The following is a 72,089-nucleotide window of genomic DNA, read 5'->3' as shown; positions in this document are numbered from 1 at the left end:
ATCATTTACCACTGAATAAATCACATGAGGTGATCACTGTTAGTTTTTCCTGTTGTTTAGCTGCAAGAAATAGAAGCCATTTCTAAAATATAAATTCAAGGAGCTGGTTAGAACAAAAAAAGTATCACGATTTAAATAAGCATTAAATCAGCCTTTAGGCTTGATAGTCAGGCTCACACCGGGCCTCAATCTGGCAACCTGTGATTGTGTTTGTTTTGATCTAGTAACACAATACCTAGTTGAACCAATGGCTATCAAACTTACATACTGCACCTTTAAGCTAAAAGGCCAAAACACTTCAAACAACAGCACCCAGACTCAAAGTGGTAGGCAACTGAAAAAACAAGAAGGGATCAACTTTCTGCATTACTCAATGGCTCAATACAGACCTTCAAAATTAATTTGACCTTGACATTAAATTTAAAACATTGGGGAGGATTACGGTGTGGGATTGTTTTTCAGGGCTTGGGGTTCCCCCCCTTAGTTCATTTCTAGAGAAATTCATGCTACCAATTTCATGGCCTAGTGGTTGGTGTGGTGACATATTCCAGAAAGCAGGTTATGTGGCATAGCCAGGTAAGTACAAGAGAATGCAAGTGGATAACCTCATCTTTTTGTTCCAAAACCAAAAGTAACTTTCAGGGTATGTAAGTAACCATAGCAACTTGCACTCTTAAATATTTTTGTTATTCCTGGTAATGTGTCAGGTCTAATCTGAATCTTTCAAAAAGGTTACAGTGAATCATGTGCCCCCTTTTTGATAATAATCCTGATGATGTGGAAACACACATTATGCCATTTTTCACCATGAGAGGGTTTAGTGAAACTGTATATACATTTTATTTTTCCACAATCAAATGGATATTTTTCAAACATGACAAACCATGTATCTGCTTACCACAGAAAACATTCAGTGCATACATTGGTCTTTGTTTCTTGGATCATGCCATTTTCTGTACAATGTTGGCAGAGCATGTGGGAAAGGCAGTGTGTAGAATTGCTTAGCTTTTTAATGGCTAGTTTTTTCTCTTCCATTTAAGCAGGATAAGGTCCATCTCCATGTGACTTTCTAATGTCTTTGAAGATGCACCTTATACAGTGTCTTTGCTGGCAACTTTGAAAGGCAGAAATAAAATAAAGAAAAGGTTGTTTTGTGATACAATATTAAAGTTAAAAGATAGACAACTGCAGGCAGATTCTTACTTTGAATGTGAGTTGAGGTAGAATGATTTTGATCTGCATGTAAATCACTCTTAATGAACAGAGCAGCTCCTCAGATGAGGGACGCAAAAGTGATGATGACTACCACCAGTTAGACAGAGCTCATACTTCTTTCTGACAGAAAAAAAGATATTCTAAGGTTTTTAATACATAGCTATTGTATTACTCTTTATTAACTTATACACTAGTCAATATACATTATTATTTTAACAAAAAAATTAATTAAGTAAATGTCAATGCTTGGTTATACAACATACTCAAATAGCGTGAAGCTGTGCAGGGCCTGAACCGTGAAGCTGTGAAGAGCCTGGAGCATGGAGCTGTGGAGGGCCTGGAGTGTGGAGCTACAGAGGACATGGAGCAGCAGAGGACCTGGAGCGAAGAGCAGCGCAAGACCTGGGGCCTCATGTACGAAGACTTGCGTGGAAATCTTACTAAAACATTGCGTACGCACAAAGCTGTAAATGTGCGTACGCAGAAAAAAATTCAGATGTATGAAACACTGCGTACGCCGAGTGTCACGCATATTCTTTTGTACATCTGAATGAACGTGAAACTGAGCGCAACATGCACGAGCACAAAACCCCTCCCTGCCTCCTCCCCCGTATGAATATGCTAATGACTATGCTAATGGCAAAACCCAACGAAAAAGCAATGGCAAAAGCAAGCAAAAAGAGAAACTTTGAACAGAATGTGAGTTGGAGGTGCTGCTTTCGGAGGTAGATCGGAGAAAATCTGTGTTATTTGCAAGTTTGTTTTTCGGAATTAACAACAAAAGAAAAAAAAATAGAGTGGGAGAGTTTAGCTGATGCGGTTGACACAGTTGGGTCTGAACATCGCACTGAGTGCATTTAAAAAAAAATAGTCTGGTTTATATCTGTAAACTGTTGCAGCACTCTGAACAGTCTCAGTGGCGCGCTCGTAAGACGCATGTGATCATGTTTTGACACGTTCGAGCATGAACTCGGCTCGAATCCAGCGTCTGATGAACTCTATCTTCTTTTTTCCCCCCCGCTACATATCATATTTTGCCTACTATTTATCACGAGAAAGACTAGTAGGAATCATTAATAAGTTTGTGCATCATATTTTATTTGCACATTTATTGAATGGAAATGTTTCTGATTCACGCTTGCAAATTCATCTTCAGATAGTGTCTTTATAGCAATGTGCGTGCAGTAGATCGCTCAGATTACATTGGGAAAACAGGCGACCGCTGCAAATTGTGCTTTAATGTTTAGCTGGTCAACTGTATGGTATGGAAATCTTACATACCTACTAGATGAACCCGTCTCATACAGCTGCCATTGCAAGGCTCAGACACTTTGTAGAGAAGAATTTAACACAACTGCCTCTAGGAGTCGCCAATGGAAATAAAACAGACACGCACAAAAAATGTGCGTATGCCTGCCAAAAAGCTGCCGTGAACCTGCGCACATTCCCACGTTCAGTTCATTGTTAGTAAATCCAAACGTGAGCGATTCTGAGCGTGAAACCTTGCGTACGCAATGTTTTTGTGCGTACGCAGCGTTGATACATGAGGCCCCTGGAGCGTGAAGCTGTGCAGGGCCTGGAGTGTGGAGCTGTGGAGGGCCTGGAGCATGGAACTGTGGAGGGCATGGAACAGCGGAAGACCTAGAGAGTGGAGCTGTGCAGGGCCTGGAGTGTGGAGCTGTGGAGGGCCGGGAGCGTGGAGCTGTGGAGGGCATGGAGCAGCGGAAGACCTAGAGAGTGGAGCAGTGCATGGCCTGGAGTGTGGAGCTGTGAAGGCCCCAGGCACAGGTGGGTCAGCAGGCACATGCAGGTCATACACCCACAGTGGGTCATGAGGCGCTGGTTCAGGAAGCACTGATCTGGAGGTTTAGGTTCAAGAGGCACTGGCAGTTCATTTAACCCCATTGGGTCAGGAGGCTTTGGTTCAAGAGGCACTGGCAGTCCATCTATCCCTAAGGCAGGGGTCTCAAACTCAATTTACCTGGGGGCCGCAGGAGGCAAAGTCTGGGTAAGGCTGGGCCGCATAAGGGATTTCACAAAAAAAAAGTCCTCAAATGTCATTATTAACAGTTTTAATTATTTCTTCTGAACATGAAGTGTCCTGAACATTAATAGAACATTAATAGAAAGTTCTTCTGAACATGGCATCTTTTGCCTACTTCTTGCTGCCAGAGACTTGACAGCGCTTCTTCTCACAAATCTGAACCACATTTGGCTTTAGAGCGGAAACAGTTGAGACCCTCAGTATGGCTTGAAGATGATCATCATTAAGTCTAGACCTGTCTAGACTCACTCAAAACTTCCATTCCCTCACCTAAAAAAAAGGCGTATATATGTATAAATAAAACACCCCCACCCCACTCCAGTCACATCAGTCTGTATCTACATATAATATATATATAAGATGCAGGCTGTAGCTAGGTAGGTGGCAGGCTGCAGATAGGTAGCCCAGCCCATGCCCAGGCACGTTTCCCGGATCGTTTGAGAAGTGTGAGTGCGCTGAATCGCGCTCAAGCACGGTTCACTTGGCCGGCCCTGGCCCGGTTGGAAGAGGTGTGCCTGAGCGCGGTACACTTGGGCTTTGGAAACCGAAAGCGAGACGTGACTTTTAAGGGACTGTTTGATATGGATTTATTAATCATTCTTACTGTTCAGTGAACGCAAACTGCCGTAGTTTATTAAAGACGCAAACTCCTCACAGCACGACAGCTGCACACCTTCAGCAGACCTCCTCATTCCTGCAGCACGAGAGCTTAATGATTGTTTATGAGCGCCAAAAGTGGCGGAAATATCTGACTGCGTGTCACCGCATCCCTAAGGACTGTTTGGCGAAATATTTGACGGCATATCAAACGACTGAAACGATATAACTAGAGAAATCTCCACTGTGCTACTGAGTGAGAGCGTATGGCAAGCCGTTTTAGCATTTAAACCTTGTTCTGACTATCCATAAATATATTTAGAGAAATCTCTAATTATATTTTGACTAGTCATAATTATAATTTGACTAGTCAGAATGACAATTAGAGATATCTGCAATTAAAATTGTACTAGTACGAAATCAGATTGGAGATATCTGCAAATATATTATGACAATGGACATATATACAATGGACATATTCCTCCATTGACTTCCATTGAAAAATATTTGCAGATATCTCTAACTGAGTTTTGACTCGTCAAAAATCCAATTCAAGATATCTACAACTGTAATTCGACTATTAGTAAATTAATTAGAGATCTTCAAATATATTTGTAAATATCTCTAAATATGATGAATTAAAGACATCTCCAAATGTATTATGACTAGTAAAAAGAGATATCTCTAATTACAATTGTGACTAGTCAAAACTCATTTAGAGATATCTGCAAATATTTTTCAATGGAAGTCAATGGAGGAATATGACTAGTCATAATATATTTGCAGATATCTCCAATCTGATTTCGTACTAGTACAATTGTAATTGCAGATATCTCTAATTGTCATTCTGACTAGTCGAATTATAATTATGACTAGTCAAAATATAATTAGAGATATCTCTAAATATATTTATGGAGTCAGAACAAAGATTTAAATGCTAAAAAGGCTTGCCATAGAGAGCGCTTCTGAACAGCGCAGCAGCGATGACGTAAGCGTGCCGAGGCCCGATATGGTGTGAGCGCGGGCCGTCGGGGGAGACGGGAGAGGGGACAAGCGTGCTTTGGCCCGGTTCGAGGCAACTGTACCTAGTGTGAGTACGGCCTAATAAGTGGCAGGCAGGGGCGGGAACAGCTTACCTTGGTTCTGGCCGGCGCGAGTTCCCTCCTAAACACTACCCTCCCGTCACAGCATCTAACAAAGGGGCGGGTGCGTGGTGACGTCACCGGCATCCCCGCCCCTTTGTTTACACGGCGGGCGGGAAATGCCAGTGACCGCTGTGTACGGATAGAATCAGCGGAGCGGGGAGCGCTCTCTCTCCCCGCTCCGCTGATTCTGTCAGTATACAGCGGTCGGCGCGGGCCACAAAATATTGCACTGCGGGCCGTAAATGGCCCGCGGGCCGCGAGTTTGAGACCCCTGCCCTAAGGGATCAGGAGGCTTTGGTTCAAGAGGCACTGGCAGTTCATCCAACCCCAGTGGGTCAGGAGGCTTGGGTTTAGGAAGCAATGAGAAGTCACATGGCTCTGGGAAGTCACACGGCTCTTGTGGCAATTTGTGGGACTCAGGTGGTAGTGTAACGGTTAGTACTCGATTTTCTCTGCGTTGTGTGTAGTAGAGATGAGATTTGACACCCAATCACGCCTCAAACAGATCACTTTATTCTGGCAAACACAATGAAAACACTGTGATCAGTCCCAGACAGTCCAACATGTCGTCCTGCAATGACGGGTTCATACCAGTAATCATAAAATCACAAAGAAAAGATACATTGTAAATAATTCAAACAAAAAGATCAACAAAAATATACACTTTACAGGAGCACTCACTCACCACGACCACTCCCTTAGCTGGCGCGAATAATAATGACCCGTCCAGAACCAGTTAACAACATGCCACCAGCCAATGAACAGAGAGAAGGGTCATTTAGAATTAAAGGGCCATGTACATAAAAGAAAAGCAAGTGGAAGCACTTTTATACAAGTGGTGCTAGCTGCAGAGCCATATACAGGATAAAGAAGAGAAACAAATAAACAACCAAATTTGTGTTCAAAACTCCATGATATTGTCAGTTGAGTTCAGTGTAGACACTATTTCCCACAGGAATTAAAGTGAAAAGAGGGTGGCCAGTCCCCTAAACACCTATAGACAAACATGCCCATTACATGTTAGCTAAAAAATGACAAATCATTAATTTGTACACAAGTTCTCCAGAGCAGAGACTGAGATCATGTCTCAATTCAACATATTGTATCATATTTCAAAAATATGAAACACCCAAGCTTAAAACAAAAGAGAAACATTACAGTAACCATATATTAAGACATACTGTAAACAGTGCTTTATATAAGAAAGCACAAAAAAATTGTGTTGCTATGTAAAGCCCCAGCAGCCTATTAGTTACCCTGGTGCATTATCTCAATAAATCTTGTAACTGGTTAAAACAGTCTACCAGCTCTGGAACTTACACGACTTAGTGATCTTTGAATGGGATTATTATGCACAGTAATATTAGACAGCGAACTGACCTCCATAAGTTGAGCACCATTAGTCATTGGTGAAATCGAGGGGTCAGGTGTCGATATTTCAATCTGCTGTGCAGTTGATTTAGGCACACTACTACTTGTACCAACAACATTCTCATAAACCTCAGAGCCCAGCTGGGTTGTCGAAAAATCATTACATATATTATGTTCCAAGTCATTTGGATGAACAGTATCCACTGCTAGTGAAGATTCAAGAACATCTGAATCATCTTCCACATGCGTGTCTGTTTCATTCATGCCATGAGAAGGCAGCTGTGACACCCACTCTTGTGTCCTGTAATTGGAAGCATCCTCCAATACATTTTCAATTACTGAATCAACACTCTCTGAGTCACTTGAGTTGTTGTTTGCTGTATCAGCTTCCAAGTCATCTTCAGGAAGTGGGAGAAAGTTGATTATAAGGTTACGATGTACTGTCTTTATAACACCAGTTTGACTGTGCTGAATTCTGTAGGTATGACTCTCCATGTTTACTCCAACAACAGTATAAACTGCATCCTCCCATAGATCAGCAAGCTTCCGTTTTCCACGTGCTCTCTTGTTAGCCAGCAAAACCCGGTCACCAGCATCAATTGGGCCACCCTTGACTCTTTTGTTATACAAGTCAGCATGCCTTTTAAGCAGTTTTGTGGCAGACGTCTGTGCAATACACATTACCTCCTTCATATGTAAGAACTCATTAAGCTGCATTCCTCCTCCTGACCAGAAAGAGGTGCTCCTGTCTCCTTGCACAACAGGATCCAATTTTCATGCTTCCTCCTGAACAGTGGATGGCACCACGTTCTCACCAGCTGCTGTGTGCCACCACTCAAGCTTGATATGCAACACCTGTGTCTTGCCCTATATAAGTGTGTGTGTTACAAGCTACTGTGTTCAGTCTTGAGTCAGTACCACCCGGTGTTCTCCAGATTGTCTAGAGAAGCTAAGTGACATTCTACTGTTGTGTTTTTTGACCCTTGTGTCTAATTTGTTTTGCCTGTTTACTAGAAGCTCTGCTTCAGTTATTTCTGTTGTACTTTTGAATTCTGTTTTTCTAGTAAAGATCATCTGTTTATTTTTTCTGAAACCAAATCCTCAAGTTCCCTTATTATTCTTCTGCTCGTGGGTTCATCTAGTGAGGAGTTAGCTCAACTGGGAAAAGCCCCAGGGTTCAATCCTCACCTAAACCAACACCTTACAGCAAGACTGAACCATGGAAGTGAACCCAGCAGGAGAAGCCTCACCACCTTCCAATGTTGATCGTATTCTGTCTGCTTTGTCTGATCAAGCAACCACTATCCAGAACCATGAGCAGATTCTTGGTGAGATCCTCCAGTTACTAAATCCTCAACATTTAACTTCTCAAGGAAGCCAACCAGTAGCCATCCCTCCAACAGTTTTTGTTGCTTCATCTGAGCCCAAGTTACCAGCACCAGAGAGATTTGATGGCGACCCAGAGAGGTGTTGAGGGTTTGTCACCCAGTGCACGCTGGCCTTTCAATTGCAACCCAGCAGCTTTCCCACAGAGAACAGTAAGGTAGCATATATCATCACTCTACTTACTGGCAAAGCCTTGAATTGGGCCACATCTTTATGGGACCAGAAATCTCCCCTTACCAGCAACAGTACCAGTTTTATTGCGGAGATGAAGAAGGTCTTCCAACATCCAGCCAGTAAAGGAGATGTGAGTTATCGCCTACTTCAACTGTCTCAGGGTGAGAGGAGTGTGGCAGAATTTTCTATCGAGTTCAGAACCCTGGCCTCAGAGAGTGGATGGGACCAGCGAGCACTAAAGGCCACTTTTCACCGTGCCTTGTCCTCTGAATTAAAGGATGAACTGGCCTTTAGAGATCCTGCACCAGATCTTGAGTCTCTCATTGATGTTGCCATCTGTGTTGACCATCGCCTAAGAGAACGACAACTGGAACGAGGTAGAGAGACCAGGTTATTTGACCCTGTTGTACATTCTAGCACCATCACTCAGCCCCTTCAATCCAATGATCTTGATGAACCAATGCAATTGGGGAGAACTAGATTGACCCAGACCGAACAGGATCGGCGGATGAAAGACCGATGCTGCCTCTACTGTGGAAAGCCAGGCCACTTCCGCTCCACTTGCCCTGAACTAAAGGGAAAAGCCAGCTCTCGTCCAGGGAGAGGGGGTCCCGGGTGAGAGTAGATACTTCCCCCTGTGCTATCACTTCTGGAGTATCCGTTCAAGCCACTATCACCCAAGGCAACCAACGTCACCATCTTAGTGCCTTCATTGACTCTGGAGCTGCTGGTAATTTTATGGATATCAATGTGGCCAGTGAGCTGGGTATTAGAACCATAATCCTCCAGAGACCCCTTACCATTACAGCCCTAGATGGCAGACCTCTTGGTTCAGGACAGGTTAGTCACTGCACTACATCTCTCAAGTTAAAAATAGGTGCACACCGAGAAGAAATACAGTTCTTTTTGATCCATTCACCAGAACACCCCTTAGGGCTTGCTATTCCCTTGGCTATTCCACCACAACCCTTTTATAGACTGGTCCAGATGTGTGGTAAAGAGTTGGGGTACTAACTGCTGTGTTTCTGATTTTTCTTTTTGCCATCCTTTGGAGCCACTGGAGACATTTCTTGGACCTCAGCCTGATCCCTCCAGATCACCCTCAACCCACACTATATCCATACCTACCACAGAAGTGCGGGTAATACCCAAGCTCAAGCCATTAACTTTCGAGTCTCCAGCCCCCTTGCCAGAGCCACCTAAGGTTACTCCTCCATGTTTGTCTCGAGTTCCCCAAGAATACATGGATCTCAGTGAAGTCTTTAGTAAGTCTCAGGCTACTTCATTACCCCCGCATCGTCCATATGATTGTTCTATTGAACTTGTACCTGGAGCAAGTCCACCTCGAGGTAGATTGTACTCCCTCTCCATTCCTGAAAGAACTGCCATGGAGAAATACTTGAACGAGGCTCTAGACAGTGGATTCATTCGCCCTTCAACCTCACCTGCAGGAGCAGGCTTCTTTTTTGTTTCCAAGAAGGATGTGAGTCTTCGGCCCTGTATTGATTATAGAGGTTTGAATCACATCACCATTAAGAATCGTTACCCATTACCCCTAATGAACACTGCTTTTGAGATACTGCAGAATGCCACTATCTTTACAAAGTTGGACCTTAGAAATGCTTACCATCTGGTCAGGATCAAAGAAGGAGATGAGTGGAAGACCGCTTTTAACACCCCTACAGGCCACTATGAATATCAGGTAATGCCCTTTGGCCTTGTAAATGCCCCAGCCGTCTTACAGGCATTCATTAATGATGTCCTCAGGGAGATGTTGAACAGATTTGCTTTTGCTTACTTGGATGACATACTTATTTTTTCAAGTAGCTATGAAGAGCATGTACAACATGTCCGGCAGGTTCTCTCCCAGTTGTTGAGACACAGACTGTACGTTAAGCTGGAGAAGAGCGAATTCTATGTCTCCAAAGTGTCGTTTCTTGGGTTCATAGTATTCAAATGTAGCCTTCAGATGGATCCTGGCAAAATTAAGGCAGTACTGTATTGGCCACAACCATGTTCAGTTAAAGAGGTACAACGATTTTTGGGGTTTGCCAATTTTTATCGGAGATTTATTAGAGGCTTCAGCTCCATTGCAGAACCCCTCACTGCCCTCACCAAGAAGACTGCCAAGTCATTTGTGTGGACTGAGATGGCCAACAAGGCCTTCAACAGACTGAAGAGTCTCTTCACATCTGCCCCCATTTTAGCTCTTCCAGATCCAGAGCTTCCTTTTGTAGTGGAGGTTGATGCTTCTGACATAGGCATAGGAGCGGTCCTTTCTCAGAGAAGTAAGACTGATAACAAGCTTCACCCATGTGCTTATCTTTCTCACAGGCTTACACCAGCACAGAGGAACTATGACATTGGGAACCGTGAGCTTTTGGCAGTCAAGGTGGCATTAGAAGAATGGAGACACTGGTTGGAGGGGGCTAAACATCCATTTCTCATCTGGACCGACCACAAGAACCTCACCTACATTAGAGAGGCAAAGAGGTTAAACTCCAGGCAAGCTCGCTGGGCCCTTTTCTTTAATCGTTTAGATTTTACTCTCTAAAGCCAGATGCACTATCAAGGCAGTTTGGGTCTCTAGACAGTGAGACCACACCGGAACTAATAATACCTACCTCGAGAGTGGTTGGCGCAATCCAGTGGGGAATTAAAGAGACAGTCAGGAGAGCACAGCCACAGACAGTGCCAGGTAATTGTCCTCCAGGGTGTCTCTTTGTACCTAATCATTTACGCTCTGAAGTGTTGCAGTGAGCTCATGCTTCCCTCCAATCGGGGCACCCTGGGACTACTAGAACCCATAAGCTCATACAGAGGAAATTTTGGTGGCCAAGACTGCAGAAGGATGTTCGCAACTTTGTTGCTGCTTGCTCTGTTTGTGCACAAAACAAGGAACCAAGAACCCGACCTCAAGGCCTGCTGCACCCACTGTCTATACCTAAACATCCATGGACGCATATATCGTTGGACTTCACTACAGGCCTACCAGAGTCCAAAGGTAATACAGTCATTCTGGTGGTGGTGGACAGATTTTCTAAGGCATGTCATCTACTCCCTTTGCCCAAACTCCCAACAGCTAGTCAGACAGCAGAGCTTCTCATGCAGAATGTGTTTAGGATCCATGGCTTTCCGCAGGACATGGTCTCCGATCGGGGGCCACAATTCATGTCCAGGTTCTGGAAGGCATTTGGCCGGCTCATTGGATCCTCCATTAGTCTCTCATCTGGCTTTCACCCCCAATACAATGGTCAGACAGAGAGGGTAAACCAAGAGATTGAAAGGTCTTTGAGATGCTTGGTTTCAGACAATCAAACCACTTGGAGCTCCCGGTTGGTCTGGGCTGAGTTTGCACATAACACCCTCTACCACTCTTCCCTAGGAATGTCTCCTTTTCAGTGCCAGTATGGTTTCCCACACCTTATGTTTCCAGGACAGGAACCAGAAGTCAGTGTCCCTGCTGCTACACAACTGGTCCGCCGATGCAGACGATCATGGCAGAGAGCTCGAGTAGCCTTACTAAAAGCTACCGAACAACAGCGGAGACAGGCAAATAAGCGTCGAAGGCCAGGGCCCACACTTCGCCCAGGTCAGAGAGTGTGGCTTTCAACCAGGAATCTTCCTCTTCGGGTAGAGTCTCGCAAACTAGCCCCACACTATATTGGTCCATTTAAGATCCTCCGAAAGATAAATCCTGTATCCTACCGGCTACTCCTGCACAGGTCCATGAGGATTCACACCACCTTTCATGTGTCCAAATTAAAACCTGTTGTATGTTCCTCTTTCTCACCACCCAGCAAGCCCATACCAAGACCCTGGATCATTGAGGGTAGACCGGCTTACACAGTACGCAGGCTTCTGGATTCTCGACTGGTCCGTGGGAAGGTGCAGTACCTTGTCGACTGGGAGGGCTATGGCCCAGAGGAGCGGTCATGGGTGCCGGCTAAGGATATACTGGACCCAGTGCTTATCACTGACTTCAATCATGCCCAAAGAAGCTCCAGAGGAACGTCAGGAGCCGTTCTTAGAGGAGAGGCTCCTGTAAGAACTCATTAAGCTGCATTCCTCCTCCTGACCAGAAGGAAGTGCTCCTGTCTCCTTGCACAACAGGATCCAATTTTCATGCTTCCTCCTGAACAGTGGATGGCACCACGTTCTCACCATCTGCTGTGTGCCACCACTCAAGCTTGATTTGCAACACCTGTGTCTTGCCCTATATAAGTGTGTGTGTTACAAGCTACTGTGTTCAGTCTTGAGCCAGTACCAACCGGTGTTCTCCAGATTGTCTAGAGAAGCTAAGTGACATTCTACTGTTGTGTTTTTTGACCCTTGTGTCTAATTTGTTTTGCCTGTTTACTAGAAGCTCGGCTTCAGTTATTTCTGTTGTACTTTTGAATTCTATTTTTCTAGTAAAGTTAAAGTTTAAAAATGTTTCAGTAATTTCAGGACAGCCATTGGTTTATTAATCCTTTCTCTCCTATTAGGTCTCCTTCCTCTCTCCACAAAGGAAATCACTCCGCCTAAAATATTGTCTTCATGTTGTTTGGACATTAGACATTCATGGGACATCACTTCAACATCTGGAGATTCAGATGGCATAACCGCTTGTGGAAGATGAGGCAGCAACAAGGCATGTGTCTTGACGGTTGTATCACTATGCCCACAAGAGTGCAGGACAGCTTCTACTTCTTGTGTGGAGACTGTACCAGATAAGGAGGTTTTAGCTGTTAAACAGGCCACTGCCACACATTCAGCATCAGGAGTACTGTCAAAGGGGTGAGTAGACCAGCGAAAAACATCTTGAACATGGTCAGTGTGCACATCAGCAGCCTTTGCCAATAACTTACTGTAAGGAACTCTTGTGAGACGATGGAGTACGCTAGGGTGCTCAAAGGGCTCTCGGCTCAGGGCGTCAGCAACTACATTTTTTGGACCAGGAACATACTTAATATCAAACTGGTATGGTGCTAGTTTGGCAACCCATCTATGTTCACAAGCATCCAGTTTTGCTTTGGACAGAATATATGTTAATGGGTTGTTATCGGTCCAAACTGTGAATTTCTGACCCCTGAGCCAATGATGGAATTTATCACAGATAGCCCATTTCACAGCGAAAAACTCCAGTCTATGTGCGGGGTATTGTGATTGTGCATATGTCAGTGACTTGCGAAAGCAACGGGCCTAGCCATTTTACCATCAGCTGGCAACTGGGATAAAACTGCCCCCAACCCGTTACTTGAAGCATCTAACAAGACCTGTTCAAGTAAAGCCTGTTTCAGTTTGTGAAATGCTTGACTGCATTCCTCAGTCCAGTCTGAAGCAGTCAACTCTCTCTGACATGTCCGACGCTTCCACTTTCCACGTGGTGCCTTCCTTCCTGTTGTAAGATTGAACAATGGCTTGGCGATAGATGAGCAGTCTTCAATAAATTGCTGGTAAAACACTACCATGCCCAGAAACGATTCACAGAACTCCTTAAAAGATGGCACTTCTTTGGCGCAAGCTTGAGGTTATGTTTCTTTAACCGTTTAAACACCATTTCCAGACGCTCTAATGCTAGCTCTTCTGTGGGTGCAAACACCAGGACATCATCTAGATAACACAATAGACTGGTGAAATTCTGGTCCCCAAATATTGTCAACATCATCCGCATGAAAGTGGCCGGACTATTACACAGGCCCTGGGGTAATCTATTATATTCATATAACCCAAAGGGCGATGTAAACGCTGTGTATTTCAGGTCATCTTCATGAACTTTGACATTATAATAACCAAATGTGAGGTCCATGGTTGAAAAATAGGCATTTCCACCCAATGCAGCAAGAGCGTCTGCTTGATGTGGAAGTGGATGAGCGTCCTTGATTGTGAAAGCATTAATCCAACGAAAATCTGTGCATATTCTCAAGTCTTCTTACTTTTTCCAAACTAGGACAAGAGGTGATGCAAATTCACTACTGGATTTCCGTATGATTTCACGGTCTTCCATTTCATCCAAAGAGACGAAGCCGATCATACTGATTAGGAGCAAGACGTCGATATGGCAATCGAAAGGGCTTGTCATCACTCAAGCGTATGCGATGAACAAATCCTGCTGCCTTTCCACAGTCCAACTTGTGTCTGGAAAAGATAGAATGGCACTGAGAAATAATCCGGACAAGCTTTGCCTTACAGTCATCATACACGTCACAAGATTCCACATCCAAATCAGATAATCCCAAATCACTCAAGACATTCTTACTCTCAGCAGCACATGAGTCGCCCAGTCCAAACTTGGTCGGTGAGCTGATAACATCTGTTACGCTCATCTCATTCTGCCTATTAGCTAACACGTCAACTGTACTTTGGACGTGTTGTTCAAGATCACATAAGCAACATGCAGGAAATTCTGAACAGTCAAAATCCTGCAACGCCATGCAGGGGAAAGCATCTGCAAGTGCAAAATTTCTTTTCAAAGTAATTGTTTTCTCAGAAGGATTTATCACTGAGTGGAATGAGTGGAACCCATCCATCTTTACGTATCAAAGATACGGTTTTTCCAACCAGCACGGACCTCGGTCTTGATTTTAGTCTGCTGGGCTCTAAAATGACAGCACTGCCAACTGAGACGTCATTGGGGTTTTGCAATTTGCCCCAAACTAAGTTTTCAGTCATAGGTTGAAGTGACACTGCCTTTTTGATCTTCACTGTTCCAATTACATCAGGGACAGTACCATTCTTCCATTTTTTTCACATTGGCTAGAAGGTTAAGCAGTTTATTTTGTTCTGAGTCATCAAACTTATGTTCGGACACATGTTCTAGTAATTCCATAGAATGTCTCAGCTGGTGAATCAAATGTTTTAGGAGATTACTTCCAAGTATAAAGTCATCACACTGCCCCTTAACTACTAAAGTTGGAACAGTGGCATGGCATCCATACACATTCATCTCCAGTTCAATCATTCCAAGGGGTTTTGTCCTAGTGCCTCCACATCCGATCAAAACCACATCTGTTGGAGCAAGTGAAGGGCTAGCCAACACGCCAGTATTCAGTAATTGTGGTAAGATTTTAGAGCTCATAGTACAAGCCATTGACCCAGTGTCGAGCATTGCTTTTGCTTCAACTTGCCCACCAATTATCACTTTAGTGTAGAATAGATTATCATACGGCTCAAGTTTCTGTGTAAGACAACTGTACATTCAGAACTATACTTCTCACATATACTTTTATATACAGATTCCAGATCATCATTCAATAATATTGGGGGGTCATTATTGGGCATTACACTCACCCCCTCCACATGCAGGCCTATTCGTTTCCCGGGCGTGGAACAGCATCTGACTTTGTAACAAAGAAAGCACAGATGATTTGCTCTGCAGTGAAAATGAGTGGTATGATCAATATCTCTGCATACTTCACATGATAGAGAAGGTCTTATACTGTTTCTGTGTGACTTAGGCAGATGCCTTTCTACACTAGCCTGATTTCTTAATTGTCCATTCTCCAGGACACGTTCTAATATTGCCAAGATTCGCTCCATGGGTTCAAAAGGCTCCTTAGATTGAGGCTGGTTTGGAATAGATCCAGATTGAATGGCTGTCTTAACTTTTGCATGAGAAGGCTGAACAGTCACTTCTTGTTTCATAAGAGTAATGGCTGAAGGCACTCTAGGCACTGAGCGACATCATTTCTCTCTACTATACTCTTCCAACCGTGCGTGGATATCAGCCGCAGTCCATTGCTCCACAGGTTTACACTTGAATATGAGAGAAAGCTCAGGGTCTGGACAATGTCTAATAAACATTACAATGAGTTCACGGGCCATGTCAACAGTTTTCTTATTCTGTCTCTTTAAACAGTCCTTTGTCATATCCATGGCTCTATTAAGCCTCAGCCAATAATCAAAAGGGTCCTCACTAGCATGTGGAAGTGTGCCATAAAAATCTGCAAGTGGCATGTTAGAAAAAGCTGTGTCACTGAAATGTTGTTTCAGCAAATCAAAAATGGGGCTTGGACCCTTATGCAAATTAATAGAGGGGTTACTACGCAAGCCCACCCTCACAACTTCCTGTGCCCTTCCCATAAGTCGACTCATGACTTTATCAGCTTGTTCCTCAATCGGCGTTTGCATTTTGCGCAGATATGACAGCATTATAGATTCCCACTCATGTATTGTGTACGTTTCAGATGGATCACCGCTAAAACAAACAGGTTCTTTAATTTCAGATTTTAGAACACTGTTCAGGACAGATGAGTCAGCACTACTAGAACCGCACACTCTGGATTCCAAACAGGAAGCTATGCTTTCCCCAATAGATCGACCCATCTGTTCTACCATCCCCACTAAAAATTCCACTGACTCACTGCTTTTCTCTAAACCTGGTTGTTTCAGTTCACTTTCTTTTAGTTAAGTAGGCAGAGGACTTAAATTATCATTTACATTCCGTACAGTTTCTAAGTCAAACATGGGGGTAGACGTGACAGGCGTATAATTCAATCTACCTCTACCCACCATGAGTGAAAACATAAAAAGTCTTCTACCTCTTCCAAAAGTATTCTCTGACTCCATTTTTTAAAAGAAAATAGCAAAAATGAAAAGAAAATCACTTAACTAAAAAAATATTAGTATTATCATTTTTAAATGTAAATGATTAAATGACACCAAAACTATTAGAAAAAAAAAACAAACACTTCCGGAAAGAGAGAGAGAAAAAAAATTAGTTTTGCAATTATATCTAAGCTTAAAAGCTCAAAGTTCAATAAAAATGTATTTTGTTCACAAATATGTAATGTCAGCAACAACACTTATCAATAACTCTGTCATAAAAAAAACATATACTTTAAAGTTCAATGTCAAACTGTTATTAGTGATCAAAAAGTCAAAATCCTACTCAATTTGACTCCACAAACCAGTTCTGTTCCTGTCAGAAGCGAAGAGCGGTCCTTTACTCCTCCTTGCGGCCAAAAGCGGTACTGCTCTAAATAGCTCCTCAAACGAGCGATCATAATCCGCGGTACGAATGCCTCCGGAAACCTCCGATGAATCTTCCCTGCACGCGGCTTCCAAAGTCACGATCACGGCACCATTGTAACGGTTAGTACTCGATTTCCTCTGCATTGTGTGTAGTAGAGATGAGATTTGACACCCAATCACGCCTCAAACAGATCACTTTATTCTGGCAAACACAATGAAAACACAGTGATCAGTCCCAGACAGTCCAATATGTCGTCCACGACCACTCCCTTAGCTGGCGCGAATAATAATCCAGTAAACACAACACATGAGTTGGGAAAAACAGTAAATATTAAATAATGTACCTGGCAAACACAATGAAAACACAGTGATCAGTCCCAGACAGTCCAACATGTCGTCCTGCAATGACGGGTTCATACCAGTAATCATAAAATCACAAAAAAAAGATACATTGTAAATAATTAAAACAAAAAGATCAACAAAAATATACACTTTACAGGAGCACTCACCACGACCACTCCCTTAGCTGGCGCGAATAATAATGACCCGTCCGGAACCAGTTAACAACATGCCACCAGCCAATGAACAGAGAGGAGGGTCATTTAGAATTAAAGGGCTATGTACATAAAAGAAAAGCAAGTGGAAGCACTTTTATAGCTTTTTTATAGCTTTTATAGTAGCTCTGGCCATATGTGGAACTCAGACGGCAGCTCTGGCCAATCGAGGGCCTCAGGTGGCAGCTCTGGCCATTGAAGGGACTTAGGTGGCGGTTCTGGCCTTGCGAGGGATTCGGAAGGAACTGGCGTCTGCCATACGGGGGATTCAGGAAGTTCTGATGCCTGCTCAATGGCTCTGGCAGCTCTGGCGGTGGCAGCAGCGACTCTGGCAACTCTGGAGGATCTGGCAGCTCTGGAGATGGTGGTGGCAGCTCTGGCAGTAACAGCTCAAGTGGTGGCGGTAGCTCATTTGTAAAGGTATTTGCGTATTACTGTACATCCTGTGTGTATTAAGCAATGTTTAAGTGAGGCGCACAACTGACGTGCTCTGCGCTGGACTTTAGACCTCCTCTAAGCTAGTCTGATGAAGAGTGTATTTTAGTTCCTCAAAATAGCAACACGCCTCTTTTTTTAGACCTGAACGCCTATGGGCGCACACATGATCTTATTTGCTATTTAAACTGCATGGTGCAAAACGTCAAAATGACTCATGCGCTGATCTTAAACTAGCAAACAACAATGGCGTTGTGTTGCATTGCGCTGGGTGTATGATAGGGCCCTAGTAGTAATAAAGTAGTTATTTCTTAGGAGAAAGTCTTTTGCATTTAAAGTTTTGCAGTTATAAATTACTAGTTAATAGGCTCGTTTGAGTTGGCCAAAATCTGCACAGAATCGATCACCGGTGATCACTGCAAGATGCATGCCGGTTAGAAATGTGTCCGCCTTGCCTTCGCCTCGCTCTGATGTCACGCTGACGTGCGCCAAAAAACTCTCGCGATCGCGAGGCGGGTACCTCTGATAGAGCAGTCGGCCGCAGTGGCTCTCAAAAGACTGCGTTACCAAAAGCATGATGTGAAACGACTGGCTGACGACACAGCTTAATGCTGATTGGATGAGACTGACACATTACACTTTATTATCTTGTTTTACTAAGGTTTATACCTGGATTTGTTGAATACCTTTTTTTGTATTTTCGTTGATAATTAAAAAAAAGTCATAAAGAGCATTACATATGGTTATTTATTTAGATTTACATGCAAACAAAAACAAAACACATCTTTGTAAAACATAACGTGACCTATCCAATATAACTAAATTTTATTAATAAATCATTAGGATGTGTGTGTGCTGTATTTTATTTCTCTCTCAGTTTTAAGTCCTGTTTGTTGTCATTTTCACTTTTTGTATGTTTGTGTGAATTTTGTATTGTAATTTTTATGCAGCATTATTCAATGAAAGTCAATCCAATATATACATATATTCAGACATACAAAGGTAATCAGACTGTTTTGTCATTATGCCTCATCTTTGTGTGGTTTCATATGAGAAGTGAAAAGGGTGTAGTTAACAAGACACACACACACAGACACACACACACACACACATATATATATATATATATATATATATATATATATATATATATATATATATATATATATATATATATATATGTATTTGAAGTCAAAAGTCATGTTTAATAGACCAAGAAAATTTTCACAGTTTTTCCTACAGTCTAATAGTTTTTATTCTGGAGAAAGTCTTGGGCTGTTTATTTTAGTCTGGCTGGAGTAAAAGCAGTTTATATAGACCTAATAAGCATGTCAATATAATTAACCCCCTAAGAATTTATTTGTCAAACAAACATTTGTCATGACCCGTCACTCAAAAGCATCTGTGGCTACTTCATTTATAATGTAGCCAAATTAGGTTTCTTGAAAGCTTTCTTGCTGTATAAGCTGTTTATTTTGTTATTCTTTTAACGTTTGTTGAATATACAGAATTATATTTTAAATACACCCTTTTAGTTAATGAGCTGTTCATCTTCTGTAATTCTGAACATTTTTTTTGTAAAAACTGTGATATTTCTATTGCATCCACTCCCATATTAAAAATACTATAGTAATGTATACTGTAGTGCTTTTGAACCATGTTATAAAATTGCCAATTTAAATTTTATAGTTGCTCGGGTTTCACAACAACTATAAACACAACCCAATACTGAAAAAACATGTTCAAAATGCAACAATATTTACTATAAATCACCATAGTATTTTTTCATGAGGTCATTCGTCTGCGATAAAAAACGCGAACGAGATCTCCGCCACTGGTGACGTTTCCAGGTGGCTAAACAGCGAAATTCAGCAGGTGTCCGACTTCTGATGTAATTTTTGAGCCCTCCTCTTACTGCGCACGCCTGCTCTCGTTTACAATGCAGCCAAGGCGAGGCGCACCTCAAACGAGCCTATTAGTATACGTTCGTAAGTGAAAGTAGTTTGCTTTAAATTTATCAGGCTTAAAGCAGTATTTCCAAAGTAAAAGGGTTTTTGCATTTTGAAATTATTTGTCAGGAACAATTATTTTCTTAAAGATAAGCGTTCTGTTTTAAGCTATTAGTTGGTTAATGACTCCCATTCTCTCATGACATCATTCAAACTCAACCGGCTTACCATCATGAGCACACTTAAATCATGCAATCAACTTGACCTTATCTACACAATACATTGCTTCTCAGGGTGCTTTCACACCTGCCTTATTTAGTTCGATTGAATCGAACTAGAGTTCGTTTCCTCTTTTGGTTACGGTTCGTTTGGGCAGGTGAGAATGCAGCAATCGTACTCAAGTGCACACCAAAAGCGGACCAAATAAGCGTACCGAGACCTGCTTAAAGAGGTGGTCTCGGTACGCTTTCAAATGAACCCTGGAGCGGTTCGTTTGTGGTGAGAATATGATTCGTACTAAAACAGGTCCAACCGCAAAAAGTACTGCGCGTTTTGGACTAATTCAGCTTCTGTACGCTGATGCGCTGTGCATTATGGGATATGGAGGAAAAATACTTGTTGACAGCGCTTTACCAACAGAGAGAGAGAGGGAAAAACATTACCTGATGGACTGTTGGTAATATTTCCGCAAGATAACCATGTTGCAGTTTAGCTAAATTAATTCACTGCTCCTCCTGAAGTGACGAGCGATGCATTAAACACTGTTTTTTCAGCCGCGGCCCTGCTTCATTTTTGTAATGTATAGTTTGTCTACAGCAGGCATACAATCAGTCAGCGCAGTCTTCCATCCAGAGTAAAAGGTTTTATTTACCTGCGGGAGTTCACTGGCATTTTCCTGCACGTGAATTCTGATCAACCAATATGCAGTTTAGGAAATATGTTCAACAACATCTGGCCAATGAGAGATGTGGATTTTGTCAGATGACTGCATTTTGGTTAATTTCAACTGGTTCGGACCAAAGCTAGCAGTGTGGTGTGAAAATGACCCAAAGACGGCAGAAGATGCAACAATGTATCATTTATTGCGCTTGGTCCGGACCAAATGAAGCGAACTACAGATGTGAAAGCACCCTCAGATAAAGTCACAGCTAACCCATTGCACACCTCCGACCATTTCAGCATTACCTTTGACTTAATGCTTTCTACAAAAGCAGTCTCCCTCCCAACCAGTCTCCTATAGACACAATCTACTCTCTCTGTCCTCAACACATTTCTCCTCCACTGTCTCACCCTCACTTCCCTCACACACCCAATTCTCACTGCTTGATGTTAATAGTGCACTCTCAGTCACTGAAGGCCTGCTGATTGCCAAAGCAGATTCGAAATCATTCGTTCAATTTTTTTTCTTGGCCACCCTCTCTTCAATAAAACCAAAGATGTCAGGGTTCTGCCACTCTGGTCTTGTAAGTTTTTGTTTTGGTGGCAGAGTCCAGACACTAGCTCTGTCTTGTCCTGTACTGTTGTGCTCGGCTCGAGTTTTCTTAGGTCAAGCAATTGTTTTGTCATTGTGTGTGTCTCTGTATGAGCGCCATTTGTGAATGCGCATGGTTTCGGTTTTGGTCGGCGCTGGGATGAAACATGCACGCTGCATGTGTGAGTGCACGGTGAGTGTTTTTATTCATCGTGTACTTGTGTCTTGCGTTCAGTCTTCTGTTGGTGTTGTGTTTAGCTCGTGGTGCGTGTTTACATGCACCATGTGCTTGTGTTGTCATGCACATGTGGTTAATGAGTTATCTCATTGGCTGCGTGTTCTAGTCTTGTTTTATGTGAGCGCATGGCTTGTGTTGTCTCTTTGTGTCATGTGCTCTCCCGTCTATTATCTAGTCCCACCCTCCTTGTTAACCCATTATTAGTTACTAATGATCATCTGCTGTCTATTAATTTAAATCTGCTTTATATTCTCCTCATGTCTGCTGTTCTGTGTCAGATCTTCATCAATATTTCCCTGTTTCACTCTCGGGGTAGATTGTTTTGCCTTTTTGTTTTATTTGTACTTTTTATTAATAAAACCCTTTATTTGTTGCAATTGAGTCCTCGCCCCTTTTCCCCCTCACTGACCATGACAAAAGAGAGCCCATGTAACACATATTTTTATCTCACTGTATTGGTTGCTAGTTGAAGCTTGGATCAAGCTTTTATTACTGATACTTTCAGGAAAGCCAATGGCACTGCACCTTCTTACCTCCACCTGCTCCTGAAGGTCTAAATCCCCTCCAGGAGCATCTGATCGGGAAACGAGCATGAACTTGTGGAGCCATTGCAGAGAGGCATTAAGTCACTTTCCAAAACCTTTTCATTCAGTGCTTCATGCTGGTGGAATGGTCTTCCCATTCCCACTCAGAACTTTGGATTCACTGGTATCTTTCAAATGACAACTAAAAACCCATCTTTTCTAAGAACACCTGAACCTCGGTGTATAAAATCAATACCACCTATACAAGCACTACACCTTCTCTAGCACTAAATTCTCTGAGCACAAGCAAGTTACTTTGTATAGCTAACCCTTCTTTTGTGTATTGCCTTCTCTCGTTGAATCGCTGAATACCTCTTCAATTGTAAGTCACTGTGGACAAAAATGTCTGCTAAATGGCTAAATGTAAATGTCTAATGTGATGCAAATGTATTATGCACTTTGAACCCTGGTTAACAAAGTTGGAGTGTTCAGGACTTTAGGCAAATCAAACACTGATAGCTAGAATACATTAATTTTTGCATGTATTTGAAAACTTAACATTCTGCATTACATTTAGTTATTGCTTAGTGAAGTATATTATTAAGCTGATTTCAAGAGGATCACATGCTTATAATTGACCACAGCTGCTCCTGCATTAGCTAACACGATTTACCAATGAGATGAATCCTAACACACTTCTAGTTTCTTACCTTAGATATCTATGGCTACGTTCACACTGCAAGGCTTAGTGCTCAAATCTGATTTTTTCTCAGATATGATTTGTTTTGCATGGCTGTTCACACTGCTCTAATAAATGTGGCCAATATCAGATTTGCAGTGTGAATAGACCATGGTCCTAAACTGACCCGCATGCACAAAAGTGCATTAAGGAGAGCACAAAATGTCTAATTATCCACACACGTGAGTTCTGCATGAGTAAGCACATTGTCAGATCATGTTTATATGATTATTACCCTTTTCACAGACAATGATGGTGTATTTCATGAACTGTAAATGATTGTTCTGCTACTACTAATGTGTATTTCGGCATTTGAGATCTAAAATAAGTCTCCTGTGATAAAAAAAAAAAACACTGATCATTTGTGATTTATAACAACCGCGGTGCATGGCGCTCTGACCACCGGCGGTGTAGTGAACTCATCAAGGGTTAATAAGCAGCAGGGTTGTGAAGGCGGAGTTGGTTTTGTTGTGCACACATGCACCTTGCAGAGAAAATTTGCAGATGTGTAGATATTTCTTTCTCCAATAAACACAATGTACCATTTGCACCTTATCAATATCTTCAGTGCTTTTGCACAAATCTCATTGGACGAATCACAAATAAAGAAACTCATCCGCTCATGTTCTTTGCTACTGTTTGTTGCAGTGAATATGGTGCAAAACACATTCACACATATGCATCCAAAAATGTGAAGTCACAGACAAAACTTGCACAGCTGAATGCATGTAGAACGATTGATTTATTTTTTTCTTAGCACAAACACTACGTTTTGCTCTCTCGATCTTTTGCCCCAAACATCGCTGTGATATTTGGTGCAAAAGTGACTTGTGTATCTGCCAACCCAAATGTGGACCCCACTACATCCAAAAGACCCACCCCACTATTTCAGATCTAACTTGCTGGATAAAGAAAGGTTTTTCCTTCACCAAAAAAAGCTAAATGGTCCAAGCACAGAAAGGCCATTTTATTTACATTTTCGATCTACCTTCCCCCTTACATTTCTTTTAAACCCCCCCCTAATGCCTTCACATTTTACTTCACATTCCAATGTCCTTCTCCCCTATTTGTTGATGATGCTTACAATCCCATAACATGCTTCTGGTTTCAAAAAAACATCTAAGGACATCCTCTGCCTTTATGGCTTCCCCAAGAACTATTTTCCAGCCTCTCATTCAGAATCAGAGCAGCCACTAAAGCAGCCCATAAAGAGCTCTCCCAACATCAAATTTAGACCCTCGGATGCTGGTCCTCTGACGCCTTCAAATCCTAAATCTGCATCAGCCGATACCACCTTAAGGAAGGCCAGCAGATCCTCTCCAGCGGTCACCTTCTTACCGGAGTTCAAGAGCATGAGCACGACTCATATCCTCTACCTCCCAATATTTTTAGTGTCGAGTTCCACCGCCACTTTTCTCTTCCTTCAGCATCAAGTTCCTTCACTTTTTCTCTTCTTTCTAGCGTTGATTTCCTTTGCTACTTTCCCCTCTCCCATTCCTTCCAGAATTAAGTTCCTTTGCTCCTTTTTCTTCCTTCCAGCGTTGAGTCCCTCCACTACTTTCTGCCTCTTTAAGCTCTTCTCCTTTCTTTATTTCCAGCGCAAACTATACTCCACTCCCCAAGCACATTCCATGGCCACCCCTTAACAGTCAAGCTTCCAGCAAGAGTATTCACTCCCTCCTCCTTTTTCCCATCTCTTGCCGGATCCCACCACCCCATGGCTGCCCCATTCCCCTGAGCTTTCCCAAAATCTTCTAAATTTTGTCTTGGGGAGACTCAGATAGTGGAGATACGCCATTCTGTAATACTTAGCACTATTTTCATTAAATGTATGATACATTCTATTTATTAAAACTGATGCAGATTTTTTGACAGCTGTTGTGATATAGGCTAGCCATTATTTTATTAGGCTAGTTGCTCTTGTGTCCTGAAACACTTAACGGTTTCATTAAGATAACAATAATAAATAGCATCCTTAAATTATTATCTTAAATAAAGAGGAATATACCTATCAAGTGTCATATCGCCGAGGAGAAAAAAAATGTTTTAGGTCTCTCCGGAGCATTTAGGTTGAATGTTTGATGGCGTCTACCGAAACAAAGGTGTTATAAAATATGTTTTATACCAAGTTATTACCAGAGAAATTTCATGGTTTTATATTATAAGTGGTGTGCTGGGCCATCGTACCTCCATTAGTGTCAAGGCCACTTGATGCTTGATGCCAACACTTGGTCAGGGAGTTAACAAATATAATGAATGAAAATACATAGGCCTATGTGTATAGACATAATGTATGCTGTACAATAATGTGTAATCAGTTTGCTTCATTAAAGCAGTTAAAGCATTAAAGTTATGGTACAGTTATGTACATCAAATCACTTTGCAAATATAATTTATTGTGGGAGCCAAAATCTTGTCTAAGGGTTATGACATTTATGTGTGCATACTCTTACTATGTGCATAATGCAGAATAATTATTTATTCAGGTTATTTTTTTCTTTTCAATTAATCTGTCTCTGCACTACCTGTGGCTAGTGCCTAGCCTGAATCACATTACATGACCACATTACTTTCATTCTAAGTATAAAAACCTCCTGTTGAAGCATTGATGTCTGGAGGGCGTAATCAATATGTTCTTTCTGTGGGATCCTGACACCTGCTTTTAAGACATATCTTTCACTTTCACTTTGATGAAATATTGGTCAAACAGGCTAAGAATTGATCATCGCTCTGTCTTTGTTCTTAGGTGTCCATTTAGCATTTCTGACATTTGCTCAAGGGTTTGATTATCAAAAGGCATATACATCAAAATGTGCTCATGTGTTTGTACATAGTCTCATGCGAATGTCTCATGCGAATGTGGTGGAGTGGTAAGTTGGGAGAATATTATTAAATTGAAGCTGACTACCCCACCCTGATCACTGGGAATTTAATACACGTTCTTGGTGTGAGGAACAGGCATGAAACATGAATACCAAAAATACAAAACTTTATTTTACTTAATTATTCCATATAAAAAATCTGTTTTAAAAACTCGTCACCAATAGTAGCAGCACAGTAACATCAAGGAAAACAATAAGACAATCGGAGAAGTAGAGGCTTACCAGTGGCAGGTATAGTCTTACTGCAAGTGCACCACACACACACACACACACACACACACACACACACACACACACACCACACACACACACACACACAAGCATTCGTGAGCATACAACACACAAACTGCACTCTCCACACTGCAATCTTTTGTTAATTTGCTTTGCACAATGCCACGTTGCATTGTTTAATCTTGTGCTACTCATGAATTCCATCATTTGCTAAAAAAAAATCTATAGCAAAATTAATGTTTATATTGAGGAAGAGAAATTCTTACTTTTTCACTACCCCAAAATGAACAGTTTAGGCTTGGAGCATGGAGTTTTAGCAGATCTGGGGGCACAGATCAGAAGGCACCAGTGGGTCAGATAATCCTGGTGGGTCAGGAGGTTTTGGATCAGAAGACAGCAGCACTTCAGACAACCTCCTTGGATCAGGAGGCTTTGGGTCAGGAGGCATGGGTGGGCCAGATGACCGTGGTTGATCAGGTGATTCTGGGTCAGGAGGCAGTGCTGGATCAGACAATCCTGGTGGATCAAGAGGAACTATGTCATGGGGCAACTGTGGGTCAGACAACCCAAGTGAATCAGGAGGCTCTGGGACAGAAGGCACAGGCAGATCAGAAGGCTCTGATAGACCTGACAGCTCTTGCTGGTTAGGCAGAATTAGCTCAAATGGTGACTTCGATTACTCTTAGCATTGCAATGAGATTAATGGTTATGGCAGCAGTAGCTCAAGTGGCTGCAGCTACGACTGGAGCAATAGTTAACTCCATTTTGTTTGTAAACAAAAGCTTGTTTGGAGAGCTGAAAACAAAGTTGTTCTGTCTATTAAAAAATATGCTCAGCGATTGTAGGCTAGCCCCTGGAAAGGCTATAATCAATGTAAGAATCAGCTCTTAGATTTTTTTCAAATTTAAGTATTGGGAATTTGTCCAAATATTGAAATATTCAAAAATGATAGAGCATAGAATTATATTCACAGCTTACACTTAATCTACGTATTTGTCCACCAAATAGAATGGTTTGTGTAAAGTTATCTTTAGCAATTCTTTCATTATTATGTGGGCAACAATAACAAATCAGAAGCTGAGTCATTATCTTACGAAGCACACAACACACCAATATGAATGTTAAAATGAACCACAAGACACACACATACAGATACATACACTTACACATACAAGCAGTTGGAGGAGAGTTAATGGTGGAGAGCGAGTAAGTATTCAAATTTTAGAATTTGCTAAGCTCTTACCTTTGCAGCCTGAGACACGGGCCCACCTTAAGAGAGGGCAACTAATCCGTGGCTGAGTGAAGCATATGGGATCGCCAGAGGGACATGTAGTGAAAATCAGAAACTTGTGGAAATTAACTTGTGGAAATTAATTTTAAATATAAACAAATCCTGCAGAGTAAACGGTTAACTCTGACCCTTTTGTTAAGCCTATCAATGGCAATGGAGAGGTTGGAGAACCATCTGTCCTTTGTTCTTCTGAAGGACCAAGGTGCTTAGAGCCCAAAACTTGCAAAAGACTTCTTAAACTAATCAGCATTCTACATCATCTCAGACAGAGAGACACATGGATCACAATCTTCCATCTCAAAAAGAGGACAGAAAATGGAATGTTTCACTTCATGTACCTTTAGATTCAATGATCATGCATATATTTAATATGCACTGCTTGAAATACTCCACTGTATGAAACTTTGGTTATTAATGTTTATATATGAATGTTTAGGCAAAGATCAACATTACATAGTGATGTTTAGACTCTATATATTAAAAACAATGCCTTGAGTAAATTAGATGTGGTTTGGAAATTGAATTATGCATAGAAAAATATTTAAGACTCTTAATATAATAACAGTTTAACTGTGTCCTATGACTATGCAAACGCCGCTGGCCACACTATGAATGATACCTTCAAGTGACCAGCTCAGATTTGAAAGGCGCCATCTTCAATCCCGCCTTCTACAGAAAGCATAAAACACATTCTCTTAAAGAAGAAAAACCATGTAGTGGTATCAGGAAGAAAAGGTGGTATCAGGAAGAGAAGTGGTGTGATACATTGTGTGTGGCAGTGCTACACAAGGCTATCCAAATTGCTCAAAAACTTCAGAACTTTGCTGCGTGTTCCAGCAAGGATGTGGTCATTGGATTCTTTTCCCAAGGCATCTGTAACCATCGCTTTAGGATTACTACCTTCAGAAATCTGCATGTCCCAAATTTACGGAAACTCTACCGGTCCCCGACATCAGAACCACCACTTCCTAAAATCTCCAGTTCTGCGTGTTCCAGAATCTCCAGATTTCTTCTTCTCAAAGTTCAAGAGAGCTAAGTCTGCTCGTTCCATGCCTCAAAACCTGCAAGAACCCCAACCTCTAAGAGAGACTTTGGCATAGTGTGTATCAGTATAAAATATTTTTAATTAATTAGATGTTTATAACTGATATTCATTATTTCATCTGTTCTTTGTTATTTTAGAATAAGGTTTACCTTATCAGACTCTAGCTTGTCTTTAGAAAATTTAATTACCTTCATGACTCATGCCAATGCACTTCATTTATTGTACATTGAGTAATTTAAGTTACCCTTGTTTACTTTTTTGTTAATAAATACACATTTATTAAAACTGTGTCTTCCATGTGTTGATAATACAGTAAGACAGTAAAATCATCTACAAGTCAGACGATCTCATTAGATTTGGCCAGATAAACACCTTTACATTTGTTTATATTAATTAACAATAATGTTTGTGATAAATCCAATTATCAATACATTAACTGGTGCCTTCACACGAGAGAAAAATATCAATATTATTATCAATATCAATATATTGGTTTTAATATTTGTGATAAATCCAATTACCAATACATTAATTGGTGCCCTGCGTGTGGCTAAAAGATCAATATTAATGTCAATACTAAAATATTGGTGTTAATATTTGTGATAAATCTAATAATCATTACAGGTGCAACTAACAAGACCTACTCCTCGTCCTCTCCGAATTTACACAGTATCTGTGTGAGTAAACTGACTCAGGGAAACTGACTCAAGTTTTTGCGCATGCCCCATGGCCATCTGTGAGCCAGTTCATCCGTACCAAGGGGGACCTTGGTCAGGGAATAAAACCACCGGCAATGGGTGCTGTCGGATGAAAACAAACAGGATGCCCATATCACCTGGACAAACTCAGTTTGGAGCCTACATTCTACCCAGCATGGAAGCTGCCATAAGGGCACATCGACTGCACAGTTGAGCTAGCCAGGGATATGAATGACGGCGAGTAAACTGAGACATGCGGCGAGAACGGATAAACCCCTAAAAGTAGCATCACTCCGACAGTAGCATGAACATTTCGATACAGCAGCGACAGAAATGATGCAGGCACATTTACCATCCCAACGAGAAGGAATATCCTATAAACACACAGACACACATGTAAATCATTGCATTGGTTAACACTCCCACTTACAACCACATGCAAAACACTTGAATGAGGTGCTTATATCATATTCGCCGATCGATTTAAAATCTCCAACCACACTAAAACTACAGCATAGGGAAAGTCATGTTGTTTAAACTACCTGGTAATCAAAGCCCCGGCAACAGACGCTATGTCTGTTACAACACATGTACCTGACAGTGTAGCAGTCAACACCCACTAAACAATTAGCAAACCGCTATGCTAACTGCACCTTACCTGGAGGCCACTGCTGGCGCGCACACACACACACACACACACACACACACACACACACACACACACACACACACACACACACACACACACACACAGAAAGTGGGATTTAGAACATGCCTCACAATAGGCTACAGCCCTCAGCTCTAAATAGGGGAGTACTGTGCACTGGTTGGTCATTGCAGATGTCAATCACATTCACTTACCTCATGCACTCTATCACATTATCATCAACAAAAAGGGACCAATTATAAAGTGATAACTTATGTATTTTTTAATTTTTAACTTAATTTTGAAAGGTTTGTCTTCCCAGTAAATTAATTATTTTCTTAAACTATTTTTACTTTATCTCCATCGAACTCTAACACATTTATATTTCAAACTGTTAGTATTGACCTTATTCTAAAATGCAGAAGTGCGCCTGTTTTCGCGATTGTCTTAGAACTTCCGATGCAGTCGCCTATGGGAGAAATGACTAGGAATAATAAACGGCAGAAAATGGCCAAACTACTTGCTCAACAAACAAATTTTTGCATGACTACACAGACCAAGAAGCATAATATAATTAGAAAATATTAAATAGCAACATCAAGCAGCGTAACGAGCAGTTGTTAACGTCAAAAAATGAATGGAAGTGAATGTGACCGGAAGTCGTGAGACAAAAAGATTCAAATGGCAGCGCCCACTCGACAGCTGAGAATAAGGTGAATACATCTCATACATATACCGTTTTTTTCCACACAGTAAGCATAATTAATGACTTAAGTTTCAGTGACCTCAGTTGCCACATTAATATAATGACCATGCAGTGCAGGGTTCATCTTGTCAAAAGGTCATTTTGACATTTACCATTTAGCTTTAAAGGAAGATCCTCTGTTCAAAAATAGCAACTGACTGTACTATTTCTATCCTGACCTTCAGAGCAATTCAAAGTTTCCATGTCTTTTTGAAGTTTTCATGATTACAGCCATGAAGGTTGTCAGTCATGATGTTATGTTTTTTATATAGAACAATGTAATTTTTTTCCATAGAAACACTTTATGCATTTTTGGAGCTATCAGTATGTGAAGGGTAGTTCATTTTTCTCAGTGTGACACAACTGTCATACTCAGATATAATTGCGCATATCAACCAGTGGTCTTTGACTATATAATTACTAAAATACTTAACGATCAATGCTAAATTATGCAAGCTGCTCAATGACTTATGACCAATAATGAACACAGCAGTCAAACTGTCAATCATTTTATTCTTCATGCAGCCTAAGATGAATTTCCAGCCTTCAATGTCACCTATTGTTCTACTAACAAGATCTTTTTTCCCTTTTATCTCATTAAAGGAATGTACAGTGAAATTGCAAACAATGCAGAGAACAAAGATTGTGTGCTCTCTTCAGCTTCTGATGCAACGTCATTATTTGTTCACATTATACAGCCAGATTAGTATCAATTTGTTTTTAATTTTAACTAGACTGAAAAATGTTGAGGTAAATTTTAAATATATTCTTTTAATTCATCAAATTGGTATGGGCATAACATGTTTGTTCACTTCAATTTAATTGTATCATTGTTTCTTTAGAAAAGCCATTCTTTACACCTGTTTTATTTAGCATCTATAAGTAGAGGGTTAATTGATGATATAGGATAAATAATGATAAATGATCTGTTGTAAAAATATAATTCAAGTATGTGGATTTTCCTTTGAGGATTAATAGATCATGTTCACTAGCAGAGATAATTGAGTTTATTTGACAGATGATTTTATTTGAAGGCTATATCACATTGCAATCTGCTACTTTTTTTTTTTTTTTTTTGCAACAATAACTGCAGTTCTTTAAAAAGTAGAATCTTTATGCTACTTTGAAAAATGCACAATTAGGTTTATTTTTTCCCTAATTTATTTTTTCCTCTTTTATAATGCATATCATAATGGTGTGATACATTTACTTTTTGTATACAGATTTATTATATTTATTTTTTTCACCTTTATAGAGCATGGCATTATGTATTCATTGTTTATAAATTATGCATAACATGATTACAATAATCTTCTTTTATGTATTAGCCAGAATTCATTATAACCATGCAGAATTTGCATATTTATAGGCATAAATGTCTTGTGCTTTTTCAGTATGAGGGCAAAATTACAACTGGTGTTTAATCACTAGACTTACATTAATAACATGTCTAATATGATTATCACATTTACTGTATCCAATTTACTAAATTTAAATGCAGAAATAGCTCCTCTTTTTGTATAGGACTGCTTTGTTTACTGCTACAAGCTGTCTCTAGAGCTAAGGTCATATCAAATTAATTTAACCAAAGCATTAGTTATTAAACAATTGCATTTTGACATTGAACCTTGTTTAGCTTTACAAGAAGCTAAAAACATTTTGACTACATGGCTGCTGGCAATGTGAGCCAAAACAAATGCATCTTTTTATTGACACAATATGAATTCTCTTTTAAAATAATGTTCCTAGTAAACCCATTCTGGGACTCTAAAAAACAACAATATGCATGAATAATGATGAGACAACCACCAAACTGGAACTACATTGAGTCAGCTAAGATAACAGTGCAATCCCTAGCCTCCAATGTATTGTAGTTTCTCTTTTCATCATCTTTTCATCAGCATCTCATTCCTCCCATTTATAATATCCCTACTTACTCCAGTATCTGCACCAATAGCTCTTTAGAAGGATTTTTAGTAATACTTTACAATACAGGAGCACTAATGTGTATTAAAATAATGCTTAACTTAAGCACAAGTGAACTGTAATTTTTAATATGTTTTTTTTTTTAGATAAACAAGTATATTTACTTAACATATTTCTTATATAACTGCAAACACATTGTATTGGTATTTATGCTGTAGAAGAGTAAAACACATACAGCATATTTAAGGTACAATCTTTGCTATTAACAAATCATTAACTAAGACTTTCAGCTCAATGAACTTCTAATTTGCTGCTTTGTAAGTGAGCTTGGAAGTCGTTGGATTTAGGTATTGGTAGGATTAGGGATGTAGAATAAGATCATACTTTATAATTACAGCCATTGTTGTATTAATTGCCAGGTAATAAGGCTGTAGTTATTAGTGTGAATTGGTCCTTAAAGAGTCTATATATGTTGTCAAATGACTCAACATAGAAGTTGAGTAATGTTATTGTTGTTGGCTTTTTTATTTATTTAGTGATGTGCCTCAAGATGTAAAGTAATTATATAATGATTTATTTGCAAATCACTAGCTAAAATTTAATAAAAACAAGCAACTGGAGATTGGCATGCATGGCCTACTGTAATATATGCAATATGACACACTAACAACACTAATAAAGAAGCAATATGTAGTTTTTTTACATACAGAATAACATAATAAAGTAATATCAGTGGTACAATAACTTTTAACTAGATAAATTGCTCATTTCCATGTACCATATCTGCCTCATGCCACATAAAACAAATAAAGGAACCATGGACAAAGAAATGCCTATGAGAAGATGATTTATACTATGGTCTATGCTATCTAGGCTATGATCTGTTTTAGCACACAGATCACGTGTTTGTTTCATAGGCTAGGTGAAGTTAGCCAAAAGCTGACTGTGAGATGAAAAATACACAAACAGTTCTGCCATATGGAAGACCCATCAAAGAAACCTAAGAGGGTTTTGTTTTTCTATAAGGAAGCAAATAATAAATAAAATAAAATAAAAAATGTCAAGAAACTGATTGGACAAGAGCAAAACACAGATTTGTATTTTCTAGGTAGATGTCTTCCAGAGTGGGAGCTGTTATTTCTCAGCTGTAGGGGAACCCTCCACAACTTGATCAATGTACCTTCTTCTCCTGCAATCTCACTTCAATGGAGCAAAATTAAAAAACTGGAAATCATAAGTTACAGATGATAAATCATGAGTTACCATCAGTGTTATTTTTTAAAGTGTGCAAAAACAAAAGTGTTACCTGAGAGGTTTTTGAATCTTGAAATAGTGAAATCCAGGTTTGCCATTCATCTTCTTCTTTTTGTTCTTCTTCTTTTTTCTTTTTAAAGAAGCAGTTACATTTCATGTTGATTTACATGTCTTTACAAATTATGTGTGTAAATAATGCTCTTTGTTTATGTTTATTCAGATGGCAAAGTTAGCATCATCAAAAGTACTCTTTCAGTTTTTCTTAGCTTTTTCACGCATAAGTTCTAAATACTCCACCTGACCCCCCGGTAGAGTTAGTAGAGTTAGTATTTAAAGTAATATTAATTAGAACACTTCTCTTGAAGTTTCCATAGTGACATGTCAAGATTGTCACGTGATATACCACAGCCCCAGTGATTCATTCATTTTTTGTTTTCTTTTTTATCTTTTCTGCAAACGTTGACAAACATCAATTTTATATTGTGCATTATCTAATATTTCGATTTTCAAATATGCGTAAGAACATGAATTTTGTTGTTAAAATAGTTTCATTCATTCATTCATTTTGTTATCGGCTTAGTTCCTTTATTAATATGGGGTGACCACAGCGCAATGAACCGGCAACTTATCCAGCAACCCATCACTGGGAAACATCCATACTGTATACTCTCATTCACACACATACACTACGGACAATTTAGCTTACACAATTCACCTCTAGTGCATGTCTTTTGAAATCGGAGCAAGCAGAAGAAACCCACGTCAACACAAGGAGAAAATGCAAACAACACACAGAAACGCCAACTGACCCAGCTGAGGCTCGAACCAGCGACCTTCTTTCTTTAAGGCGATCGTGCTACCCACTGCGCCACTATGCACGCGTTTAGTCTAAAGTTACACTACATGAAAGATTAAGCTTAATGTTTATTTATAATTTTTAAAAATAATTTCTAATATCTAAAAATAATTATAAATGTCTATACTATAGATATCTGGGTGTATTCAATCTTATGTTATGCTAGTAGTTATGTGTATTTGAAAATACTGATTAATTGTGACTTACGACAAGCAGCGAATTCCTCTTTCTGGGGTGATCAACAATTCCCACACAACGACACACTCACGGCTGAGCTATTACAGTACGATGCACCATTAGGGAAAAGATTGAGGTAGTGACGAGTGTTTCCCAAAACCCGTAGTTTTTCTTTCGCAGATCCATCGTTTGAACCACGTTAGTTGCAACGTAAAAGGCCCATAATGATGCTCTAAACGGAGTGGTAACAACTTCTTTAGAGAAGAACCCCATAATTTCTTTGTGCAAATTATATTGTTTTACACAAACACAGATTAAAAAAAAAATCCAATATTAGTTTTGATAAAAACATGCACTCATTTTCTGTAATAATTAAAATATATGTAAATGGCACATATAGAGCCTATGTTTCCTTCACAAATATTATTGAGAATATTACATATTCTATTCTAAAACACAAAATCACTTACAAAAGCTAAGACTTATTCTAATTTCAGAGACTATAAATCATATAAATAAATAAATAGAGGCTATTTATTAAGAAATTAAATTTAATATTTATTATTTATTAGGAAATGTAAAAATCCTACTTTAATAATATTTATTATTATTATTAAGTTAGATTTTGTTTATTTATTTATTTTTAGAAAAGTCTACTTTTACAATTTAACACATGTAAACTACTGCAGAAATGTTCTAACCAACAGGCCCATGCCATATACAGTACAGATACTTTATAAATAACCAACTATAAATTCAAAGCATTAAACTTCTAATCTTTTCATGACCCTTTAAAAAAACACAGATTCATCCCAAAGAATTAGTAATAGATAGAACCCATTTCAAACCTGCATTTTCTATCAAAGATACTACAAAAAGTTCTTGTTCCTTCCTACAAAAAAACAATATTTGTGAGAAATTTCAATCTGGGTTTAGAGCATTTTATAGCATGGAAAACAGCACTCACAGCAAGAAGGTCACTGGTTTGAGGCCTGGCTGGGTCAGTTGGCATATCTATATGAAGTTTGCATGTTCTCCCCATGTTTGTGCGAGTTTCCTCTGGTTTTCCCTACAAGTCCAAGGACATGCGCAATAGGGGAATTAAATAAGCTAAATTAGCCGTAGTGTATGAGTGTGTGTGAATGAGAGTATATTGGTGTTTCCCAGTGTAGGGTTGGAGCTGGAAGGGCATTGTAAAACAAATGCTGGATAATATATCTACTTCCTGCTTTGATACTTTTTGGACATCTTTGCCTACTGCTCCTCTCCTTGCACTTTTGCTTTTAGATTTTATACTCAAATATTAATTTGAGCTTATCAGCACAGTGCTCAAATGACACAGCTTGAAGATCAACATCGAATCTACATACTTTCTGAAATACAACTTTACTCAGGGGAATTATTGTCTAAACAATTCTTTCGCTACTAGCTGCTTACATTCCTGAGACAGGAAAACACGGCTGTGAAAATGGCTCTGGATCATAATGATTTAGTATCTCCCAGCTGCACAAACTGCCACAGACTTCTACAAAAGTTTGCAGTTATTGAAACAAAGTTACTTACCATGCGTCGGATCACGCAGGACCGCTTCATTGTGGACCCTCACAGCATACAGCCGGTGAGTCCCATAAATCTACTCCAGCTGCTGTTTTGAGCACAAAAAAAAAACAGAATAAAACTGTTGAAAGTGAGCGTAACCATTGGCATAAACAAGATGCAAGACCAAAGGGTACTCCTGAGGTCAGATCATCCATTGCTGCATTAGCGTCCTCTACCCCAAATACAGTTTGGACTCAAATACAGCTTCAGAACAGATATGAAGTTTTGGGTGAAGAATCCCCAAATGCAGTCAGACAGTGATCGCATGACTCAGCAGCTAATTCTGCACGGAACAGAGGCTCAAGACCGAATAGACAACGGCATTCTGCTCCCGTCGCAGCCAAGATATGAACATTGATTGATGGTGAGTCAATAATAATAATTTTAGAAGAGCTACAATGACATACTGCTTCCCTCAACAGTTTCTGATATAAACAAAGAGCTTAAAAACATATTAAGGAAACAAGAGAATGCAAAATGTATTGTCATCCATGTGGGGAAGAATGATATTCGGAAGGAACAGTCATAATTACTCAAGAGAGATTTCTGTGAGCTTTTGGAAACAGTTGAAAGACTAAAAATTCAGCCGTACATCAGTTGACCACTCCCTGCAAGTGGGACAAATATGTTTTCCAGGCCCCTTGGTCTAAATGCATGCTGCAGAAAACATGTAACAGGAAAGGACTCAATTTTATTGACAATTTCAATCTCTTCTGGAACCAAAGACAGCTGTTTAAATCAAACAGCCTTTATCCAAACAAACTTGGTGCAAAAGTGCTAAAGGACAACATCTATTTCTCCCTCCATCATCCATCAGCTGTGTGTGCCACCAAACTTAACCCAAATGACACACACACCTAGCAAATGTCCGAATGACCACAGGACTTCAAATCAGCTTCTGAGTGGACCTGTGGCTGACGCAGCTGCACACTGAGCTCATCAGAACAGCATCAAGTCTCAGCACTCATGAATGATCTGCAGCAAAGCAGCCTGGTCAACATGTCTCAGCAGCCAGAAACCCCAGACCCACAGCCTCTGTCACCAGACACATTCTCATTGTCACCTTGCTTGCCTCTCTTGAATTTTTTTTTTTAAAGATGGAGGAACTGGTGTTTGCTGGAACTAAATTCTCACACTCTATTGCTGCAAGCCCCCAGCTATAGCCACCAAAAATCAGCAAGCCTCACACCCATCTCTGAGCCCACCTCGTCCTACACCTACTGTATAAGTGGTCTTAGGTCTTTTATTACGTGGCAGAAAACCAAAGATTTCTTCAAGCTGTATAGCAAATAATTCAAATCTGGTGTTTATTAAATGTAAATCTGAAACTACTGTAGGGAAAACAGCTAAAACTGTTAAGTTAGCACTTTTAAACATTCAATTCAATTCAATTCAGCTTTATTTGTAAAGCGCTTTTACAATGTAGATTGTGTCAAAGCAGCTTCACATAAATGGTCAGAGTAACTGGAACAGTGTGGTTCAGGTTTTAGTGTTTAAGTTCAGTTCAGTTTAGCTCAGTTCAGTGTGATTTAATCATTACTGAGAGTTCAAACACTGAAGAGCCAATTCATCGATGCGTAGCTCTACCAATCCTGAACCATGCGAGGCAGTGGCGACAGCGGAGAGGGAAAAAAAACTTCACCTGATGGGAGTGAAGAAAAAAAACCTTGAGAGAACCAGACTCAGTTGGGCACGACCATTTTAATTTCTCCGCTGGCCAAAAGTCTTGTGCAGAGCTTCATTCGCCGTGGTTTAGGCTGGAAGATGGCCTCAGCGAAGACTCGTCTGTCCCTGGAGCGTCGCTGGAATCAGAGTCATGTTCTCAACTCCCCACGACCATCAGCGCAGCAGCAGCTCAGGATATGGCCTGGTCCTAAATATGGAATCCTTGGGATCATCACGTCGCTGGTCTTGGATCCAATCAGTGACTCCGCATAATCTGAGGACCTCGGGATGAGTATCCCCAGGTGAAAATAGAGAATAAAGAAAATAATTAGCGTAGCTGCTGTTCATAGTGTATATAAGCAAGATGCAGAAGCTTGTGTGGAACCCGCTAGGTGATGCATTGAGTGTATGCTTTACTAAACAGATAGATCTAGTTTTGAACTGGGAGAGTTTGTCTGAGCCTCGGACGTTATCAGGAAGGCTATTCCAGAGTGTAGGAGCCATGAAAGAGAAGGCTCGACCTTCGCTATTCTTCGCTATTTGCTATACCTTTGCTATTCTAGGTACTACCAGAAGCCCTGAATTTTGAGATCTTAAAGAGCGAGTTGGTTTGTAGCGAGACAGAAGGTTGGTTAGATAAACAGGAGCTAGATTATTTAGAGCTTTATAGGTGAGAAGTAATATTTTAAATTCAATACGAAACTTAACAGGCAGCCAGTGTAAGGAGGATAAAATTGGGGTTATATGATCATATTTTCTAGACCTGGTCAGAACTCTGGCTGCTGCATTTTGTACTAATTGAAGTTTGTTAATAGAGGATGCTGGGCAGCCAGCAAATAGAGCATTACAGTAATCCAGTCTCGAAGTCATAAAAGCATGGACTAGCTTTTCTGCATCTGAGATGGATAGCATATTTCGTAATTTAGCGATATTTCTCAGATGAAAGAAGGCAGTTTTTGTGACATGGGATATATGGTTTTTAAAAGTTAGATTGCTGTCTAATATGACACCCAGATCTTTTATAGTAGAGCTAAAACTAACTTTGTATCCCTCTAATTGTAAATTGAGTTGCGAGATCTGCTGTGTGCAAGATTTAGGCCCAATAAGTAATAATTCTGTTTTGTCTGAGTTTAAGAGAAGAAAATTGTTGGTCATCCAGTCTTTGATGTCTTTGATACACTCAGTTAGTTTAGAAAGTTCAGACGTCTCGTCGGGTTTAGTTGAAATATATAATTGAGTATCATCTGCATAGCAGTGAAAGCTGATCCCATGTCTTCTAATAATGTCTCCCAGAGGTAGCATGTAAATTGTAAACAGTAATGGGCCTAAAACTGATCCTTGAGGCACCCCATACTTTACTGGGCTGACTTGTGAAGGCTGTCAATTAATATTCACAAACTGGTAGCGGTCAGTTAAGTATGACTTAAACCATTGTAGAGCCTGTCCCTGGACACCTGTAGACTTTAAGCGATTTATGAGAATATTGTGGTCAATGGTATCAAATGCTGCACTAAGATCGAGTAAAACTAATAGCGAGACGCACCCTCGGTCAGCAGCTAAGAGTAAATCATTGGTTATTTTCACTAAGGCGGTTTCTGTACTGTGGTGAGCCCTGAAACCTGACTGAAACACTTCAAAAATATTGTTCGTCTGCAGAAAAGAGCATAATTGAGTGGAAACAACTTTTTCTAGTATTTTAGACATAAATGGAAGATTTGAAATAGGCCTATAGTTAGCTAAGTTGTTGGTGTCTAGTTGCGGTTTCTTAATAATAGGCTAAATAACAGCTAGATTGTAAGAGTTTGGAACATGGCCTATAGATAAAGAAGAGTTGATAATGTTAAGAAGAGGTTCTCCTATAGCAGGTAGCAGCTCTTTCAGTAATTTTGTTGGAATTGAGTCCAGCATACACGTAGCTGGTTTAGAGCTATTTATAATTTTTACTAACTCTTCATGTTCTATGATTTTGAAGCAGTGTAGGTTATTATTATGATTCAATGAAATATTTACAGGATTTGGAGTATAAGCCGGTGCAGAAAGTTTGGCATCTCCTATTTTTTGTCTAAAGCTTTCTATTTTATTACTGAAAAAATTCATGAAGTCATCACTACTAATTTGCGATGGAGTAGTTTGTTCCAAGGATGACCGATTATTTGCTAATTTAGAGATGGTGTTAAATAAAAATCTAGGATGGTTATGATTATTTTCTATCAGTTTGCGCAGGTGCTCGGTCCTGGCAGATTTAAGAGCCCTCCTATAGCTGGACATACTGTTTTTGTACGCAATTCTAAAGACCTCTAAATTAGTTTTTTTCCATTTACGTTCCAGGGTGCGGGTTGTTGTTTTGAGCGCACGAGTATGACTATTATACCATGGTATAGTTTTAATAGTTTTTAAGTTTTTAATCTCTAGCCTTTTTTAATTTGATGGGTGCCACAGTATTTAGTGTGCTAGTAAAGATGGCATCCATACTGCTGGTTACTACATTAAGATCATTTGAGTTTGCGGGTGCATTACGAAATAGAGAGAGATCAGGTAAGTTATTTATAAATTCATCTTTAGTTGACGGAACAATAGTTCTACTAGGGCGGAGTATTGGAGCGGGTTTGCTGATTTTAGGTAAACACAGCTTATATAGTAAGAGGTAGTGATCTGTAATATCATCACTTTGTGGTATAATGTCTACGTCAATAACCTCGATTCCATAAGACAGAATTAGATCTAATGTATGCTTTAAGCGATGGGTTGGACCCACAACGTTTTGCTTTATCCCAAGTGAGTGTATTAAATCCATAAACGCGAGCCCTAATGTATCATTAGCGTCATCTATGTGGATGTTAAAGTCACCTACAATTAGCATTTTATCAGTTTTGACTAGTAAGTCAGAAATAAAATCAGAAAATTCTTTTAGAAATTTGACATAGGGTCCTGGGGGTCTATATATGGTGATTAAAGCGAGAGATAACATAGGTTTTTGCATAGTATCTGGAAGCTGAACATTAAGGGATAATACTTAAAAGGAGCTAAACATAAGTCCGTTTCTCTGTTTAATATTAAGGAAATCACTAAAGATTGATGCAACTCCACCACCACGACCAGTTTGACGAGCCTCATGTTTATATAAGAATCCTGGAGGAGTTGCTTCATTTAAGCTAATATAGTCATTTTGTTTCAGCCAGGTTTCAGTGAGACAGAGTGCATTAAGATTGTTTTCTGTTTTTATTTCATTAATGATAAGTGCTTTAGGTGCAAGTGACCTGATGCTTAGGAGACCAAGTTTTACGAAATTTGTATTTTCACTTTCAACTGGTTTTTCTGGTTTGATTCTTACTAGATTGTTTTTTCTGGAGCACACAGTACGTTTATTTCTTAAACTAATAATACGAGGAACAGACACAGTCTCTATAGGATTTGCCAGATATGCGTTACTGATGTTTAAGTGGGGTGAACAAGAGTCTAGGTGGCTATAATGTGAATTTTGTGAATTTTTACCTGCTAGTCAGATGGTGAGAAGTAATCTGGAGATGTTGTCCGACAGGAGTTCAGCTCCGGCTCGACTGGGGTGCAGGCCGTCAGGACGGAAGAGCCTAGGACGCTCCCAGAAAAGATTCCAGTTATTAGCAAAGAGCAATTTCTGTTCTTTACACCATGTTATTAGCCATTCATTCAGAGCTAAAAGTCTACTGAACCCTTCATTTCCTCTGCGGTAGGTAGGAAGCGGCCCAGAAACGATGATCTGCGTGGCGGGCGAGGTGTGTCGAACCGTCTCGATCAGGCTCCTGAAGTCCTTCTTCAGGATCTCAGACTGCCGGAGCCCAGTGTCGTTTGTCCCCACGTGGAGGACAACGGCACCAGGGCTCTCGGCAGCGCCCAGGATGGTTGGAATCTGTGTAGAAATATTTCTCACACGGGCACCAGGAAAGCAGAAAGTACATACTTTATTACCTTTTGAGGCGGCGGCACGGACGTGACGAACGATCGAGTCACCGATGATGGCCACATCGGGACCCGACTCGCGGAGAGGGGAGAAGCAGTTCTCCGTGGAGATCTCGAACACGGGAGGAGACGTTCTGCCCCGGGATCTGGGAAGCACCTTGCGCGGCTGCACCCAGGCGCCGTGGTAGCCGGGTGTCGGCGTGAACGACGCCTGGCTGAGCCGCGCCCCGGATGCGCTGGGCCTGGACAGAGAAGGACGCGGGGTTGAGGTAGAGGGAATGATGTGGTTGTAATTTCCACGTACCTTAGATGAGGCGGCCTTAGCATTAGGTACAACAAGCAGTTGTTCCCGTAGCTGCGACCGTCTCACCAGAAGCGCCCGGATCTGGGACTCCACTTCTTCCAGCTCCAGCTCCAACGCCTCCATCGATGCTTCTCCTGCACACAAGGACAGAGACGGAAGCGACATTTTACGGGGTAAAGAGCAAAGCCAGTAAGTCAAAAGTGTATGGTAAAAGAGGTCGGTAGCTTTAGCTGACCAGCGGCGCTAGCAGGCTAAAGCTACAAACAACAGGCGGATGCTCGAGGGACAGACCGTTTTTAAAGCAGCTTTGTTTGTATAAATGTATTAAGGGTTTGGTCACCCTAAGTAGGAGAGACAAATACTTAGCGAATGAGGAAGAATTTTATGATTAAGATTTAAATTGCGAGTAAATAGCAAGTCCAAACTTCAAGCACATGCAGTGTGTGACCGAACGGAGACAGTGACGTCACTCGAGCATGCCCCCGAACAAGTCACTTTTAGCCAAGGATTTTATCAACACAAATTGCCTTGATTTTATGCTTTTAAATGAAACTTGGCTAGATGAGAGTTGTAGCGCAGCAGTCCTGAATGAAACAGCTCCTTTAAACATTGATTTTTTTGAGTATTTGCTGAGCTAATCGGAGAGGAGGATGCATCGCTGCCCTGTTTAAAGATGTCTATGAGTGTAAACAAGTGTCATTTGGTGACTATTTGTCTTTTGAATATCTGAGTATAGTACTGAAAGGTGTTCCATGCATTTTACTGATCATTATCTACAGATCTCCAAAATATTCTCTAACTTTTATTGATGATTTTACAGAGCTGTTATCAATAGAAAACTCTGAATTTGACTATTTTACTATTGCTGGGTATTTTATTATTTACATTGATAATCCAGAAATCAATGCTGTTGTAGTGGAGCGGTAAGTTGGGAGAAAAATACTAAATTAAAGCTGACTACGCCACCCTGATCACAGGGAAATTAACACAGGTTCTTTGTGTAAAAAAAAAGCATGAGACGTGAATACCAAAAATACAAAAATACTTTATTTTCCTTAATTATCCAATATAAATCACTTTTAAAAAGCTTGATAGCTGATAGTAGCCGCACAATCACATAAATAACACACAATAACAACAACAGGAGGAGTAGAGGCTTACCAGTGGCAGGTAAGCTAGTTACGTAGCACCAAACTCTACAAAATTACAAATGGTCTTACCGCAAGTGCATCACACACACGGACACAGGCATACGTGAGCACACAACACACACACACTGCACTCAGTGTCGTATCCCACCACCGCACGATGGACAACTAACGGCCTGCCTGGAAGCCTCAGCTCCTACAAAACAAAAATGACAATTAACAATTGTAAAGTCACAATCTCACACAAAAGAACACAGAAATTCCCCAAGTGAGATTCATAAAAATCTCCTTGCAATAGAAACTCAAAAAAACAGTAATATTAATAATTATAAATCAATTAACTCAAAAAGAATAAACTTCCCACAGGAAGCACAAATCAAACAATGAATTAGGTACAAAAAGAAAAATAATGAAACCCAGAAAGCACAAAATGAATCCACGCACTAAAAATGTATCGGCTACTACTCGTGTGCAAGTACTCCATGTGAAGGCAATTTGAGTTTGTTATTCACAGCACTATAGTAAGCATCTTTACGTTGAGGCTCGCACATTAATCCGGCATCAGAAAATGAGAAGCACACAGCAAACGGACTAAGCAGCAATATGCAGCCTTATCAAATCAGCGATCAATAGTGGTTTAAAAAGAAAGCAGTGGTCTGTAAAGCAGCAGTATGAAGCAGCAGTTTATAAAGCAGCTATATAAAGCAGCAGTCTAGAAAGCAGTGGTCTGTAAAGCAGCGGTCTGTAAAAAGCAGCAATATCACTAATGTTGTTCCCTCGGCGGGCCCACACGCAGTTATTGTTCCTAAAAAGGACAAGACATTAAGTCGCTGGACAGATCGGCGCATAATTATTAAAAGCGTAACGTACATACCTCTAGTTTGCAAGCCACTTAGCAACCCGCACTCACGGACGCAGTTGTAGATTAAAACACAGCCCAGGAATTTAAAAAAAAGCGATCCAGCTGGGGTGACAGCAACACAGGCTACAGCCAATCTTATCCGCAGATGCTAAGAAATTAAATACAGCCAGTTAAAAACCACTACGCAACCCGACGCTAAAGGGAAAGCAAAACAATGTCTACCTGCAGGAACGGAAGGGGCAGAGGCGGGACCAGCGGGACTCCGGTAGTGACGCACAAGCGGTGCTTAAGTACACAACACACACCCAAATCCTCCCTTATATACACACCCAAGAGTTATACGATTGGCTAATAGAAAAATCACTCGTGATGACACCAGGTGATCCCACTACAATCCACCCCCCACTTTTGGATCGTCGCCCCGACGAGCTCGCCGCCAAGGCAAATTTGCTAATCCCAAGGTCTAAAGAGGTCCAGCCTACTGACATGCATTTGCTGAAGAGAGGCCCCACGAGTCTGCCCCACTGAACGTGGAAGGTGATGGGGATTCGGATGACGGCCTGCAGTAACACGCCCCGTTCGATGCAAAACCTCCCCACTAGCCTGATCTAACCCACCTAAAGGAACCTCTGGTTCAGGCCCCACAATAGATCCCTGTTCCCCAGGACTTACCTCTTCCTGCTGTGCACAAGGTGGAGTATAGGGCAGTTCTGCAGGTTCTGGCCTAGGTACAACTGGGCCTTGACCAGGTACTACCACCACCAAATCTACTTCCTCCTCAACCAATGACGGGACATCTCTAACTGGATCTAGCAGAGGATTAGGGTGGTCAAGCTCACCAGTACAGTGGGCTATTCTGCGTTTTAAGAGGGAGCGATGGACGTTCTTAGTCCTGGATAGGTCATCTACTGGTGCAATGGTGTACACCACACCACCCTCTGGTGGCGCCCTGGTGATCTGATAAACCACTGGGCTCCACAGGTCCTGAATCTTGTGGCGACCTCTTATCCCTAAATCACGGAGGTACACTAGTTGACCCTCCCTCAGTGGCTCATCACGAACAGTGCGATCGTGTTGGGCCTTCCGCTTATCAGCCATGTCGTAACCGTTCTCGTGCTCCTGCAAAGGCTACCTGTAGTCGGGTCTGGTGCTCTATAACCCATTCATGCACACTGCCCTCCTGTGGCTCTGGTATCCGGCCTAACAGAAAGTCGACAGGCAACCTCGGCTCCTGGCCAAACATTAAGAAGTGAGGCGATTCCCCAGTAGCCTGATGAGGGGCGCTGTTATAGCTAAACACTACCTGGGGAAGGCAAGCCACCCAGTCTCGCTTCCTAGAAAAAGGCAGAGTGTGCAACAGGTTATGTAAGGTGCGGTTAAAACGTTCACATTGGCCATTGCCAGCTGGATGGGCCGGTGTAGTCCGAGACTTCTCTACACCATACAAATCACACAGCTGACGTATTAGGCGTGACTCGAAGTTTCGCCCCTGGTCAGAGTGGATGCGCCCGGGGACCCCAAACCGGTAAAACTCATTAACCAGTACACGAGCCACAGTCTCTGCACGCTGATCTCTTGTGGGGTTAGCAAGAGTGTACTTACTAAAAACATCCGTCATTACTAGGACGTTTTCTATACCTGTACTAGTTGGTTCTAATACAGTAAAATCTACCGCAAGGATGTCATTTGGCCTGGAGGACAACAACCGTCCCATGAAACCCTTAGCTAGAGGCCGTGTATCCTTAGCGGCCTGGCAACGCTCGCACTCCTGACACCAACGAGCCACGTCAGACGTTAGTCCTGGCCAGTAGCACCTCTGTCGTACCAGTTCTGTGGTGCGCTCTATGCCCTGGTGGCCATGTTGATGATGTAGCTGTTCTAAGACCTCGGATCTCAGGGTTTCAGGCAAAACTAGTTGAAAAGCTTCCTCCTTACCATTAGGGTAATAAACCCGCCGATAAAGCACTCCCTCTTTATCGATCAACCAATCCCACTGTCGAAGTAGAATCAGGGCTGACTTGGTTAGATGCTGACGTTCCTCATAGCTTGGACGAGTTTGTCGTTTCAAAAACGGCAAGACTTCCTGGATCACGGGGTCCGCTGCCTGCAACAAGCTCAATTCAACAGCAGAATAACCAGGTAGTGTCGAAATCACACACTGAGTGGTCACCCCACCAGACCTCAATTCAGTTAGCCGCCGCAATGACTTCGGGATAATCGTGCCTGGGGCCACCCCTTCCAAAGTACCCGGCAAAACAGGGTCTCTTCGTGAAAGTGCATCAGCATTTCGGTTAGACTTACCGGAACGATACTTGATCTCAAAGTCAAATGCCGCCAACTGTGCGGCCCAGCGCTGCTCTGCAGCACCAAGCTTTGCAGTGGTCAAGTGGCTAAGGGGGTTATTATCTGTGAATACCAGACACTTATTACCCAACAAATACTCACGGAATTTCTCCGTCATGGCCCATTTAAGCGCAACAAATTCCAACTTCATTGAGCTGTAATTGGACATGTTGCGCTCCGTGGGCCTTAACCTGCGGCTGGCGTATGCGACCGGCCTCACCTTTCCCTCAAAGTCTTGAGAGAGGACGGCCCCCAGCCCCTGATAGCTAGCGTCCACTTCCAAAATAAATGGCTTGGAAAAGTCTGCATAGGCAAGCACAGGAGTGGTGGTTAATTTTTCCTTCAACCTTGCAAAACTTTCATTACAGCCCTCTGTCCAAGCACTAGCAAACCGTTTCGCCATCTGCTTGCCCTTTAACCCAGCAAATTCACCAACCAATTTATGCAGAGGAGCAGCCAACTTGGCAAATCCCTCTACGAACCTTCTGTAGTAGCTGGCGAACCCAAGGAAGGATCTCAGCTCGGTGACGCTAGAGGGACATGGCCAATTGACTACCGCCTCAATTTTGCTGGGATCGGTGGCTACCCCCTGCGACGAAATTACATGCCCCAAGTATTTTACTTCTGGTTTTAAAAAGGCACATTTCTCCAATTTAGCCTTCAGTCCTTCACGTTCCAAACGGCCCAGGACAAGCTCCAGCCTGTCCACATGCTGAGAAACTGAAGTGGAGAACACAACAATGTCGTCTAGATATAACAATAGCGACAGACACTGCTGGTCTCCAAACAGTCGCTCCATAAGCCACTGGAACGTGGAGGGGGCATTGCACAACCCGAAGGGCATCCGATTCCACTCGAACAGCCCAAACGGGGTACAGAAAGCGGTCTTAGGTCTATCTCCCTCGCTGACAGGGACTTGGTTATACCCGCTTGCCAGATCCATAGTGGAAAACCAGCAAGCCCCTGTCAGAGCGTCCAGTGACTCCTCAATTCTCGGCAAGGGGAATGAATCCCTCCTAGTCTTGGCATTTAGCTGACGGTAGTCTACGCACATACGCAGACTACCGTCCTTCTTTTTAACCAAGACTATTGGGGATGCATAGGGACTAGAACTTTCACGAATTACCTGAGACTCTAACAGCTGGTTGATGTGAGCTCTAACCACCTCATACTCTGAAGGGGGTACCCGGCGATGTCGCTGCCTCACCGGAACGTCGTCTAACAAGGGGATATCATGAGAAATTAGGTTAGTACATCCCAAGTCACCCTCGTGTTCAGAAAATACTCCCTGGTACTTCGTTAACAAAGCCCGAACCTCAGCTTGCTCTGAAACCGGCAAAGCAGTCAAATCCAAGGCCTGAATTTGTGCAGAGACAGTGGCACTCGCCACTTCGGTAGCCTGGGAATAAGCATCTACCACCGGGGGTCTATCTTCGGTCACACCTGCTGGTAGGCTTACTACATGCACTCCACTCAGTGCCCCTAGAACTCTACGTGGGAAAAGCAACACATCAGATGAGCCTACATTTACCACCGGCACATACACTGAACTGCCAATGACTTGTACTAGGGAAGGGGAGACCAATAACCCTTCTGGCAGCCCCGAATCTGTCGGTTCAAATAGCACCGTTGTACCAGCTAACTGCTCAGTGCAAGTTGCTGCAACAAATCTTAGAGCTCCACCTGGAACCTGGCATGCCCGAGGACCACGCACTTTCACCCTTACCTCATGTTCCAAGAAACACTCCACACCACCCTCATGGCAGTACTGCAAGGCTTGGAAAACCGATGATGGAGAACTAGAAACAGGGGGACAGTCAAACATTGCAGGGCCATGCTGGCCAAAGAGCTCCTGGTAGCAGCGCCTGAGAACATTCATGCCCAAAACACCTGGGGCTCGAAGGCGCAGGCCCCCAGGAGGGTCTCTGACCACCAGAACCCCACATTGAGGTACCAGTTTACCACAAAGCTCAACATCCAGCTCAACATAGCCAATGTAGGGAATAGAAAGGCCATTTGCAGCCCTTAGCTGCAACCATGAGCACGACCTCAACCGATCCTGACCCCATGGATCAAAATGTTGGACAAAACAACTTTCCGTAATGGTTGACACCATCGAACCAGTGTCAATTAAGCACGGGACAGACACTCCACCAATTAACACATCCAAATGTGGACATAACGACATTAAATTTGAGACTGAATTAGACTGAAATCTGTTGGAGCCAACATTTTCCCCAGCCGAGCTGCGGCTCTTCAGCACGACGGGAGCTAGTTTTCCGAAGCATGTGTAGAAGGCAACTGCCTACCTGCACGGGCCCCTGACTCCCGAACGCATAGGTATCTGTGACGGAATCCGTTCGTCCTCACAATCTCGTGCAAAATGGCCTGATTTCCGGCAACGTCTACAAATAACCCGACCATTACGGAAAGAGGGGGGACGGGATCGTGAACTTGCACCCTGTAACATAGCAACACTCTGTGTAAGCTGGTTTAACTGTTCCTGTTGTAACTTCAACATTTCTTTAAGCTGCCCCATTTCAGATTGTTCGGGTGGACAATTACTACCCGACAGAACACCCCCCGATACCTTGTATTGAAACCCCCGTGCCAGAGGGAGAGATAAACTGCATCCCCTTGCCCCGCCTGGTGTGCCCTCCCGTTCCCACCGGATGGCCTCGCTCCGCACCTCTAAAAAAGTGGAACTGGGCTGGCGGCGTACTAACTGCTTTAATTCACGTCGAAGAGAAGAGTCACAAACATATTCAACAAATTGATCCCTCAACAAAATATCAGTGTTGGGCATAACAGTGGGGGATTTTTCCTTTACCTTCTCTAGGAGGCCCATCAGCGACAAAGAGAACTCCAACAAGGTCTCTCCTTCTTGCTGCCTCCTAGAGAAGAACGATTCCTGTAGGGCAACATAAGATTGAGAGCATCCATATAGCTCACGCAAAATGGAATAAATTTTTTCTGGATCCCCCCGCTCTGAAACAGAGCGAAGGCGGATCTCCTCACGCGCCTCCCCAGCCAAGTGATCGAATAAGAAAAATGCCTGATCAGCAACAGACAAATGCCGAATTCGAATGCAAGCTTTTGCTTCATCGATCCACTCGTTTATGTTAACACCTGGCCTACCATCGAAAATTGGGCACTTTCTATCCCTAGGAATAAACACAAATCGCTCTGTTACCGGAGCATTTGCAGACTGATCACTTAACTGTGCCACATTTTCTCTGGAAGAACCAGCAGTTGGATTCGGTGGAACAACACTACCTTGCTCTTGGCGCAACTGCTCATTTTCTGACTGCAGTTGTGAAACGAGGTCACGCAACTGGCGCAATTCCTCCTCCATTTTGTTTAGCTATTTATATAAAAAAACTCAGTGTTGGAATGCTCAAGTGATACTGCTGCTTTGTCACCTGCACTAAAACACAAACAAATACAAAAACCACTACTAATCCACAAATACGATAATTACACTGGAAAACACACAATGTATCTAAAATGGATCCACGTCTCAGACCAATTATCATACACACACATACCCTGCCGACTACGCCAGAATGTAGCGGAGCGGTAAGTTGGGAGAAAAATACTAAATTAAAGCTGACTACGCCACCCTGATCACAGGGAAATTAACACAGGTTCTTTGTGTGAAGAAAAGGCATGAGACGTGAATACCAAAAATACAAAAATACTTTATTTTCCTTAATTATCCAATATAAATCACTTTTAAAAAGCTTGATAGCTGATAGTAGCCGCACAATCACATAAATAACACACAATAACAACAACAGGAGGAGTAGAGGCTTACCAGTGGTAGGTAAGCTAGTTACGTAGCAACAAACTCTACAAAATTACAAATGGTCTTACCGCAAGTGCATCACACACACACGCACACAGGCATACGTGAGCACACAACACACACACACTGCACTCAGTGTCGTATCCCACCACCGCAGGATGGACAACTAACGGCCTGCCTGGAAGCCTCAGCTCCTACAAAACAAAAATGACAATTAACAATTGTAAAGTCACAATCTCACACAAAAGAAAACAGAAATTCCCCAAGTGAGATTCATAAAAATCTCCTTGCAATAGAAACTCAAAAAAACAGTAATATTAATAATTATAAATCAATTAACTCAAAAAGAATAAACTTCCCACAGGAAGCACAAATCAAACAATGAATTAGGTACAAAAAGAAAAATAATGAAACCCAGAAAGCACAAAATGAATCCACGCACTAAAAATGTATCGGCTACTACTCGTGTGCAAGTACTCCATGTGAAGGCAATTTGAGTTTGTTATTCACAGCACTATAGTAAGCATCTTTACGTTGAGGCTCGCACATTAATCCGGCATCAGAAAATGAGAAGCACACAACAAACGGACTAAGCAGCAATATGCAGCCGTATCAAATCAGCGATCAATAGTGGTTTAAAAAGAAAGCAGTGGTCTGTAAAGCAGCAGTATGAAGCAGCAGTTTATAAAGCAGCAATATAAAGCAGCAGTCTAGAAAGCAGTGGTCTGTAAAGCAGCGGTCTGTAAAAAGCAGCAATATCACTAATGTTGCTCCCTCGGCGGGCCCACACGCAGTTATTCTTCCTAAAAAGGACAAGACATTAAATCGCTGGAAAGATCGGCGCATAATTATTAAAAGCGTAACGTACATACCTCTAGTTTGCAAGCCACTTAGCAACCCGCACTCACGGACGCAGTTGTAGATTAAAACACAGCCCAGGAATTTTAAAAAAAGCAATCCAGCTGGGGTGACAGCAACACAGGCTACAGCCAATCTTATCCGCAGATGCTAAGAAATTAAATACAGCCAGTTAAAAACCACTACGCAACCCGACGCTAAAGGGAAAGCAAAACAATGTCTACCTGCAGGAACGGAAGGGGCAGAGGCGGGACCAGCGGGACTCCGGTAGTGACACACAAGCGGTGCTTCAGTACACAACACACACCCAAATCCTCCCTTACATACACACCCAAGAGTTATACGATTGGCTAATAGAAAATCACTCGTGATGACACCAGGTGATCCCACTACACTGTAAAAGAACTTATGACTGTTTTTAACTCTTTTGATCTGACTCAGCTTGTTCAAGGACCCACACACAATCGTGGACACACTCTTGATCTACTTATAACTAAGGATTTACACATTTTATCAACTGTTGTTAAAGATGTCTATCTGATCATTTCTGTATTTTCTTTGATATATTGATCGCTCCAGCCATTGAAGAGAGGTCTGTCTCTGTCAGAAAGAGATGCATAAATGTGAACACTAGTGAGCAGTTTATTAAGGCCATATCGCTAGCACCAAGCATATCTGCAGACTCTGTTGATTCTCTACTTGATTTGTTTAACTCTAAAGTTAAGAATGTCATAGATGACATTGCTCCTATTAAAGTCAGGAATATGACTGGCAGAAAACACCTTGGAGAAAATTAACAGCAGTTCAAAGGATGAAAAGACTGAAGCTGAGCGTATGTGGAGGAAGAGGAAACTAGTAGTCCATTATAATATCTATAAAGACAGTCTTCATGCTTTTAATATGGAACTAAACACTGCAAGGCAGACTATATTTCAACCCTTAATAACAGCGACATAAATAATGCTCATACTCTCTTTGCAACAATAGAGAGACTAACAACCCAAAGGACTTCAAGTGAGCTACTCAAGGATTCCCAGTGAGCTAATCTCTGAAAGCAAATGTAATGAGTTTGCTAATTTCTTTACTGATAAGATCACTAATATCAGAAAGACAATCAGCTCATCCAATCACTAAAGTTGTGTCGACATCAGACAAGCTCAACCTCAACTTAGGAAATCAGATGTTATATCTGATTTCATGAATTTTTTGGAAAAAATCAACCTGCAGTCTTGACACACTCCCCACAATATTCTTCAAAACGGTGTTTGACTGTTTAGAAATGGATCTCCTAAAAAGTAGTAAATGCTTCACTTCTCTCAGGGATTTTTCCAGACTCACTCAAAACTGCAGTTGTTAAACCCCTCTTAAAAAAAACAAAAAACACCCTATTGAGCAACTACAGGCCAATCTCAAATATCCCTTTCATTGGCAAAATCAATGAAAAGTTGTTTTAACCAGGTTAACAAGTTCTTAAACTTCAAAGGGTGTTTAGACAAATTTCAATCTGGTTTCAGAGCACATCACAGTACAGAGAGCGCTTTTATCAAGATCATCAATGATATCTGCCTAAATACAGATTCAGGCAAACTAACAAAGCTGGTATTGCTAGATTTTAGTGCTGCATTTGACACTGTCGATCAAACATTCTGGATAGGCTGCAAAACTGGGTTGGGCTGTCTGGGATGGCCCACAAATGGTTCAGATCTTAACTTGAAAGGAGAGGTTATTATGTCAGTATAGGTGACCATAGATCATGGTGGACACCCATAACATGTGGAGCCCCACAAGGCTTGATTCTGGCACCTCTGCTGTTTAACCTTTATATGCTCCCTCTGAGACAAATAATGAGAAAGTGTCAGCAACCGCTGTCTCTCTGGCTGATGGTAATTTGGGAAGAGGGAAAAAATAACAGCCTTCGAGAACCTATCCATCACGGTAACAAAATCTAGCAGTGTGTGACCAGGGTCTCGAAGGCACTGACAGCGGTTGAAGGAGTCCAGCAGGTGGGCGATTGGAAGACTTGGAAGCGGCACAGACAGAGCAAGCCAAAACAAAATCGCGCACATCACGAGCCATTACTGGCCACCAGAATCTTTGTTTAATAACAAATAATGTGCGACTAACCCCCGGATGACAGGCTACTTTGGAGGAATGACCCCACCGGATAACGTCAGACCGTAGATCCTCTGGCACAAATAACCGACTTGGCGGGCATCCGATCGGGGGCGTTACCCCATCCAGGGCTGTGCGGACCCGTGACTCGATCTCCCAAGAAATATTCGCCACAAAAACCCTCTGCGGAAGCACCGGATCTGGTGATGACGTACGATCCGAGAGATCAAAAAGACGGGATAACGCATCAGGCTTGATGTTCTTAGAACCTGGTCTGTACGAGATTGTGAAATTAAATCGTCCGAAAAATAATGCCCACCGAGCCTGCCTAGAGTTTAGTCTTTTGGCGGATTTGATGTACTCAAGATTTTTATGATCGGTCAAAACAATAAAAGGCACCCCAGAACCTTCTAACCAATGTCGCCACTCCTCCAATGCAAGCTTGACGGCCAGCAACTCTCGATTACCAATGTCGTAATTTCTTTCGGCAGCAGATAAACGATGAGAAAAATACGCGCAGGGATGGATCTTGTCGTCCAAGACAGAGCGCTGGGACAGGATGGCTCCTACACCGACCTCGGACGCATCGACCTCCACCACAAACTGACGAGGAGGATCAGGGGCTATAAGAATCGGGGCTGAAACAAAGCAGCCCTTTAGTTTGGAAAATGCAGCTTTGGCTGCGTTAGACCACCTGAACGGTGTTTTGGAGAAGGTCAAGTTAGTCAGAGGTGCGGCGAGCTGGCTGAAATTGCGAATAAAACGCCGGTAAAAGTTGGCAAAGCCCAGAAACCTCTGCAGGGCCTTACGGGAATCTGGGGTTGGCCAATTTACCACAGCCTGAATTTTCTCTGGATCCATGCACATATCCTTGACCGACACGATATGCCCCAAAAACTGAACCGACTGTGAATGAAAAACGCATTTCTCCGCCTTGACAGCCTCTGCAGCACTCGCCTGACGTGCTGGATGTGTTCCTGGAGAGAGCAAGAAAAACTGATCAATCATATCTCTCAACACGTCATTGACGAGTGCCTGGAAAACAGCTGGAGCGTTAGAAAGGCCGAAGGGCAGAACGCAGTACTCAAAATGCCCTCTAGGGATGTTAAAAGCTGTTTTCCACTCATAGCCGGGTCTTATGCGAACCAATTGATAAGCATTGTGAAGATCTAGTTTTGTGAAAAAGTTCACCTCCTGCAGACGTTCAAAGGCTGAAGACATCAACGGCAAAGGATAAGTATTCTTAACCGTGATGCTGTTCAGCCCTCGATAGTCAATGCACAAACGAAGGGAACCATCCTTCTTTTTCACAAAAAAAAAATCCTGCCCCCGCCGGTGAAGAAGACGGCCGGATGATCTTGGCTGCTAGAGAATCAGAAATATATTTCTCCATAGCCTCCCTCTCTGGAACAGACAGCGAATATAACTTGCCCTTAGGCGGAGACATACCTGGCAATAAGACTATAGCACAGTCATAGGGACGATGAGGAGGTAGAGAAGCAGCCTGGGACTTACTGAACACTCTCTTCAGTTCATGGTACTCACAGGGCACGTTTGATAGATGTGCTCCTCCTGAAACATAGAACAAGGGACATTAGAACAAGCAGACAATAAACAAGATTCATGACAGCTCTCACTCCAGGAAAAAACTGCATTATGACCCCAATTAATGTGAGGTTTATGTAAGACTAACCACGGATGTCCCAAAATGACAGAAGTATCAATGGTGTCAGTGAGAAAAAATGTAATGAGTTCTGTGTGATTTCCAGAAGTAATGAGTATTATAGGAGCAGTAATGTGTGTGATGGTCGGAAGGGACAATCCACTAAGAGCGTGCACGGCTATGGGTTAGAAAAGAGGAGAAACAGGGATCTTCAGACTGTTCGCTAATTTAGAATCAATACAATTCCCCTCGGCTCCGAAATCGATGAGGGCATGGCATGTGTGAGAAATGGAATTAAAACACAGTTTGATAGGTAAGAAAGTCATATTAGGAGAGTTCTTTTTAGGCGTAATTTCACCCACCAATAAACTCTTACCCATAGATGGCTTATTATTTTTGGCCGGACAAAAAGCCACAAAATGACCCCCAACTCCACAGTACATACACAACCCCCCAGAATGGCGATGACGTCTCATCTGCATGGGTTCGGGCTCCGATTCAGGGGGCGTTGCCTCTTGAAAACAGGTCTGCGAAGCCAGGCGATGAAGACGGGGCTCCTTGTGGAAACTACTGCGTTGTAGACGATTGTCAACTCTAACAGCCAGATTGATGAGACCTTCGAGCGTTTTCGGCAACTCCAGCGCATAGATCTCGTCTTTGATGTGCTCCACTAATCCATGAAAAAACATGTCCCACTGCGCCTCGCTGTTCCAGCCACACTTCGCTGCCAGCGTACGAAACTCAATAGAATAGTCCACAACGCTCTGATCTCCCTGACGGAGCTCTGCCAGCTTTCTGGATGCCTCTCTGCCTGAAGCCGCTTGATCAAACACCACTTAAGTTCTTCCGAAAAGGCTTTGAAGGTGTTACAACAGGGATTTTTGTTCTCCCAAACCGTAATTCCCCATAATGCCGCCTTACCTGTTAGCAGATTGATCAAAAGTGCTACCTTGCTCTGCTCGCTGGGAAAAGACGAGGGCTGGAGAGCGATGTATAGCGAACACTTTGCCAGGAAGGCTCGACATAAATGGGGTTCGCCCGCGTAACTCTGTGGCGGAGGTAGTCGTGGTTCGGTGAAACGGTTTTCGATGACAACTGGGCTGGCTGGTGGATCAACGGGAGGAGGTGGCAGAGCGGATCCGGCGGCGAGACCCGTGCTGAGACGCTGGACTTGGGTGGTGAGTTCGGAGACCTGGTTTACAAGCGCCTGAATGGCCTGACTGGTTACCTTCATCTGTTGGTCTTGATGGTCTAAGCGAGCGGTGCTGCGGGACAGGATCTCCTGAATTTCCGACGTGCTTGCTGGGTCCATATTGGTCAGTTCGTTCTGTCACAATTCAATGAAGACGAGGGAACCCAAGTGCAAGTGACAGTTTATTAACACAGAAAAGTTTCACAAAGAGAGACTAGGTGGCTGTAAGTCCGAAGGAACCAAGATGAGGAAACGGTAAGGAGCAATAATCTCCGTCAACAGAGCGAATCAAATGTTCATCAGGAAGAACTTCAATCTCCGTCAACAGAGCGAATCAGATGTTCGTAGGGAATAACTTCAAACTCCGTCAACAGAGCGAATCAAAAGTTCATCGGGGAGAAACTTCAACCAGCACACAAACCAGCAAACTCAACGGGGAGAGCCTGACAAAGACACAGAGACAAGTGAGGACAACGAACTGACAAGGTGAGACAGGAACGCTGAACATTTATAGAAACAGTAATGCGCTTCACCTGGAGCGCTGATTATCAGCTGAGCGGTGCTAGGCGACCGGTGACCATGATCATGTGACCGCCCAGCTGATGACATGAAAACAACAACAACACTGACAGCCACGCGACTCTTACACAAACACAGAAACAAGCACACACACACACACCACGAACACAGATAAACAATCACACCACGCAGACACATCATAGAAGAGCAGATTGATCCACAACCGTGACAGAAAGAACCAAATCTACTTCCATAGCTATGCTGATGACACACAGATCTACCTACAACAAATAATAAGGTCAAGAATCTTGGTGTGACTCTGGAGTCAGATCTGAGCTTCAAAAGTCGGGTCAAAGCAGTTAGTAAATCGGCATACTATCATCTCAACAACATTGCAGAATCAGATGTTTTGTTTCCAGTGAAGACTTGTTCATGCTTTTTATCAGCAGCATGGTAGATTATTGTAACGGCCTTCTCACGGGCCATCCCAAAAAGACAGTCAGACAGTCGCAGCTCATCCATAACACTGCGGCAAGGATTCTGACCAGAATCAGAAAATCAGAGCACATCATGCCTATCCACAGGTTTTTACACTGGCCCCCAGTTACACTCAGAATAGACTTTAAAGTATTATTACTTGTCAATAAATCTCTAAATGGCCTAGAACCTCAATACATTACAGATATGCTAACTGAACACCAACCCAACATATCACTCAGATCTTTAGGATCATATAAACTAGAAGCTCCAAGAGTTCAGTCAAAGCAGGTTAAATCAGCTTTCATTTACTATGCCCCTCGCGGCCGGAATCTTCTTCCAGGAACGATCAGATGTGCTTCAACATTAAGCACATTCAAATCAAGACTGGAAACATGTCTATTTAGCTGTGCCTTTACTGAATGAGCACTGTGCTGAGTCCGACAGATTGCACTATTATGTATTTCTTTTCTTTTTCCTTATTTTTAATCTGTTTATCTGTTTTTTAATGATATTTATTATTGTTTTTATATTCTTATACTTGTCTCTTTTGTTCCTGTTTATGTAAAGCACTTTGAATTGCCACTGTATATGAAATGTGCTATATAAATAAACTTGCCTTGCCTAAGTTGGCAGTTCATTCCACTGTTGTGAGCCCTGATTAATAAAGGGACTTATCCGGAAAAAAAAAAAAATTAAATTAAAAAATTAATTAATTACTGGAACTGCTTTCCCTTTGTTCAGGTCTTATCTGTCTGAATGTTATCAATATGTGTCAGTTAAAGTTAAAGAGGCATCAATCAAAAGTACACTGTGGGGTACCACAAGGCTCAGTTCTTGGTCTCCTATATTTTACATTATGTACAATATGCTGCCAATAGGAGATATCATTAAAATACATGAAATTACTTTCCACTGTTATCCTGAAGATACACAGCTCTTTATCGCCTTTCAACCTGATAGATTGTACGAATTCACAAAATTAACAGATTGTATAGCTTAAAAATTGGATTACTAAAAACTCAAATACATCACATACAAAAACCTAAAATACTATCTAACCCTTGATGGATTTTCAGTTCAGTTCTTGTATTCAGTCAAACATTTGAGGGTGATTTTTGATTGCAAACTTTTGCTTGAAAGCCACATTTCAAGCATCTGAAAACTTGTATTTTTTACTTCTAAAATATTGCCAAACTTTGATATATGCTATCAATGTCTAATGCGGAAAAGTTTATTCATGTTTTTATGCTCTCTATGTCTGACAAATAATGAGTTACTAGGTGGTTTTCTTGTACACCTAATTAACAAAATTGTTAATTAACAAACTTGCCTAATTAAAAAATAGTTGATTCTAAATGTAGCTACTAGAGTGTTTTCTAGAACTAAGAAATATAATCATATTACTTTGGTTCTTGGATCATTACATTGGCTTCCTATTAAACATCGTATACATTTTTAAATCTAAAATTAAAAATTGAGAGAGCTTATTTAAGGGCTATATTCAATTAATTCTGGAAAATGTTTTATTCTTAGATTATCAAAATCAACTGCAGGCGGTAGATCCTTCTTAAATTTGGTACCAAAACAGCCTTCCCAGCACAGTTGGAGAGGCAGACACTCTCTCAGTTTAAAAAATTGGTTAAAGACATTTTTTTTGCATTAGCATGCATACAAAACACAAATGCATCTCTTTTGAAATCCAAATCCCCTAAAGAATTATTATGCTGCATTAACCCCCTGGGGTCGAAGACCGCGTATTCGCGTTCTGACAAGTTTTTACCTCACTGAGCTGAAATGAACTTAAATTACACTTTCAGTTTTGATCGTACAGATAAGATCAATACATCAATCGAATCTGTTAGGTGTCTAATTTTAAATGTGTACACTCACAACAAAAACAAATGTGTGAGCTTTTGCAAAACACGGATAATAAACAGTGTAGGCAATCTGTCTTTTCTCTCTCCGTGAACTGTTTTTAGAAACGCATCAGTAAAATGCGCTGAAACTCAGCAAAAATAAAACACCTATGTTGATGAGACACATATCTTTATACAGCTTGAAGTGTCTACTTTTAAATGCAGCTATGCATGTTGAAAACAAATATTGTTTGATAAAGTAATTAGTATGAAACCAACGCTATGTCTAGTTTCTCAGTCTGAGCTCATTAGAGTTAATGCGACCACGCCCACAAGGCTTTTTATTACAAATAGATATTACAAATAGCCTGCATGAAAAGCGTGCAACTGTAGACTGTGTCAGGAAAAACACGTCATTAAAATAAACTGAAACTCAGCAAATACTCGACAAAAAAACATGTGAGATTTTTCTAAAGAAAGCTTAATGTCAACTTTTGCAATAACCAATTCAAGTGGAAAACAAATAATCTCTTTTCATGTAATCCGTATGAAAGTAAGGACTGGTACGGATTCTTCTGTCGCCTCATTACAGCGAACGTGATTCCACCCACAGTGAAGGCGCAGTTCATATGGAAATGAACTGAAGGGAGCCAGCCAGGTGATAATATACACGGTCCTCGAGACATGGCATCAAACGACAAGCTTTATTATAGTTACTTATTTTTGTTTACATGATGGCATGCTACACGGGTGAAGAAGCACAGTACTAAACAGCGACAAAAAATTAACTTCTCCCTAGAGGAAGAGCGCGACTCTTATGACGAGCGCATGCATTTTAAGGAATGTCTAGACCCAGCAACGGACAGAATACCTGTCGATAAGTCTTTTATTCTTTTTTTTTGTCATGGAATTTTTATTCTTGCAAATAGCATTTTACATTTTATAACAATCCACAAAACAAAACAATCCCCAATTAAAACAATCAACATTTACAAATGAATAAATAAATAAAATAAACAAAATAATAATAAATAAAATAAAATACAAATACAGAAAAAAAATTATATTAAAAAAATTACAATTACAAACCATATACATACATACACATGTACCTTCACTCAATCCACATCTAAGGTTTTTAAGTGATTAAAGAATGCAATAAATTGTTGCCATTTTTCAAAAAAATGCTCTCCCCTACCTCTGATATTGTATTTAATTTTCTTAAGTTTTAAAAAGAAGACCAAATCTTTGAGCCATAATGAAATAGAGGGGGGTTGTGGGGAGGTCCAAGACAAAAGTATTCTGCGCCTAGCGAGAAGAGAGGCAAAAGCCACAATGTCAGCGTGTCTCCGGTTTAAAAGTTGACACTGAGAGGGAACACCAAAGATCGCGATTAAAGGGCAAACAGCTAACTTGACCCCCAGGATATCTGAAACAATTTTGAAGAAAGTAATCCAGTAATTTTGCAACTTGGGACAAAATACAAACATTTGACTAAGGTTACAAGGTGATAGTTTACACTTATCGCACATATCAGAAACATTGGGATACATTTTAGAAAGTTTGGCCTTTGAGAGATGAGCTCTGTGTATCGTTTTAAATTGTATAAAACTAAGTCTAGCGCATGAAGTGGAGGTGCGCACATTGTCCAATACTGCACTCCAGTAGTCAACTTCAAACTCTAAGTCAAGTTCCTCTTCCCAGGCCCTGATAGCTTTAATATTATGAGAATTGTCCTTTGACAAAATAATTGCATATATTTTAGAAATAATCCCACTGGTATGAACATTCAGTTTAAATACCTCTTCCCATGGAGACTTCGTAGGCAGGGAGGGAAACTCAGAGAACAAAGAGGAAGCACAATGTCTAATCTGAAAATAACGAAATAAGTGGGAGGGGAGCAGGTTAAATATTGATGATAATTCCGAAAAATTTACAAACACATTGTTAATATAGAGATCTTCAAAGCATTTCAGACCTTTCTTTTCCCAGAAAGAAAATACAGAATCTGAGAAAGGAGGAAGAAAAAGATGATTATTATGTATAGGGGCCATAGTCGATGCAGAGGTAAATTTAAAGTGACGCCTAAATTGAAAGAATATTTTAAGAGAAGCACACACTATTAGATTATCTGTATAATGCGAAGGGGACACTGGTAGAGAAGAGAATACCATAGCAGGGAGAGATGTTGAAGAACAGGACTTTGCTTCTAAGTAGCACCATGATAAAGAAGAGGCCTGTACCCAAAACACCAGTTTCTGAATATTTGCCGCCCAATAATAATACATAAAGTTAGGCAAGGAGAGCCCTCCACTTATTCGACTTTTTTGTAGAGAACTTTTGGAAACTCTAGGAGATTTACCTGCCCATATAAAAGAAGAAATTAACTGATCTATATTCTTAAAGAAAGATTTTGGGAGAAACAAAGGAATAGCTTGAAAGAGGTAAAGAAACTTTGGAAGAATATTCATTTTTACAGCATTTATCCTGCCTAGTGGTGATAATGGGAGTGATGCCCATCTTGAAAAAGCTGATTTCATGTATGAAATTAAAGGTGTAAAATTTGCTGACTTTAAGGCAGAATAAGAAAGAGTAACATTAACACCAAGATACTTGAATTTAGTTCTCTCCAAATGGAAAGGGATGTCATTCTGTTTTAATTTTTGGCCAGATTGGTTTATAGGTAGACATTCACTCTTCTGTAAGTTCAATTTATACCCAGAAAACTTACCGAAATTATTTAATAAACAAATTATTTGGGGAATAGATGCAATTGGATCAGTGATATAGAGTAATAAGTCATCAGCATATAAGGCTAACTTATGTTCCATTCCTTTACGGATTATACCTTGAAATACAGGAAGTGTTCTAAGCATTATTGAGAGGGGTTCAATAGCTATTGCAAAAAGTAATGGAGATAGAGGGCACCCTTGACGTGTGCCCCGAAATAAGTTGAAATACTCAGAGTTAACATTGTTTGTATAAATTGAAGCTTGCGGGTCAGCATATAGTAAGCGAATCCATGATATTAATCCATTCCCAAAACCAAACTTTTCCAGTACTCTGAAAAGGTAAACCCACTCTATCCTATCAAATGCTTTTTCGGCATCTAATGAAATAATTACCTCTGAGGAGTCGCTGCTTTGTCTTGAGTATATAATATTAAACAGAGTGCGAATATTAGAAAATGAATATCGTCCTTTAATGAATCCAGTTTGTTCCTCTGAGATAATACTAGGAACTATTGGTTCTAATCGAGAGGCCAGAATTTTGGCTAAGATCTTAACATCAACATTGAGTAGGCTAATGGATCTGTATGAATTACATAATGTTGGATCCTTCCTGTCTTTAGGCAATAGAGTTATAGTTGCTTGTCTCAATGTTGGGGGCAATTTACCTAGATCTAAAGATTCCTTAAAAACAGACAGAAGCAGCGGAGCCAATTTATAATGAAATTTCTTATAAAATTCTGATGGTAGACCATCAGGGCCGGGGGATTTTTTAGACTGCAATGAGTTAATTGATTTGGTAATCTCCTCTAATGTAATTGACCCATCAATTTCGGACACTAAAATAGAATCAACCTTAGGAAAGCTAATGCGGCCAAGAAATTGGTTTAATTCTTCTAGATTGTTAGAAGCTTCATTTGTATACAGAGAAGAGTAAAAGTTTTTAAATATGGAATTAATCTTAACTGGATCAGAAGTTAGTGTACCATCAGGTTGTGCAATTTGTGTAATAAATCGTGAAGCGGCTCTCTTACGAAGCTGATGGGCTAAAAGACGACTGGCCTTATCCCCGTATTCGTAATAACTGCCACGTGTCTGTAACAAAAGCCTCTCAGCCTCACCTGTGGATAACAAATTAAATTCTGCCTGCAAATTTAGCCTTTGTTTATTTAGCTCAGGAGTTGGGCTATGAGCATACTGGTCATCTAGTGCTTGAATATCTTCAGATAACTTTTTAATCTTATTCCTACGCTCCTTATTAATATAGGCAGAATAAGAAATTATCTTCCCTCTTAAAAAGGCCTTTAAAGTTTCCCACAGTAAGGAATAGGAGATTGAATCGGTCTGGTTAGTAAAGAGAAAGTCATCTATTGAATTAGAAATATATTCACAAAAAGCTGAATCGGATAGAAGTAAAGAGTTGAACCGCCAGGGTGATCGAGAAGTATGTGGTAAGAATAAATTAATATCGAGACTTAGAGGGGCATGATCTGAAATAACAATTGGTAAATATTCAGAGTCTACCACCTGAGTAATTAGAGAATTATTAATAAAAAAATAATCAATACGAGAGAAAGATTGATGGACATTTGAGAAAAATGAATATTTTCTTGCTGAGGGATTAAAGTGTCTCCATGGGTCAGTATAACCATTTTGAACCATAAACTCAGAAAAAACCTTTGACATACCAGAGGGAACTTTCTTAATAGTACTGGATTTATCCAATTCTGGGTCAATAACGCAGTTTAGGTCTCCCCCGAATATTAAATGATGTGTATTCAGAGCTGGGTCTTTGACAACAAATTCTGAGCAAAAAGAGTGTTATCAAAATTGGGGGCATATACATTTACCAAAACTACTGGTGTTTGTGAAATTTTCCCTTTCACAATTAGGTATCTACCGTTCACATCAGAAATAACATTGTCCATAGAAAAGTGAACAGTCTTATTTATCAATATGGCAACTCCTCTACATCTGGAATCAAAGTTGGAATGAAAAGTGTGTGATGTCCATCGAGTTTGGAGTCTGCCTTGATCCTTAAGTCGCAGATGTGTTTCCTGAAGGAATATAATGTCAGGTTTTTGTAGCTTCAAATGAGTCAAAACTTTAGATCTTTTAATAGGACCATTGAGTCCTTTAACATTCCAACTCAAGAATCTAACTAAATTTCTGGTTTTGTTCATCTAGTTGCTTTAATATACAAGTTGAGAGAAGGCCACAAGCATAGAAGCACAAAAAAAAAAAAAAAAAAAAAAACAAGGAAAGGAAAAAAATAAATAAATAAATTAAAAAATAAAGATAAATAACACCGCCCACCATCCCTCCCCACCCATCTTTACCCGGAACATTACTCAACTTCTTCTCTCCATTCCCAAACAATGGAGGCAGAACTCGAAAACTTGTTAACCTCCGATGCACAAAAACACTATATATCGGCATCAAAATCACGTGAGGTCACTCCCGAACATATAAAGCAAAAGTCATTTCTGGCACCATGAAAAAAAAAACGTTTGTCTGAACCAGCTTGGTTAACAGTCATCAGTTAACGGAGTACTGTACAGCTTTAAATACAATGATGTTTAATACGTATTCATCTCAGTGTGATGTCTAAGAAGTAGAATACCGTTCGTTGAACCACCGCTGGGCTTCTTTAGGGCAGTCGAATTGAAACTTTTCATCGCCAATGCTGCTAATTAGGCGAGCCGGGAATCTAAGAGAAAATCTCACGTTCTTCTCACGCAAGCCATTTCTCACAACTGAAAATGCTGCTCTCCTTTTAGCCACACTAGAGTTGTAATCAGGGAAAACGAAGATCTTGTGGCTCTGATAGAAGAGCTGGTTCCAATTCCCTCGCCGGACAACCTTTTCTTTGTCAGTGAAGTAGTGAAACCGCACGATCATCACTCTAGCTCTTTGATTCTCCTTGTCGGCCAAAGATGCGGGGCCAATACGGTGCGCTCTATCCAGCAATGGAGGAGCTGGAAACGAGCACGTCCTGGAAAAAGTGCGACATAAATGTGACCGGATCGCTCCCTTCTACTCCTTCTGGAAGGCCGGAGATTACAACGCCGAGAGCGCGATTCCAAGTCCTCCACTTTCTCGGTGAGAACTTTATTGGCTGAATTCAACTTTAGCACCGTCTGCTCCAGTGCTACAATGCGGTCGCTGTAATCGTTCATATGCTGATCAAGTTCGTCAATGCGTCGACCTTGTGACTCGATGCTTGATTTAAAAGTCTCAAAAGATGCAACAACTGGAGCAAGAGCAGTGTCAATTGCTGCTTTCACCTGTTCTGCGATGGTAGAAGTTAGCTCGGTGATCAGCGTGGCGCGGAGAATCTCCAGATCCAGCGGCAGCCTGTCGCCATGACTCTCTGTCGCGGCCGCCGACGTTTTAAGTTTTTTCTGCCTTTCAGAAGCCATAAGTCCTTCCAAACTGTAACCGTCTGATGCCCGATGCAAATAGGAAACCACCAAGCGTGTTTGAAGATTTAAGCAGCCAGCTAGATATATTGAAAGATGAAAATGCTCGGGAGCTAACCTCAAGTGCGTCTACCCACTCACATGCTTAACCGGAAGTCGCCTAAGTCTTTTATTCTAACCTTTATTATTTATATGAAATATGTCCTTACAGGCCACTTAAAGTTTCATTGCTATACAAAGTGTATCCTATAATGAATAGTGTATAATGATAAACATAGGCCTATATAATAGAAAATTTAATGTTATATGAAATAAACAATTATATATATATATATATATATATATATATATATATATATATATATATATATATATATATATATATATATATATATATATATGAATTTTTATATGTATTATTATTTTATGTATATTATAAAAATAAATACTTGTTTACAATACAGGTGCTGTTCTGTTTAAAATTCCAATGTGGTAACTAAGTTTATTAGGTTAACTAGTATCAAGTTATTTTGTGTGATAGTTAAATATATTTTAAATAAACTGCAAACAAAAAAATATATATAAACTTATTTTTTTCTCAGATTCTTTCTTAAAACTCGTAAGCCTGATTTATACTTCTGAGTCAGGTGACCGGCGTAACCCACAGCGCAGGCAACGCGCGTGGCTGTGCATTTATACTTCTGCGCGCTGTCTCTGTCGGTCTGCATTAACACTTCCGAAACGCTAGTTGGCAGTGAGGTGTAAATGTTCCTCTGTGTCGAGTTTCTTCGCTACTTTTTTGCATTTCCTGAACACTTCTCTGAACAAACTCGCTCATTTTGAGGCAGGAACCGGCGGACGTGCAACAACTTAAACTATGAGGTAAACACAAAACAAAACTTTCCATCCGGAGCTCCTTCACGGTACTCCACACTTGTAAACAATCGCTTGCGCGGCGTTGCGCCATTCGCGCGCCTCTCGGTCCCGCCCAGACTCGTCAGCGCTACCAAGCCGACCAATCACAGAGCTTACGCTACGCGTCGTTGCGACGTGTAGTTACATTTTTTGAGAGGTGCACGTCAGCGACGGCGATGGCCACGGCGAAGGGCTATGCGTCAGCGCCGTAGCATACGCCGGTGTTTGACGCAGAAGTATAAATCAGGCTTTAGTCACATACCTGTCTGATGGCTCATTATGCAGGTCTTTGTCTTCTCTGGTGTGACTTACTGCATATTCATGATAGTTCACGCCTTCTCGCATAAACCATTTTCACACAGAAAGTGACTTAGAAATTTTTATTCATTATATTGTTTTCTGTGAGCAAGTGAACAAGATGATCTCACATCATCTTGAAGCAAAAAGACTACAAGATCCAGTTCTCAAAAGTCTTGCGCACAAATGTTCTCTGTGTGTTTCACGGCCTTGTTTCAGTGGCAAGCGGAGCTGGAAACACTTCCCAAAAAGACATTATAATTTGAATGTTATCTATGCTTATGTTAGCCTGTTTATTCTTATCCCGAGGCCTCCATAATTCTGAACCCGACTTATGTCCTGAACAGATACTGTGGTGGTCATGGAGGAGTAGAGAACAGGATTAATGCAAATACCCTAGTGACAGACAAGTCTCTGCATGTATCCCATGGGTTAGCCTGAACACCCACCGGTAACCTACTCAGACCTTCATTTTTTCCATAATGGACTCCCAAGAGAACTGGTTGTGCCCAGCTGACCCTGTTTTTTTCTAAAGGTTTTTGATTTTTCACTTTCATCAGTTGGTGAAGTTTGGACTTTCACCACTGGCTTGCTTGGTTTAGGACTTGTGGAGCTGCCCATTGTTGGATTTGCTTTTCCGTGTTTTGACTTAAAAAGTAAAATTTATATTACATTGAACTGACCTAGGGGCGAAGCAGTGGCGCAGTAGGTAGTGCTGTCGCATCACAGCAAGAAAGTCGCTGGGCCGCTGGTTCGAACCTTGGCTCAGTTGGCGTTTCTGTGTGGAGTTTGCATGTTCTTCCTGCAGTTGCTCCGGTTTCCCCCCACAGTCCAAAGACATGCGGTACAGGTAAATTGGGTGGGCTAAATTGTCCGTAGTGTGTGTATGTGTGTGTGTGTGTGTGTGAATGATTCCCAGAGATGGGTTGTGGCTGGAAGGGCATCCGCTGCGTAAAAACTTGCTGGATAAGTTGGCGGTTCATCCCGCTGTGGCGACCCCGGATAAATAAAGGGACTAAGCCGACAAGAAAATGAATGAATGAATGAACTGACCTAACTAAACTTCATCTGTGAAAACTGGATTGAAACAGTTTCAATTTATTAGAACTTCATCTTTGTTAAGTTATTTTGACACAAACTACGTTGTAAACTCACTATAGAAGAAAAGATTAATAAAATTGAGTTAGTTATTGTATTTTATTGTAAACTAAAACCAGGTTTTTGTAACATCAGGTATGATACATTTTAATACATATTTTCACAATAAGTGTCATCCCCTTATTAGGGAACATTGGGAATTCAATACGGCATCCATGTGAATTTTGTAGCGGCGTGCTGATGTTGCTGTCTGAGTCACTGTGACTCACACAAACAGGATGTCCAGTCTGATGTTCATTATGGATGGCTTTGTGCTGTGGCAACGGCAGCTGAACAGTGAATATTTAGAGAGACATCCTCTAGAGTTAGAATAACCGTCTGAGTGAATAAGCTGTCTGTGGGCTGACAGAGACAAACATTAGACAATACATCATCTAGTCCACCAGGGCCATTCAGCACATACAGAGACCATACTTGCATAGACAGTTAGACACAGAAAACAAAAACCATACCTGGTATATTTGTCAACAAAGGTCAATATGAAGCCAAGATACAACCAATAATCTGTATTCAAAAACAAAGTGTCACACAATAAATCGAAATCTTCATCATCACTCACATTACACATAAATGACATTTGTGGTTATCATGTGATTTATGATGAGCCTGATTTAATCTGCCTCTTAGGCTTAGATGTGTACAATGCATGAAATCCTAAAATATTTAATTTATCTCAAACTAAAGTTACTTAAATATTAGCGTTGCTTGCAGCTATAAGAGCTGAAATTGATTTTAACTCATGGCTGTTTGTTTGCTCCTACAAATAATTTGATCTTGCTTATTATTTGTTGACTAAAATTATGAGAATTCCATGATAGTGAATGTTTTAATTTTTTGGTCATTCATTCATTCATCCATTCATGCATCCATCCATCCATCCATCCATTCATTCATTCATTCATTCATTCATTCATTCATTCATTCACTTAGTCAGTCAGTCAATCAGTCATATAAACATATTTTGTTGTTGTTCAGTCTTCACAAAGAGTGGTTGTTTAAAGTCTGTGGGAGCATGTTTTGCATGTTTGTGCAACTGAATGTTTTGATTTTGTCTTGTTCTGTCCTCATATACTGTCTAATTATATGAGAGCAGAAAAACACAAACTTCATCCACAAAGTGTTTTAAAATTAGCAAAATATAATTGTTTCTGTTGCTATAATAGCACTTTGCATAAATATCTAGCGAATAAATTTCATTTGAATTAGTATAAAAGCTCTAAAATTATCATATCAAGTAATCTTTGTTTCTACAGTATGTTTATAATAGATTGTCAAAGCAGCTTTACATAAAAAAGAGAGATAAAAGGCCATTACAATGTAGATGGAGTGCTGGTGTAGTTGTAGTTAAATGAAAAGGTATTCAGTTGGATGCTGTTGTATAATTTATAAATATATATATATATATATATATATATATATATATATATATATATATATATATATATATATATATATATATATAAATTTATAAATATATATATATATATATATATACATATATATAGTGCTTCACCTTTTCCACATTTTTTATGTTACAGCCTTATTTAAAAATAGATTAAATCTACACACAATACCCTATAAAAACAATGTGAAGAGATTTTTTGAAATTGTTGCAAATTTATTCAAAATAAAAAAAAAACAGAAAAATCACGTGTTTAAGTATTTACAGCCTTTGCCGTGAAGCTCTAAATTGAGCTCAGGAACATGTGGGCTGCGTCCGAAACTGCATACTTCCATACTGTATAGTAGCTAAAATCAGTATGCGAGCCGAGTAGTATGTCCAAATTGATAGAATTCGAAAAACAGTATGCGAGAAGTACCCGGATGACTTCCTGGCGAGATTCTAGAGTGCGCATCCCATATCCCATGCATGCTGCGCTATCCCATGATGCCCTGCGAGCGAATTCATGAATGGGAGTAAAGCGACGCAATTGACGCAGGCAGGTCACGTGAACATGACAAAATGGCAGATGTAGTACGTCCGAATTCCATTCATACTTTTCACGTTCATACTTTATAGAACGTACTTTTCTAACGGCCGAGTAGTATGTTTAAATTCAAACACCTACTGAGTAGTAGGCGGTTTCGGACACAGCCTCTGTTTCCACTGATCATTGAGATGTTTCAGCAGCTTAATTGGAGTTCACCTGTGATAAATTCAGTTGATTGGACATGATTTGAGAAGGCATACACCTGTCTATATAAGGTCCCAGGGTTAGCAGTGCATGTCAAAGGACAAACGAAGCATAAAGACAAAGAATTGTCTGTAGACCTCTGAGACAGGATTGTCTCAAGGCACAGGGCTGGGGAAGGTTACAGAAAAAAATCTGCTGCTCTGAAAGTTCCAATGTTCCCAAAGACAGGTGTGCAAAGCTTGTAAAATCATATTCAAAAAGACTTGAGACTGTAATTGACTCTTCCCTAACCCCCGCCCTCCTTAGTTACTGTTGCTACGCCTGTCAAGCTATCGTTTCTGGCACAGCTTTTACAATGTGTAAGCGCCAGTGTCAGACATTCCCAGGGAAATAATGTCATTTTTGGCTTACAGGTGAGATGACCGAGAAAGCCAGACAAAAAAGGACTACAGTATGCATTACAGATGTATATTTACCACATAATAGGCAACCGATTAGAAAATAATTAAATCAAAATTGAAGCTACATTAGTCTAGCCGCCTCATACGATGACCATTTAGCAGCTTAGCTTATGCTCAGCAGGAGAGGTGAAATTTAAAAAAAAATCTAATAATAACAAATTAAACCGTGATTTCTCTATTTTTAGGCAAAAAACCTAATAGATTAATTGTTGTGCAATGAAATATAACGTTACTAACCGATGAGCAAACATGCATGACAGTGCTTCTATGTCATGCATTCATAAAAAGAACAGCAAGAAAGGGGAAACTGACTGATTTGTGCCAAATAGTAGCATCATTGACCCATAACAATGTACAGTAAGTTACCTATAACTGTCAGTATGTTTGTGTGCTCTTTTTATTAATGACTGAAAAACAGCTGCTGGTAAAGTATATTGATTGCAAGTGTTCAGTTTGAGATCATATCTAGGTTTTGTTTTGTTGATTTGTAATTTCAAATCTTCGTAGCTTGATATAGATGGAAAGATGAAGTTCAGTAATGTCTGAAAAAAAAGACAGAGCCCCTAAAGATTGACAGAGCCCCTGCACGTGGCTGCGGTTGCTAAGCCACGATTGGTGGATGGCGGTTTTTGGATGGGACTTAGCGAAGGGTCAATTGCTGCCAAAGGTGCATCAACAAAGTATTAAGCAAAGGCTGTGAATACTCATGTACATGTGATTTTTTTTCATTTTTTTAATATAAATTTGCAACAATTTCAAAAAATCCTTTTTCACACTGTCATTATGGGTCATTGTGTGTAGAATTTTGAGGATATAAATTACTTTTATCCAATTTGGAAGGCTGTAACAAAAAAATGTGGAAGCTTTGAAGATATATATATATATATATATATATATATATATATATATATATATATATATATATATATATATATATATATATATATGTGTGTGTGTGTGTGTGTGTGTGTGCGTGTGTGTGTCAGTGTATATATATATATATATATATATATATATATATATATATATTTATATATATATATGTGTGTGTGTGTGTGTGTGTGTGTGTGTGTGTGTGTGTGTGTGTATAATAACAATAAAAATACCGAAGTAAAGCTTTTATCTCTTCAGTAGTTGTCTTCACCCCATACAGCTCTCTGGTATAGATGAATGGAACAATTTTCTCATTGCCATCCTCAGATATAAATGGCTTCAATGTAATCCCTCCAGCTCTACGCAACGCTGACTCTTACAATATAAAGACACAGTAGCACAATACACATGTCTCTTCTTAATTAAAAAGTCAACTGAGGTCTAATGGGGTTATTCTAGTTTGCATGTGCTATTGCCTCCATGTCACAAATACATGATGATGCTATAGTTAGTAAACTGTCAGTGAGACAGTGTGCAGTTACCATGGAGTCATGGTGAGGATGTGATATTTACACTTATTTACACAGGCTTGTTAAGACAGACTCTAGCTAACTCACTAGGGAGCACCCTTTGAAAAAGGATAGGTCAAAATAAAAATAATAATTAAATTTAAAAAAAGCTTTAAAAAGTTGCCGTCAGTAAATACATATAATAAAATAAAGACAATTCTGAGATCCTTTTCAAATAAACACATTACAGCATTTATTTCAAGTCAGAATAGAATAAGTTTCTTCAATGTATAAATCTTTCATCTGGCAGAATTTGTTCTTCTTGAAATGCTCCAGTTTATATTGAGAGCTCTGAGTTATGGTTTCATTGAGCATCCTTATAAATGGACTGTAGCCAAAAGCTCTTCTGAATTATTCAACAGGCGCTTCTTAAAGAAGGGCTTTGCTCATGCATTCACCTCTATTTGAATGTCAGAGTCTCCTCTGTCTCTGGTCTGTTGTCTCCTGGTGAATTATCCTCAGATGAAACTGAATTGAAGAAAACTGCTCTGTCCAATTTAGAGGGCTAAATTTAAACCGTCAATGTTCTGTCTGAATTGTTCTTCATTCATAGCATGACAGTTTAATAAATCCCCTTTTGTTCTGTTCTCTCCTCAGAACAATATTCTTCCAACTTCAGAATTCCATCATAGCTATT

At 40.7% G+C, this 72,089-nt stretch overlaps 1 protein-coding gene across 3 annotated transcripts; it reads right to left on the bottom strand.

Annotated features, from left to right (window-relative positions):
• Nucleotides 1-38,003: 38,003 nt before the first annotated feature.
• Nucleotides 38,004-42,423, bottom strand: LOC141385753 (uncharacterized). Of its 3 annotated transcripts, none has more exons than XM_073951961.1 (2): nucleotides 41,305-42,423; nucleotides 38,004-38,086 (listed from the first exon to the last, which is right to left on the bottom strand). In XM_073951961.1, exon 1 carries the CDS (start codon nucleotides 42,215-42,217, stop codon nucleotides 41,312-41,314), a length of 906 nt encoding a protein of 301 aa, XP_073808062.1. In that variant the 5' UTR covers nucleotides 42,218-42,423; the 3' UTR covers nucleotides 38,004-38,086; nucleotides 41,305-41,311. The 3 variants fall into 3 exon arrangements, with proteins under 3 accessions (XP_073808062.1, XP_073808070.1, XP_073808069.1); XM_073951969.1 differs by lacking the exon at nucleotides 38,004-38,086 and having other exon boundaries at nucleotides 41,048-42,186; nucleotides 42,288-42,423; XM_073951968.1 differs by lacking the exon at nucleotides 38,004-38,086 and having other exon boundaries at nucleotides 41,048-42,186; nucleotides 42,344-42,423.
• Nucleotides 42,424-72,089: the final 29,666 nt, after the last annotated feature.

This window comes from Danio rerio, chromosome 1, assembly GCF_049306965.1.
Source record: "Danio rerio strain Tuebingen ecotype United States chromosome 1, GRCz12tu, whole genome shotgun sequence".
Classification (NCBI taxonomy): domain Eukaryota; kingdom Metazoa; phylum Chordata; class Actinopteri; order Cypriniformes; family Danionidae; genus Danio; species Danio rerio.
The sequence above is the reverse complement of the archived record's forward strand: the minus strand, read 5'-3'. Positions and strand labels throughout refer to the sequence as shown.

Excerpts from the sequence above, each read along its gene's own strand:
- LOC141385753 (XM_073951961.1), bottom strand. The coding sequence starts at position 42,217 with ATGTCGCTTCCGTCTCTGTCCTTGTGTGCAGGAGAAGCATCGATGGAG.